The 72,089-nt window shown below is 37.3% G+C and overlaps 1 protein-coding gene and 1 long non-coding RNA gene across 2 annotated transcripts; one reads left to right on the top strand and one right to left on the bottom strand.

Annotated features, from left to right (window-relative positions):
- Nucleotides 1–19,571: 19,571 nt before the first annotated feature.
- On the top strand, nucleotides 19,572–59,698 carry PLPPR4 (phospholipid phosphatase related 4). Its single transcript, XM_049616750.1, has 7 exons — nucleotides 19,572–20,417; nucleotides 42,491–42,676; nucleotides 50,049–50,178; nucleotides 52,244–52,439; nucleotides 54,069–54,126; nucleotides 54,886–55,059; nucleotides 58,337–59,698. The coding sequence occupies exons 1-7, from the start codon at nucleotides 20,196–20,198 to the stop codon at nucleotides 59,660–59,662; spliced, it is 2,292 nt and encodes a 763-aa protein (XP_049472707.1). The 5' UTR covers nucleotides 19,572–20,195; the 3' UTR covers nucleotides 59,663–59,698.
- On the bottom strand, nucleotides 23,649–60,909 carry LOC125912364 (uncharacterized). Its single transcript, XR_007454678.1, has 6 exons — nucleotides 60,859–60,909; nucleotides 56,687–56,971; nucleotides 45,655–45,788; nucleotides 31,531–31,664; nucleotides 31,027–31,134; nucleotides 23,649–24,049 (listed from the first exon to the last, which is right to left on the bottom strand). It is a non-coding gene; the product is annotated as an uncharacterized LOC125912364 (long non-coding RNA).
- Between the last annotated feature and the right edge of the window lie 11,180 nt (nucleotides 60,910–72,089).

Below are 72,089 nucleotides of genomic sequence, written 5' to 3'. Positions count from 1 at the left end.
AGAGGAAAAGAGAGAATCCCAAGCAGGCTCCTCACTGTCAGCAAGAGCCCCATGCAGGGCTCAAACTCACAAGCCCTGAGGTCATGACCTGAGCCAAAATCAGGACTCAGCCACTTAACCAACTGAGCCATCCAGGTGACCAAGGAAGTAATTTGGAATAAGGAAGTAATTAGGGTTAAATGAAGTCATAAGGGCAAGTTCCTGATCTTATGGGATTAATGCCTTATAAGAAGAGACATCAGAGAGTTTTCTCTCTCTCTCTCCTTCTCTCTCTCTCCCCTTCCCCCTCTCTCTCCACCATGAGAGGGCACAGAAATAGGTAGCCTGTCCATATCTCAAACAGAGGGCTCTCACCAGATTTGAGTCTGCTGGACATTAATCTTGGACTTCTAAACTTCTGAACTATGAGAAAATTAATTTCTTCTGTTTAAACCAGCCACTCTATGTTATTTTGCTATTGCAGCCCAAGCTTACTAAAACATTAAACTTTGGGTCCCTGATATACAAAACAGAAATAGAACATAGGAAATTAAAAACCAACCCATAGCCAGCATGAGCCCACTACTGATGAAGTTAAGAGACTCAGAACAAGACCTTAAGGGTTTAGCCCTTCTGCAAAAAGGGTCCCTTCTTGACCCTGAATGAAGTTCAAAACAGGGTAAAAAAGAATAGAATTTGGGTTTGCAATCCAAGTTGCAACTACTTATGCCTGGCCTTCCACATTTAAGTTAGAATCTCATGCAGTAGGGCTCTGAGAGCTATGTGACTCTTATCTGTCTTTATATTATAAAGTTTTGGCCTGAAGTTCTAGATAAGAATCAAATAAAGAGAGCAAATTTGATTCCACCTACCAGTACCAAAAAGATAATTAAAAAGCCCTTCATAATGATATAATTCCTGATGTTCAAACCCATCTCCACTGGCCTTGCCTGCTATGCCCATTGTATCATTTTTGGTACAATAGAATGAATGGACTGTACTTGCTGAGATCCACTGGGCTTTGTCTTGTTAAAGCCAAAAGCTTGTTACAGCCACTGCCTTACAGACTCCGGTCACCACAGTGACTTTAGGAGGCTGGATAACTTCATATGGTATTTGTTCATCCAAAATTGTGAGCACATCAAACTTTCTAAGAACCATGTACTGTGTTTTCAATCTACTAGATAATCAAACCCCTCCTTATTCCTATAATTAATTCTAAAGAAATAATTGCAAAAATAGTGTTTATGATAAAGAACATTTGATAACTCAAATATCTAACAAAGTATAAAGAGTATATATACTAATATGTTAATAATTGTAATATAGTGCACTGTTCTGTGTTTTCCTAGATTTGTTAAATTTTACGTACTAAATACTTATTAATTGAGCATATGTTTTTTGAATAAAGAATATAAGATGCCTAGAAAAGGAACCATTAAAATTTTTGGTGCATTTTTTTTTTTTTTTTTTTTTGCCTCATACCTCTTGTTGCCAAAACTGAATTCAAACACTCTACTTCCAATGGTTTTAACAAACAACTTGAAAAGCTCTTTAGTTGGCCTTGGGAAAACAATGGACCGTCTGTGTCTGGCCAGATGTATGGTTTTACAATTACAATGTCATCTTCTTTTAAAAGAATGGCTACTTAACTCAGATGAAAGGCCATTCACAAGCATGCTTTGAATAAGTGGACACAACTGTTTTGAAGCTGTTTTGGCCATTGATGCTTAATTATATTCTGTCACATGTTTTAGACTCAGAAATATGTGGACCAAAAAAAAAAAAAAAAAAAGGAAATAAGGCTTAACTAAATTTTAAATTTATTGAGTAACTTATCAACGATTTATCTAAGACCGAGGAATGACCGAGGATGACTAATAGTCTATGCATGTCCTCAAGTAACCTTCGACCTAATGAGAAGTCCCAATATGCATATAAACAATTATACCACAGGTGCTAGAATGGATCATGAAAATAAATACCAAGTGCTACGGGGAAGAGAAGTGAGAGAGTGACAAATTGTAAATGTAGGACAAATTGTGTATGGCTTTTTCTGTCTTTGTTGTGTCATTGCATAATAATGCAGTGGGCAGAGAGCCGTCTTGCTGCACACTTCTGGTCAGGACATAGAATACACTATGAATAGTGTTCCCTGCGGTTATGCAGCATGGAAGCCCTACAAAAGGAAAACATTAGTGCCTTCAGAGGTTTACAAAGACCCGCAGGTGGTGGCTTTGAATACACCACTTCCTAGCCCTATCATTTAGCAGTGCTTTGGGTTGCAAAAACTTAAGTTTATGATTTATGAAACAAAAACATCATTATCTCAGATTCCAAAAAACTGAAGACAGACGTTCGCCATTTCTTCTTGAGAAACCTATTATCAGTGCTCTGATTCTTCTTTGTGTACAGATGATCTGCTTTCTCATCCTGAGAGCTAAAGACGCGGAGGGAGAAAACATGCAGGTAATTTAGAGAAGAAGAACATGCCAGGTAGAGAGGGAATTGGCAAGTGCAAAGTGCTCTGGCTTCCTCTCAGCATACAAACTAACCTGGGCCACTGGGTGTCTTCCTGTAAACTGCCTACTCAAATGTACTTTCTCAATTCACCTTCCCTGGTACCCATATGTAAACGACTCCTCATTCAGCCCCGCCTTTCTTCTAGCATCTCTTTACTTTTTACTCCATCACCTTCAATACATGCTATATTTATTTTCGTATTTGTCCTTATCCCTCCATTAGAATGTAGCTTCTTGAAGGGCAAGGACTTAGTCTTTTTGTTTACAGCTGTATTCCCTATGCCTAGTCTGTTCTTGCTTGTGATAGATGTTCAGTAAATATTTGCTCAATGAATGAAGGAAGGGAGGGCTAGTATAAGTGCATGGCTACTATACTGCTGTCATTGTGCAGGAGCTGTCTGATTCTCTCCCATAATAAGGTAATCAAATCCAGGAAAAAACTGCAGTCCTCAGCATGCACTTTTATCTAGGCTTTTTCAACTTCCTGTTTCTGCTCACAGTATTTACTTTGGGGAATTGGTTTCCTAGGACGCAGTGCACCATTGCAAATCTCTCCCTGTTGCATTTTGGGAGTTGTAGTCTCCTAAGGAATATAAGACTATGGGGACAGTTATATAAAAAGTAGCAATTTCAAGGAAATGGTATAGCCTCTCAGTTTCCTGGTTTGTAAAAACAAGACAAAACAAAAAAAACCAAAAACTATTGCTTTAGCCAGGAGCCATGCAATTAAAGAAGAATTTAGTTTCTTTCCATCTTTCAAATGGGAAGAATTACTTGATTTCCTGAGACAAAGCAATACAGTGTAAGTAAAGTACTAATAACTTTTCTCCGTTAATGGTAATTTCACCCTGGTTCTAATGAAAACTTTCTAACATTTCCAATGTTATGTGTTTTCACGATTTCACCATTTATTTTTTGGTTCTCACAGGTATGTTTTCTTAAAAATATGCTAAGCTGTTATAAGTCATTACCCAGATGCTTTTCTAGCCCTAATGTTAGAAATTATAAAGTAGAGGCTAGTAAACATGTCAGAATGCTAAAGAAAAAAAATCCTGCATCCAGTTCCTAGATTGAATTAGGTAACATTTAATTTTTCTTCCAATTTTATATCCTGTTGGCAGTAAATACATCTGATATTGATTCAAAGAAAGCATATTTTACAAATATAAAAACTTTGTCTTACATTTATTTCTTGCTTAGAGTTCACAAATTGCCTGCACACTTGACAGAAACTGCTAATTGCTTACCCAAATATCAGAATTGTGATTTTGTTGGGAAATGCAATGTGCCCACCTTAAAACTACATTACCCAGCCCCCCACACAGTTAGAGCTTTTGCCCTCCTTTTGGATAGAGAAGCCATGCTGGTTATGGCTGGGCTGTCCCTTGTATAAGAAGAACATGAGGCCTCTGGAGACCTGCTTGCTCTTCTGCCATGTCTGAGCTGTCCTGGACAAATGAAAGCCATTGATTCCTCCTGCAATTCATAGACTGAGAAACGGCAGTTTTATGCCTTCCCTGATACACAAGTTTACCCTTGTGCCTCAGTAACATGAGGGATTGGCAATTTCTGGGTGACTGTATGAGACTGTCGGACTCATTTCTTTAGACCCATCTTATGCACACTTTTACTGCTCCTGGGTTGACTATTGAAATGCTGAAATTTTAATACCCCTCTGAGCTTTGCAGGTAAAGTCTGCTCCCAGATTGCCAACCCATGTGAGTTTTTATTAACCTATAACCTCGTAAGTGTCAGTCTAGGTGCAAGGGGTCAGAGCTCAGCCTCTTCATTGAGATCCACCAATAAATAAGCTCACTTTGCTCCATTTCTAATTTTTTTTCTTTCTCCAAGACCATAGAATCTTTCTCTGGGCTTGGTAGGAGTGCCAAGCAGGATAGAGAAGTCAGGGGAAATGAGACACTTTTTCTTACTCATTCTAAATTTCTTTTCTATACCAAGAACCTCCTTTTTGTTTCACTGCAATATATTATATCTGTTCTCCAAATAAGTTAGGATATAATAGATTAGCTATTCTGAATAAAAGAATGGGTCATGAGATTATATAAACTACTGGAAATGAAAAAATGCACTAGAATATCAAAAGCCTATCTTATTCCACGTGTATTAGTCAGAGTTCTTAGGTGCAAGCAACAGAGACCCTTCCTAGCTAATTTAAGCAGAAAGGAACTTATTTAAAAAGCTGCAAGCAGACTTGGGAAAGAAGAAAGATTTTGTATACAGAATCCCAGGCAAAATCATTCCAACTGAAATAGCTTTTGCTGTAAAATGAATCATTCCAAAATTTAGTGGCAACCATTTGTTTTGCTTACAATTTTGCGGTTTGACAATTTGAATTGGGTTCTCTCGTGGGTCTGTGATCAGATGCCAATGACCTGGGTGGCTCTGTGTCTGTTTGGCTAGGGACTGACTGACTGACACAAGAGGTCTATGTGATTCTCGTCAACCAGTACATTAAGCCAGGCTCATCTACATAGCTGCTCAACATAGTTCCAGAGAATGAGAAGTGTACCATTCTTTCAACCTTACAAAAGACAGATATAATTTTCACCCAACTTGACTCTTGTAATGTATCAGATCCCACGATACAATCTAGAATTTAATATGATGAATCTAAACAGTTGGCTTCGATTAGTTAGGATCATTTTAACTTCATGGGGTGATGTGCTGTTCAAATTCGTAACTGTAAATGTAATCACTTTTAACCATTAAAAACTATTAATCCATTTGTGTGTAATAATTCTCATGTCCATTTCTCTGTTCATTTGTTTTATATTTTAAATACTCTGAGTGGCATTAAAAATTGATTTGGCACAAACATATAAGTTTTTACTTGAAGTTAATGGGCAAACTCTAAAAATAAATAATTTCTAATTTTATAGAATTCCTTTTACTGTACTATATTATTTAAAATTCACTTGATAAGGACACCTGGGTGGCTCAGTTAGTTAAGCCTCTGACTCTTGATTTCGGCTCAGGTCATATTTCAAGGTCTGTGAGCTCGAGCCCCGCATCATGTTCTGTGCTGACAGTGCAGAGCCTGCTTGGGATCCACTCTCTACCTCTCTCTCTCTGACCCTCCCCTGTTGTCTCACTCTCCCTCTCTCAAAATAAATAAACTTAAAAAAATTTTTTTAAATAAAAAATAAAATTGTTTTGATAGACAAAGTGCTTCTAATTAAATGAATAAGTTATAGTTTGGTAATTTGCTATGTCTTGATAATCATATTTTGATAAACTCATAAGAAATTGAGAAAACAAATAACTTTAATGTCTAGTTAACAAATCATTTTCAAGATAGGCAAAATTCTTTTCATATAAATTGTAGAATCAAATTGTCAAGTTCCTCTAAGAAATATTTTGGAATTGTTATTGGGACTGCCTTAAGTTTATAAGCAGCTTCAGAGAGAAGTGATAATTTTGTAATATTGAGTGTCCTGCTCCATAAACATTGCATAGCTCTCCATTTTTTTAGGACTTTAATTTCTCTCATTAAAGCATTTTAGCTTTTAATGTAGAGATCTTGAAAACCTCTAGCTTAATTCCTATAAAAACTTGATAACTTTTTATTCTATTGTAAATTAATACAGCTGTGTCAGTTTCTTTGGGCAAGTTTTTATATGGTGTTCTCTTTCTTGTCTTTACCTTTTCAAATTTTCAAAATCTTCTGTAAATAGGACATAATTAATTTTTAAATCCGATGTACCAGTCCTCATATTTAAAATAAATAACAGTCAACTTGAAAGCCTTCAATTATGTATAAATAATTATGTAATATATACATTATACATTGTATGTTATGTACTTTTATCTTCCATTTTCATATGTTGTTTTTATTTGTTCTACCTAGTATACTTTTCTTCACCTGATACATTGTTCTTTCCTCTTTTTACCCTCCTTCAATACAATGAAAGAACTTTAGAACATGAGAGACATATTTGATGTTTTCTTGACTTTCATGCTATTTTAATCATGTTTCTTTTTCCATCCTTATACTTTCATAAGGGTCTAATCTGCTGTTAAACCTATCTGTATAATTTTTCAATTATATAACTTTCAGATAGTTCCTCTTCAAATCTGCACACTTAAATCCCTTGAAGAAAATTTAAGTTTGACTTTTATCTCCATAAGCAGAATAAGTGTCTTTACCCAAGGATGTGTCTGAGAAATCCAGTATTTGGAGTTTTTTGGGGTCTATCTATTGCTTCTGATGATTCTGGCTCATGCAAACTTATTATATGTATTGACATTTCAAATTATTTGATGGTCAATTTTATTGGAAAAAAAACATCTTTTAGACAAAGTTTGCCACTTTGTGTGATATCTTCTTCAGAAAGGATTTTATCTCCTTCTTCAATTACCTATGGACACTTGAAATACAGGATCAATGTTTGAGGAATCTCTATGCTGTCTCTGGGGTCCCTAGAGCAATCTTTACATCCTGCTTCCAGAATTCAGCTCTCTGAGGTGTTTGCTCATAACAGGGATAGGTTATTGCCAACTTTGGCAGTTGCTGAGCTCATGCTCAGTTTCCCATCTTTGAAAATCTGCCCCAAATCACAGCTTGCCTCCCAGATGTGTTATTGGGTGTTCCCACCCAGTCACCCTAGTCCTCTTCACTGAAGGCTGAGTTGCCTCCTCTCCGTGAGCAAATGCCCCCAGTGTCAACAACTCTAGTTCACCTTTCTGTGGCGTTCACCCTCACTAGTCCAAGATTGGTCATTTTTCACTAACTTCTTGCATACTCAATGCTATTAGGAGGATATTTTCTGTATTTTGTCTAGCTCTTTTGCTTATTCTCAGCAAGTGTTAGTCAAGTCACCTAAGTAACCATTACTGAAACCATCTTTTTTTCACTTATATTATAAATGAATGACGGTAGATATCAAATCACAATGGCATTTAGATTCCACTGGACACATGTTCTAACAGATTTATCTAATACTATCAATATTTACAACATGCCAAAGTTTTATCATTTGTACTAATTTAAACATACCTTAAATTTTAAGATACTAATATAAAATGGACAACGAAAAGCTTTTTTTCATATTATTTTAAGAAGCATGTGAGAAAAAAATCGTGTAGAGTAGTGTCTGTTTTCTAAGTATTTGATTTCACATAACTTCCCTTAGTATAGTGTAAACTTGTTTAGAACAAAACTGTGTTAATTTATCTCTATCCCTTCAGTACCTGGTACAGTACCATATATAGAATAGCCCTTCAATAAGTATTTCTTCAATTGTTACATTTAAATTTTTTCCCAAATTTTAAAATTGAGTTGTGTATGATGTCAATGAGCAGCTGATCAGCAATAGAAAAAAACATTATTTTCATTAAATCTAGTAATTTTCCTTTCTAATCAATACAACAGTTGGTTTCAGTATTCAAATGGCATTAAGACCAAGGTACCATCTGCTTTTTCTGAAATATTGGTTAATTTACTCTAATTTGCATGCCATTTTAAATAACCTTGAAAGAACTCAGCACAGATTGAACAAATTGAAGATATTTGTATAATGTGGCTTTTGCCATTTTATGACATTTGAAGGTTTAAAATTTCCTCTGAATAGTATTTACAAAGGCAAATGGATGTCTAAAATTTAAATATTACATTAAAATTCTCTCTACTGTATTTTATGGCATATTAAGGAATATTTTTAATTTCTGTCAAATCTTTTGTGAAAAATAAACCATACATTGTTCTGTCTGCATTATTCCTGTGTATATGAAGTCATGTCACAAATTCACTGTGCTCTGTGAATTCACATCCACAGATATGACATTAAAGAGTCAAGACAGATATTTCAGTGGGATAGAGGGTTGTTTAAGAACTCTGCCATGAGAGCGATTGGTGAGAAATGGTATATGCCAGAAAATGTCACTGTTTATTCTGGAGACAGTAAGATGAACCACGTGGGTTCAGAGTAAAGTCAAACTAAAATTTAGAATTAGTGAGAATTAGGATAGATGGGGTAAAGGGAAATTCTGAAAGCTGTTGAATATCAGGGGTCAGCACTGCATTCCATTAAGAACCCAAGAGAATATTTTACATTTTGTGAGCTACATAATCTTGTGTCACAGCTACTCGACTCTGCCACTGCAATATCAAAACAGGCATAGACAACACAGAAAGGCTGTGTGTGGTTGTGTTTCAGTAACACTATTTATATTATTTTTTTAAGTTTATTTATTTACTTATTTAGAGACAGCATGAGTTGGGGAGGGGCAGAGAGACAAGGAGAGAGAATCCCAAGCAGGCTCCACACTGTCAGCACAGAGCCTGATACGGACCTCCAACCCACAAATCAAGTAACACTATTTACAAAACCAGGCTGGATTTGGCCTGTGAGATGGTGGCTCACCAACTCCTGCTGAAGAGGGTTCCAGGACCCCAGAAGCTAACTTGTTGTTTCAAGGAACAATGCTGGAAGACAGAGAACCAAAAGCCTTACCTTTCTCTGTGGCATCCTGGCTCCATTTGCTGCCAGATCTTGGTCCTCCACAATCCCATGCAAGTTAGCCCCAGGCTGCTGAGATTCTCATGGTGACTTGGAATCCTGCACAGTCTGCAGCATTGCCCACTTGGACACTAAGCAAGAGTTTTCTCATTTCACAATCCTACACACATCCACTGTTCTCAAAGCACAGCACCATGCCAGGGCCAAGTCCAGAGGGACTTCCAAACTTAGTTACATATCCCTCCAGAACTAGCTCTTCCTTAACAATTCTTGGGTCCTATCATTCTAGATTCGGGTCATGAAACCAGAAATACTTTTCCTTCTGGCGAGTTCCTCTTGAGAGTCTTTATGTCTCCTCCTGCCAGAAGATCTCTTGTTTAGGGACACCATAGGTCACCTTGAGAGTTGCCCTTAATTTTGATTTTTTTTCACCCTTAATTGTTAAATTGGGGTCAGGGTCTGGGTCTTTTCTTCCACAAAGACCCTAGCTTTTTATAAAACTGATTCATCTGTCAACATATCAAAGAAAACAGAAAAGTAGTCCCCTGGCAACAAAAGTATGATACCCTTCTCTAAGGATAGTGAGTCCTATTCAATTTACATTTCCCCATGCCAACCCTTTTCAAAGCAGAGATCTGCTCCAAGGTGACTTCTTTCTTCTCCTATAGAATAAATATGCAGTTTCGCTTTACAAAAGGAAAATTTAGCCCTGTTTAAAAGAAGCTCTTATTCAGGTGTGAGATCATTTTCTTGGGATGCAAGAAGCTTTTCCTGGGAGAGCTAGACTTTCTAAATTGAATGGAAGCTAAGTTATCTAAAATGCAAATTAGACCAATACTGCATATCTCGATTCTTTTAAATTGTCAGTACCCCATACTTTATTCTATCATCATCTCACATGTGCTGGTCCATCACATGATCTGAAGTTCGCGAATCAATATTTGTCAATCCCAGTTAACCTCAGTGAGTCGTGTACAAAGACAAGATGTGCATAGTTGCAAGTAGTGAAGCTCCACAATCACTGTATATGAGGGGTTCATGGACACCTTTGTCATCACTTCTTCCTGAAAATTGTGGGTGGCAGCAAATTATGCAGTGGTAAACAACTTGTGTTGAGGTTTAATTTGTAGTATATTAGGATACATTTCAGGATGATGGCATGGTAGGATTATGGCTGGAAATCAGTTAGACACTGACTAGTAACACCTCATACTTTATTCCCAGAGAAATGCTCTTACAATATCATTAGTATCAATCTTATAGAGTGTGTATTACACAGAAACTTTGGGTTATAAGTGACAGGAACTCAAAGAAAAGCAACAGGCACAAGTGGCTTGGAAAGGAGGTGATTATAAACTCACATAGCTGAATCTCAGAGAAGCTTGTGTTGCGGCTGTCTTTGTGGCCATTGAATTCAAGAACTCAAAACTCTCAGGAATCTGTATCTTTTGTACCTTCTTCTCCCTTCATGTCAACTTTATTCTCTTCTACTACTAGGAGACTTTCTTCATTTGGCAGAAGGAACGGGACCATGGGCAGCTTGGGACTTACACTGTCACAGCCTTGCTACCAAAAAGGGGTGAAAGGGAACATTTCCCTCTGACTCTAGTTAGAAAGCCCCTGGGAGGGTACTCTGATAGGCTCCTATTGGTTTTATGACCATCTCTGGGCAAATATCCACTGGCAGACCATAGGGTATCATACATGATAGGACTCACTTCAGTCATGTGCTCACTCCATAACCAATATGTGGTGAATTCTGTGACAGTAAATGCCTCCATGCCTCAGGACAACATATTGGCTTGTATTTGGAGAAGAGGTCCTACCTCAGAGGAAGGGATGGATGTAAACCAAAGAACCAGATGTTTCCAATGCCTGAGATCTACAAAAGACAAACAATTGATGAAATAATAGTTTACTCAATTACAAATCAGTAACTTATATAATTCAATCTAAAGGGTGAACCAATGAATCTAAGGATTCTAGAGTTTATGAGAACCATCTCCACATTTGCAAAGATCTGTCACTTGTGACTCCATAGCTGTGTGAAATCAACTTTGCATTAATTTTGTACACCAGAACAAAGTCCAGAATTAATATACCTATTTTCCAATTACTAATGAGCAAATTTTTATCAAAGATGTAATTAACTAAAGGGGTAAAAATTATTTTAAGTATATAATTTTCATGTAGTTTATATATTACTTTGAAATTAAACTGTAATTCTATTTGTTTTAGTTTAAAGTTATGCAACATCTTAAGTTTAAGAACTCTATTGCTTTAGCTCTTTTCATAAGTGTTCGAGAGCACACTGTAAGGATAAAAGGGGTGTGAGTGGCAGCAAAAGTTAAGAACCACTGCTTTACATCATCTTACATTGGTTCCCATGTCTTTTAATAATTTTTTCTAAAATCTTTTGAACTCCTGTCCTAATTTTTCTTATAATTGTTTATAAAACATAAGTGTGGTGATTGTAGTTAATAATACTGGATGGAATATTTGAAATATTGCATATTTGAAAGTTGCTAAGGAGTAGATTTTAAGATTCTTCATCAAGAAAAAAATTAATTATGTATAGGGATGGATGTTAATTAGAATTATTGCAGTGATTGCTTTGGAACGCATATGAATATCGAATCATTACATTGTATACCTGAAACTAATCTAATGTTATATGTCAATTACACCTCAATAAAAAAAAAACATAATGATTATATCATGACATTCAAATTAAGAGGGAACAGAGAAAACTTTTAGTTTTTTATGACAAATAAAATGAAATTCCCAGTCTACAGAGGAGTTGAATAGCCAAGGAAACCAAGATAGATGGAAAGATACATTCAAGAGGCACTTAAGTGCACAGGTGCTCAGAGAAAAAAAAAGACCACTAACATTTGGATTCTAGAAAATTTTTGGAGCTCCTAAAGCCTAGAGACAAGGCTAGAAAACTTCACAGGGAAAGTGAGTCTTCAGTAGAATTTAGGAGAATTTCAGATGCAGTATTTACAAGAGCGCATGGTTGGCTACACACTGGGAAGAAATCAGAGGATGCAGATCTGCTTGATTGGAGCACATTTCTCCGTAGCTCCAGAGGGAGGCTCAAAATTCTCATGTTGGACTAATTATTATAAAAAATGTATGCAATCAAAGGGTAATTACAGAAGGATTGAGAAAACAGGAGTCATTCTGGACTAATTAAAATAGATTCTTATTTGTGTGTCAGACACTTTTCACACTTCTTGTGAAAATTGCCAATGTGCTGAAGGTGTTGAGAGAGAAGAGAAAGGAGAGAGAGTGTGTGCTTATCCCAGCAGGATCATAAATCATAAAAGCCTAAATTAATGAAAGCACTTACTCAGAATCTTTATTGTTCCAGGGTTATACCAATCACTGTAGGGGAGAATAAAAATTATGGAATTCACTTATTCAAAAAGTATTCACTAAAGTCTTGAAATGTACAAAACACTATACCAAGGATTGTATGTTGGGTCTACACAGGGGACAGTGGAGGCTTAGACAGAAAGATTGGTGGAGGCCAGACCAAAGAAGCCCTTAAATGCCAGCCAAGAGACTGGAGAACATTGCAGCGTTTTTAAGCAAATAAGTGACATGATCAAAATTGTACTTTGGGAGAAATAAAATTAAAATCAAAATTAAAGAGTTGATCATAGGGGCTCCTGGGTGGCTTAGCCAGTTAAGCATCCAACTCTTGGTTTCGGTTCAGATCATGATCTCACGGATCGTGGGTTCAAGTCTGGTATTGGGCTCAATGCTGACAGTGCAAAGCCTGCTTGGGGCTCACCCTCTCCCTCTCCCTCGGCACCCTCCCTGCTTGCTCTCTATCTCTATCTCTATCTCTCTCTCAAAATAAATAAATAAACATTTTATTAATTTAAAAAAATGAATAGTTGATTATAAAATGAAGATACAAAGCCAGGGAAATTGACCCAGAAACTATTATAACATCATAGAAATAATTCTTCATTAAGAATTGAACAAAATAGTGAGAGCAGAAATGTAATGGAGAGGATGGATAGAAGAAATATGACATATGTCATTCCCCCAATTCACTCCTACAGGTGGGAATACAATATTAGATTAAAATATATCAAATAAAATAATCAAGGTCATAATCAAGTGCTACATTGTGCAGTACAAAATAAGGTCCACTGTTGTTCAGACAGAGGTCTAGAAGAGCATGTGAGATGTATGTGTATTCCAGGAGATGGGAACAGCATGTGAGAGGGTTCAGAGGCAGAGTGAACATGGTCCAAGTATGGCTCAAACAAGTTCATCAGAAGAGAGGACACAGTCTGCAGAGGGGGAAATGAGGCTGTTCAACAAAGATAAAGAGTGTCTGGTAGATCATTTATTTAGAGGGGTGTTGTATGGCAAAAAGAGCTTGAGGGACAGAGCAAACTTTTGCAGGAAACCAGGCATTAATTGATGCCAATGGAAATAGGGAAGACACAAATATGAAAGAACAAAATTTCACTGGAAATTCAAAAGGATTTGGAGACTAAATGTAAGGGATGAAAGGCATGAATAAATCCAAGATGATGGCAAGATTTTTATATTGAGTTGTTGGCTCTATCTTATACTTTAATTAGTTGTTGCTTGTTACTTACCAGTAAGATAGTAGAAAACCTTTTACCCAGTGTGACACTGAAAGAAAAGGAATAGTCAATTTATGTTCATGTATTTCTCAAACTTTTCATACATAAAACAATGTATTAATACAGCACAGTATGGTAAAGTAAAAGAAAATTAAGGGCAGCTACAGAAAACTTAGTGGGAAAAATTAATTATATTTTTATGGTGTGTAATCATGAAGACAAATCAAATTTTAGGGGAATACATTAAATATAAAACTTCCAAATAAAATCTATTCAATTTTTTTAATGAGAAACTTGAGCTTACTTCCAAAAATATGATTTTTGTAACAAGGAATGGATACATACATTTTCTGATCAAAATTTTTAATTTTGATCTCTCTAACTTTGTGATAGTTACCACTGAAGAAAATCTTTGCACAAGTAGCTGTTACAAATCTAAAATCATTGCTTTACAAGCATTGAAAATATAACAACATTTGAAATTAGATTGGACAAATCCAACAACTCTGCTTTCATTGACCAAAGTAACGTGTAAACTACTTGTGGTCACTTTTTTAAAGCTTATTTATTTATTTTTGAGAGACAGCGTGAACACAAGTGGCAGAGAAAGGGGGAGAGATAGAATCCTAAGCAGGCTCTGTGCTGTCAGCACTGAGTCTGAAGAGGGGCTTGATCTCACGAACCATGAGATCACAACCTGAGCTGAAATCAAGGGTAGGATGCTTAACTAATGGAGCCACCCAGGCACCCTTCTTGTGATCGCTTGGATATTTTAAATCCAATTAAAATTTTTATATCAAATATGTCAAAACAAAAATGGTGCTCTTATTTCCAAAATGTGTATGTGTGTGTTTAGGGCATTTTCACCCCATGAAAGTTACGTTGGGGTGAGAAAGTCTGTGGCTCACATGCTCTGCCACTGACTGTCTGGATGGCATGTCCAGTTGGTTTCCAGTTCTTGGCCATGTTCATTGCATTGGGGTGGAACATCGATTTCTGATGGCTTGCAGCTCTCTGGGCATGCTGTTATATGATGCTCCATCCTAACCAGAATGCTTACAAACAGAAGCAACGTGCACTGAAGGACTTGCACAGACCCTGCCATACCCCTAAAATATAAGTATTTTGGGGGGTAGTTGTAACCCATTCTCAACACATCAGTATGTCAATGCACACCCATAGCAAAGCTCCACAATGCAACTTTTTGTTTGGTTCCTGCTGTCACCACTATGGGATATCTTGGGATTACCACTACTCTCAGAGCAAATGTATATTCCTGTGGAATGGGACTCACTAGAACTGGGTAAGTCACCTTTTATCATGCCCTGGTAGGGAACCACAAGGGACCATGGTGGGCAAAAGTCATTGATAGTAGAAAATGTAAAACCCAATTACAAATTATCTCCTGCCAGAGAATACTGTTAGGTGTTATTTTTTAAGTTCTTAAGTTAATCCTTAAGTTAATAAGTGTCTTGTGATCCCTTTGTATTATTTAGGGGTTTTTGGTTGCAGCCACAGACGTGGACTCTGGCTAAATTTATGAAAGAAAGAGAGAGGGGATGAGGGAGAGAGACAGAGGCAAGAATTTATTTTAAAGGATATGGGAAATTTTCAAAGAAACAGAAGAAAGAAGAAAGTCATACTTCTCAAAGGAAAAGAACATGTCACTTCTGAGAATTGAAAGACCAAAAGAAATTGCTGTTCTCTCTGCAGCTGCCATGAATCAACATCAAGAGTTTTCCATCTTGCAATCACTCCCTTCAAAATTCCAATTCTTGGGGAATTTATTCCATTTGTTTTCACTTGGCGCCCCATCCCCACTCCCCTAGTTGACCTGGAGAGGACTGAACACCTAAATTACAGCTTTGACTGCAGGAGTGGACAGTTCTTCATGAAAATTCAAGATACTATCACAAGAAGGAACAATGGGTCTTGGACAAATAAGATGTTTGTTAGATGTTCATTTTACCATTCTGACTCTCTTTTTAGGTGAGGAAACCAAGTCCCTGAGGTAAGATGTTCTCTTCAATCAATGATGAGGCCAGAATTAGAACATCACTTTCCTATCTGTCAGAACTTTCCTCATTTTGCTTATTTTTCTCCTTCATACATTCAGTTCTTTTAACCTTCTCTCTTTTAGAAAAATGAAATAATATCTTACATTGTCTCCTGAAAATGCTATGAAGTGGGCTGGTGTCTGAGAAATACATTACTAAATAAAATATACTTTTTTTCAACCTTAAAGATAAATGTCAGACAAATATCCCAAGGATGAATACTTGCCAAAGAGCTGAAAAAGAGTTTGTATTTGGCTGTGAGCACCCAAAACCAACACATAGGAAAACTACTTCTTTCTTATCTCAGGAGTCTGACAGTTTTAATAATCATGTCAAATGCATTTTCAGGCATATTTTTTTCCAGGTTATTTGTGCCGTGAAGTACTCTGTCTTGTGAAATGTCAGAGCGCTGCATGTTCAATGGGTGCCGTTTTTCATCTGAATGCACTGAAATAGGATTTCCAATGAAAAATATTCAAGTTCTGTGAGGCATGTTAAATTGTTTTTAATGCCGCCATTATCATGAAGACTTAAAACTAGCAACATTCAACACACAAGTTCTGCACTTGGCCCAAATATGGACGTACATGGTGAATGTGGAATACAGCATTCTTTAGTTCAGGATTGTCCTCTAGTAGCTGGAGGTCCGACCACCTCTAGTAGCCTCAATGCTGGAAGTGGCTCCAAGGTCCACTCTTCCCAAAGCCTTCCTTGGCCACCACACTTAAGAAGTTTCTCCATAGTAATTACAACCACACCCTAATTGTTTCTTCAGTAGTGTACATCACAAGAGGTAATTATATGCTTGTTACCAGAGGCAGAGTGTGTGGCCCTTAAGATCACAGAGCTTGGGGCAATCTACTGGGTTCAAAAACTCAGCTAATTTCAGTCATTGCCCTTAAATATAATAGCTAACCTCTCTGAGTCTCAGGTCTTATAACCGAAAAATATGACACAATGGTATCCAGTTCTTAAAGATGTTGTAAGCTTTAAATGAGGTAAAAGGTGCAAAGCATTTTTAACAGTGACTTGTCTGTAGTGAGCATCATGTAAGTGCTTTCTATTGTTATGGCGAATTTATTATCCTGTGTCTTCTCCCTTTTCACGTGCATTAGACTCTGGTTTCTGTGAGGGCAGGAACCGTATTCTATTATTTTATCCAGTGGGTATCCAGGAAGAAAAGTGCCTCTTGCATAGTGGTGGGGAGGGGTCAATCAATATTTGTAGGTTGAATGGATGGACAGATGAATGGATGGACCAGTTTGATAACATCCCAAGTGCTCTCACATATATTGTCACATTTGAGCTCCCAAGTGCTGCTGTCAGGTGGCACCAACACATCTCTCATTTTATGTATTAGGAAACTGAAACTTGGAGTGACTTGCTTGAGAGCAGACTTCAACTATAAATCCTGGACTTGAGCTCAGGTCTCTGACTCCAAATCTCATTTTCTTCTGGTTCGACCTTTTACTACTTAATGTTTTCCATCTCTGAATCCTCTCTACAAGAGTATTCTATAAAAGAATTTGCCTTGTTCATTGCATTGTTTTCAACATCAAAAGTTAAAGTACGTAAAAGACATTTTAAAAAAATACATCACACTCTTACTTCAATGTAAAATTACTATTGTGTTTAGTATTTGAGGGATTGTATGAGGTAGCTGGATTGTTTTGTGAAATGATTTTAGAGGGGAAAGAAAATATTTTAAAAGAAGTGGGATAAAAGAAAAGAGCATCTGGTCAAGGGAGGGATAAAAGATTTACAACAGGAATTGGCTTTGAATTCTGAAGCATTTCCTGATCCTATACCATGTGGTCAGATCAAGCTGGTCTGACCACCTAGAGGAGAAGGAAAGTACCTTCCTAATGTTTCAATAATTTATTGAATTATTGAGGTGTGGTCAGCATGCATCTCTGATATTTTCTCACACGCTTTCAGTTCTTGGCTAATAAAAATAGGGGGCTATCGTTTTAGCCTTCTGTTTCACCTCCTCTTTATATAGAAGAGCTGAGTTTCCAGGATGATAAATTAAAAAATCTTCCAACTTATTTTTTACCGCCACCACAAATTGCAAATTCTGTTGAGGTACTAAGAAAGTTGAAAACAGAAAACACACGCGGGAGAATTTTGGTAGTAATGAGAAGTATAGTCACTGATTAATAGCAAGATTACTGGTAAACAGGATCAACTAACAATTATTGAACATTTAGTATGTGGATGAAACCATGTTAGATGGTTTTATATGCATTGTTTATTTCTTTTCACCAAACCCCCACTCACCTCCATCATTTAATTTAATTGGTTCATGCATTCCTTCAACAAATATTTACTGAACAGTTATTTGCCAGGCACAATTCCAGTTACCAGACAGGACATATTAATCTTTTAGAGCTTACACTCTAGTGGGAGATAAAGTCAATAAAAATTGATGAATAAATACTTGCTAAACTATCAGATAGTGGTAAGTCCTATGAAGAAAAACAACATAATGAGTAAGGATAAAGAATAATGGAGGCCTGAGGTGATTAGTGCTATATAGGTGGAGTGAGTAGTCCTAAGGAGTTTAAATTTGGGCAAAGGTATGAATTAAGTAAGACGTTAAGCCACACAGTGTTGACAGAAGAGCATTCCTGGATGAAGAAACAGGAAGTGCAAAGTCCCTGAGGGAGTACAAAGCTAGACTGGGACTGTCAGACCATTAAGGCATAAAGCAACATCAGTAAGGTCCATGAATCAGGCAGGGCCCCTGGATAGGGCTTTAAGAAAAATGTGAGGAATTTAGATTTTTCTCCTGGGTGTGATGGAGAGTTCTTAGAGGGTTTAGGCAGAAGAATGACACAATTGGATTTACTTTTCAAAAGATCATTCCAGCTCCTGTAAAGGAAACGATTTGTAGGACATAGGGCTAGCAAGAGTAGAAGCTGGTAGAACAGTTAAGAGCTGTTGTGCCAGTCCAGGAAAAAGATGGTTGTAGTTGTGGAGAGTGAGGGATGGGGCAATTCATCAGCTTCGGAAGATAACACAGCTCTCTTCTGATTACTTCTGCTTTCTGAGTGAAATGAGTTAAGTTGTGAGCTGAGAATGACAAGATTTGAATAAAGAGTAAAAGGTGTGAGTTGTTCCTCGGAGAGTAGAAAGTGAACAGACTATGGAAAAATACTAGGATTGTGGGATATTAGGGCCTGTTTGAAGTTTGTGGTCATCAGTCTAATGTGAGACAAGACCACATGGCTGTGTGTTCTTCCCTACCCACCTTCAGTTGTTCCGGTGAGGGCAGGTAATTGGGTTTAGTTTGGGCTGGGATTCTGCGAGTGAAGTGTGGTGCATAGGGAGGTGGAAATGGAGTTTTGTACAGTGGGGCTCTGGAACCCAAGCCCGACAGAAGAAAATGAAAAAAAGAAAAAGAAAATCAGACTGTCTCCACACTGCCAAAGATCTACTGGAGTGTGCTATAGTCTGAATATCTGTGTCCCCTCGAAATTCCTATGCTGAAACCCTACCCCCCCCCCAATGTGATGGTATTTGGAGGGGACATTTGAGAAGTAACTGTTCAGATGAGGTCATGAGAGAATAGGAATTGGACTGAGAATGTTGGCATTGGTGGTCAGATGCTTCAAATAGAGACTTATAAGATATTGGAAATGACCAGAGGCACATCATCATGGAAGTGAGCTATCTTTCTTATTACATAATACAGTGTTTTTTATTTGCTGTGTGTTTCCCCCCTCTGTATTACTTGACCCTTCTAAGTTGTCAAAATCATCACAAAATTGAGACCAGCCAGGCACACTGCCAACAAGGTGAAGGACTTATTTTAGATTGTTGATGTCTGAAGAGGTGCCTCTGTGATGCTGGCTTTTTTGGGGACGTGTGATGCTGAGGTCAGAACATGTCCTGGCCTCTGGGCTCAATGGGTATGCCCACACATCTGCCCCATCGTTGCAGGGAACCCTCACCATCCCCAGACAGGTGATGGTGTTCATCAGCAGGAAGAGTCGCTGTTGCAGGGAGCCAGGGAATCTCCTAAGCAGAGAGTCCTCAAAAGGGGCCGTGCCGTCCTTCCTTGAGAGCAGCCAGCCTTCAATAAGTTTCCACCACGGCCTACTTTTCAGTATGGGATCCAAGTTTTAATTTCACGCAGGTAGAGGTCTGTGTTGATGCCGTGGGCCAGTGCGCAGGAGCTGGGCTTCTGCTCTCCAGCAATCCTTAAGTAAGCGTTCCTCGAGTGGCCCAGGGGGCTTTCCAGGCGGGTGTGGGTGTCTGAGCTCCTCAGCCTCTCTGCTGCAATATCCAGGGGTGCGTCCCCCCTTTTCCGATTCTTGACGTCAAGCTCTGACAGCGCGAAGCCTCGCAAGGGCGGTGGAGAGCAGAGGGATGGTGGCAGGGAGGGGAAGCCATTGCAGCAACAGCTTGTGGGAGGGAGCTGGACGTCTCTAGGTGGAGAAAAACCGGGAGCGAGGGCCAGAGTAGGGGAGGAAGGAGACCTGCCGGTTTAGGGAGCCTCTTGCTGCAAAGAGGGGCGGGGAGAGGCGGGGGCGCTGCATGCAACGCGCTGGCTCCAGCGGTGCCCGCGGGGAATGTGACATCAGCGGCGCCGGGCGCTTGCGGCTGGAGAAGGCAGCTCGCCTCGGCTGCGCGGTGCACACCTCGCCCGGGGGAGGACGCGGACCCCGGCAGGCGGCCGGGATGTCGGCGAAGGAGAGGCCAAAGGGCAAAGTGATCAAGGACAGCGTGACCCTCTTGCCCTGCTTCTATTTCGTGGAGGTGAGTTGGTGCAGCGCCTTGGCGTAATGCAGATCTCGCTGGCAGCTCCGGAGCGAATTCGGGTCCTGGACGGTGCTGGAGGCGCGGACACTGTGCCGGGGTGCGCGCCGCTGCCCTAAAATGCCCGACCCTCCCCCTTCCCCTAGGTTTCTCCGGAGCTCCCCCGAGTGTCCCTGTGAGTGTCTGCCAGCCAGGGGTGATTATCACTAGCGGTGTCGCTGCTAGGTGGCCTGCAGGGAAGAGATACCTGTGTGAGTGAATGTGGGGCTAGTTCCCTGGCCCTCCTGTAGCGCCTGTGTGCATAGCGTCCGCGGCCCACAGGGGCCATGATGCCGATATTTTGGGATGTGTGTTTTGCGTCTGCAAGTACGTATCTAGAACTCTGTGAGCTTTTGCTAAGAATGCAAATGCACACAGCCATGCTCAGAATGTATGAGGTCTGGGGATGTTTATAGAGCATTAGAATCACTGATTGCTTTATTAAAAAACAAACAAACAAACAAACAAACAAACAAACGTTACCCTGTTATGATTTCTATGGTGCTCACATCTGCTTCTAAAATTGGGTCTGCATCCCTAGGCATCAACCTATTGGCACTTTTCCATGGTTAACCAAAATTACACATATACGTGTATATATGTATTATGTATGTACATATGTGTGTATATATCTGTAGTATTTTTAAAATCATCATCTGGTTTTGCATGATTTGTACATGTCCACTTTTTCTGTGCTGAGCAGTATTACAGATAAGCGACTGACATGGAGCTGTAGTGATAATGAACCTCTAACTTACCCAAATGCAGTATTTAAGAAAGAAACAATTTATGGGAGGGTTATAAAGATTGACAGGTACAGTGATTCCATGCACGATGGTCCATTGCATTAGGAAGACATTTTTTTAAACAAGAGGTTTATTAAGTCATAGGTAAAAAAAGAGATGCATTGGGTAGGTTTAGGGAAATTAGATGGTTTTAGGCACAAATGTATGTTCTGTAATTGAAGTCTGATTGCATAAAGAATTATAAGACTGTTGCTGAATTAAAAAAATCCTTCATTGGCTGTCTTTTCAGCCAAATATGGAGGTTTAGCACTTCCAAGTACAGACAGTAGACTCTGTATTTGATGATTGTGAGGCTTATCTATATTGAGGGACAGCCACAGCCTTGAAACTTGGGGGAAGGGACACTGTCAGATTGTTTCTTGTACAGAACAGTATATTTGCAAATTTGTCTTGGGTGTCCTAAATTTTAAAAACGGTTTCAGTTATCAGAAAGATGTATGTGACTTGCATAAGTGTCAGAAAAATGATGGGTGACTCCTTCATCCATGATCCATAGGGGGGAAAAAAAGATATCTTGTTTATTTAAAGTAATTAGTTGAGTCATTTATTTTTGCCCTTTCTCTTTCACAAGGGATTTTGAGGCCATGGTTTAGACAATTTTGTTGAAATATAACAGAGAGTTTTCTCAAGAAAAACGTGGGCAGCAGAGGATTCCATGATGAAAAGGGAAAATAAATAGAAAATGGGATAACTGACTTTAAGCTAAATCATGTCAGGCCACTTGTCGCATTGCTAATCCACTGTGGTTTAAAGCACTTTCATTCACGTCTGGACCCCTTATGTGTTCTAGGAGAAATCAGTTCATTTCTGGGTTCTACCTCCAGGATGGAGCACACCTGAGGTCAGCTACAAGCTGACTATATACGGATTGCAGCTGTATGGCTTCAAGGAAAATACTTCTTTGAAAGAGGATGCAAACCAGAGAATTAAGAATATGCCTTTAAAGAGTCTGTGTGTGCACTAATGCATTTGAAATGTGTCTATTGGGACAGCTGGCTGGCTCAGTTGGTAGAGATCACTCTTGATCTCAGGGTCCTGAGTTCAGGCCCCACATTAGGTGTGAAGCCTACTAAAAAACAAACAAACAAAAAACCAAAACCTGAAAATGAAGTTTGTCTCTAGGAACAAACATCTCACAATTGTTACTTTTTTTCTATGAATGGAAATAGCCCCCAAATCATTACATTCCCTTTGACCTATTCAGATACCCTCTACAAATTCCTTAGCAAGGCAAGCTATAAAACAATTACTTGAAGACTGCGCATGGAGTTTGACTGAGCATTAATGACATTACATCTTGGGGGTAACAGATTTCAAAGGGAGAGCCACAAAATTGGATTGCAAATTATCTCCCTGAAACTTCAATGCATGATGAACCACTAAAGAGCCTCTAGAAAATGGGAGAAGACATTAGTACACCAATTATTTAAGGGGTTGACAGGATGCCCTACCAGGCTTCTTTGGAATGACTCATTTTGAAACCAGTGAGAATGAGCTTTATATCTCCTTTGGAGGATGAATAAATAGCACAAATTAATATGTCAGTAAAATGCTCTAGAATAATGACACTTTGTTTTACAACATAGTTTCCCAGGACCTTAGTAATTAAAATAGAAAAGTGAAACATGAGTGAATCTTCCATCACAGATCAGCCCAAAGCACTTATTTCAAGCCTTTCTCTGTTACTTCAGACAAAAATTTAAGCCACCTCTTTGCCAATTTCCAGAGCTGGTTTGGATTCCAGAGCATTCCTGAAATTGACCTGTCTGAATGGAGAGAGTAACTAACTGAGTGCTATTTACAGTTTGTACAAGGATGATGGCAACCATTTACGAAGCACTTAATAGATACTAAGAATAAAGAAAGCTAAATGCTTCACGTGCACCATCTCATTCAATTTTTAAAGGTTCTCATTAAGAAAGATGCCGTTATTATGTCTGTTTCAGAGAAGAAGAAACAGAAACTCAGGACATTCAACAACTTGCCAGGGTTTAAAAGCAAGGTCAAAGGTAGAGCTGAGTGTTGATTCAAAACACGTGCTCCTAACCACTGCACCACCTGTCTCTCTCAACATGTTGAAAGAATATTCACATAGGTAAAGTTACGGCCTATGGTCTCCCACTAGTAAACATCGGAACATGTAGTTTAAAGTAACGGCATGTTGATAAAGATGACAGTTTTTCCTGATAACAGACCAACTTTCCCAGCTCAGGCTGCCTCTAGGTGCAAAGGGTTGATGGACGGTGTATACTCCCCACACTGACTCACTAATTAGTGGCTAGTGTCCCCACAACAGGGAAAAGGGTGGAGACCCTGGCAGACTATGTGCACAGTGTCAGAGCATGGAGATTCTATCCCGTGGGTGCTGGCTTGAGGTGTTCAACCTCTAACATCACCACCAAACTCAATGTTAAGCAAACATTAAATTACTGGAGAGCATTAATTTTTTGTACACCTTTGGTTTATACTGCCAATTGTCTGCTGATAAAGGAGTTTATGGTTGACGGTAACTAAATACATGAATATTACATGGTGACTTTAAAAACACATGATGATTTCCAGCAGGATACCTCACTTTATGAACAAGTTTGTTTCTTCGGTTTGGCATTGTTCAACTTGAAAGGAACTCTCAAACAAGCACATCCAAAGCCTTATCAGGTTCAACAGAAAAGCAGGTTAAAAGAGAATGTTCCACTGAAGAAAAGGTTTCCTTTACCTTTAAAGTTCCAAAGCACTCTCCAACTGGTGGTTGTATCACTTACAATGACAATTGCAGCCACAGCATACCTAGAATTAGTGAAAGGTCTTTCAGGCTTCATCACCCAGTAGTACATGTGATAAAGCTGAGTGTGTGCCTAATGCATTTTCTTTATGCAAGCCATCATAATGGCTGTACCTATGCTCAGACTCACCATTTTGTTCTCATTAGTCATCCTATTTAAAGAAATGGGTTCACATCCATTCAGCATGTAATGGCAACAAATGACAAGTACTTCTAAGCCCACAAGGTATATTTCTTAATAAGTAAATGGGAAAGAGATTCTTTTCATTTAAATGTTCTGTTTTATGACATACATTTTTATGATTAATCTAATGTTTATTTTGTGGAGATAGAAGAGCTATGTTTAACCAACATGCAAAGATATTTTTATAGGGCTACAGATACACATAGTTTCAAATTCTTGTTCTTTGTACACACACACACACACACACACACCTACACACATAGTCATGCACAAACATAGGTGGAGTGAAAATATCATCTCTTTCCATTAAGCATAAAGTAATAGTATCTGAAGCCTTACATATTCGAATATTTTAAACATTGCAAACTTGAAATTGTATGGATAGTTTTCACTAGTTTGAATGTTGTACTTAACAATGGGTATGTTTCAGGATTTTGTTAATGCAGGCTAATTACTATAGGGCTGGTAACCAGACAATGTGTTCAGGAGTAAAAGCCATTGTTTCTCAGTGGCTGTCCTACCTGGAGAAGTTCCAAAAGCCTTTGTTTGAGCACAGATACCCTGTATCAGTCAGAACACCATGGTCAGTCTGAACACCATGTGCAGATATTCTCGTGCCCTGACAAAACATTAATCTGATTTTTTTCCTGCCCACTGGAGAGTGTCCACAGATTCTTAGTTGTAGCAAACCTTAATTCACAAGATTTCTGTTCTAGCTCATGATCTATGTGAAAATTATATAACTCATTTGATCCCCTTGCTGAGAAATATAGCTAGCTTATTTTCTTCTACATAAACTTTGGCATCCGTAAGAAGTACAAAATCACATTTGTGCATTGCACATACCAAAATAGTAGCTGTAGGTTTCTCCCTTTTCTAGATGGCATGGAGAGAGAGTCTGCTCAAAAAAGTACTGCAAACATTGCCAACAGAGATGAGCTGACAAATCGTTCCTCCTCTTTTAGAGTCACAACGTGCAAAGTCTTTTGATGAGAAACAAGAAGGAAATGGAGAACATAATAGATTCCTAAGTTTTAGAGAGATTAAATGAGGACATTCCCACAAATACCAAGTATTTGGAAATAGGCAGAACCTGCTATTAGGAAAATCTGTGCTATTCCTAAGCACCAACGCTATCCTACTGTGTCTCCATGGCCAAGTCACTCATAATGTTCTTTGCCCTACTTTTCTCTAACAAGAAAAAAAATATTTGGCTTCTACAGACCTCAAAGGAAATTGAAAATAATGATAATAATAATAGTAATAAAACAGAATAATCAACTTCAAACCTCCTTTATGTGACAGACCCTGTCCATATGATACCTTTACTACTGACAACTACCCTAGGGGTTCCTGGGTGGCTCAGTCGGTTAAGTGTTCGACTTTGGCTCAGGTCATGATCTCATGGTTCCTGGGTTCAGGCCCTGCGTTGGACTGTGTGCTGACAGCTCAGAGCCTAGAGCCTGTTTCTGATTCTGTGTCTCGCTCTCTCTCTGTCCCTCCCCCACTTGTGCTCTCTCTCTCTCAAAAATAAATAAACATTTAAAAAAATACTGAGAAGTACCCTAGAAGGTAGTATTAATATTGTATTAAGGTAGTACCAAGAAAGTATTATTATCCCTATTTTAAATTTTTTTAAAGTTTATTTATTTGGACAGAGAAAGAAAGCGAGTTGGGGAGGGGCAGAGAGAGAGAGAGAGAGGAAGAGAGACAATCCCAAAAAGGCTGTGTTGTCAGCATAGAGCACAGCACGGGTCTCGAACTCATGAACAGTGAGATCATGACCTGAGCCAAAATCAAGAGTCAGACACCTAACCGACTAAGCCACCCAGGCACCCCTGTTATCCCTATTTTTCAAATCAGCAAACTGTAGCTCAGAGAGCTAAATATTTCTGGAGACACACAGCAGTGAAGTGAAGCAGCCAGGATTTGAGTGCTGGTCCATCTCACTCTCACATTGCCATCACACCGCCCTCTCTCACACCTGCTCTCATGAGAAGGCTAAATGTGAAAATGCAATGGGATGGGGATACTGGGCTCTGTGATGCCTGGGCTAGCTTCATGGTGTCTGAAGGCAGGTACTTGGAAGATGTCTGGTTGGGGTTCCCTTTGAGTTGTAGAATAAAGTTGTTCTCTTTATTCATCTGCTACACTTGGCTCCATTAGTGCTATCTCCTTCTCATAGTAAGTTATTTCATCCAGACATGGAGGTGTAGATGACACAGTATCTGTCCACCTATAAAGGTGCTTCCTTTGGGAAGGCACAGAGGACATCCATGAGTCTCCTGTGGAGACCGTACAAGCAGCTGTGGATGGAGTGACAGGGAGGAGTTGGAACTGAAATAAAGCTTAGAAAAGGAGAGTATGCAGTTCTTTGGAAGAAGGGATCCCCAAAAGAGAACAGAAACAGAGAGAGGCCAGGCCAAGGGGGATTAGAAAATATAGACGGTAGGAGTGAAGTGCATGTGAGGGTAATGGAGATCCAATCTGTGAGCAAATCATGGAGACTCCTTTAGGCATTTGGGTTGTCTAAACTGGCTTGTTAATAAAAAGCATTTAAGGCACAGTTGTTACTATTTATGTTGGGAATGTATTACAAATATTATGCACAGCACAGGCTTTTTTTCAGGCAACCTCTCTTTAAAAAACAAAGTTAAAGCAATGTTGTATTACAGAATTAAGTCTAATAATCATGCACTCCAAGAACATCTGGTTTGATTCCTCTATCACAGAGGAGAAAATTGCAGCTTGAAAAGGTTAACTGAGTTACCTAAAGACACGCTTCGGTTAATGTAAGGTCAGGAATAGAACGTGAGTCTCCTGACTCCTGTTCTAGTGCTCAGTCCTAATTATTACTATTTCTAGAATTCCTCATATTAGAAAATTTCCCCCTGGATTATAACACTTAAAATACAGGTCATTCTAATTCTGCATGTGAGCAAATTGTGCTAGCTGTTTGAAAGTTGTACCTAAATACCTAGGGCACACATTTCATGATACTGCATTGCAATAATCAATATGTTAAAGCCATTATGGATGATGGATCTTCTGCTTTTTCAAATTGTTAGCTTCTTTGAGAAGCACGTTTATAGCTAGAGGCATCTGGGTGGCTCAGTTGGTTAAACATCCAACTCTTGGTTTTAGCTCAGGTGATGATCTCACAGTCCACGGGATCAAGCCCAGAATTGGGTTCAGTGCTGATGGTGTGGAGCCTGCTTGGGAGTCTCTCTCTTCCTCTTTCTCTCTTTCTGTCCCTCCTCCACTTATGCTGTCTGTCTCTCTCAAAACAAATAAATAAAACTTAAAAGAAAAGAATACGGACATTTAAGAAAAATAAAAGCATGGTTACAGCTATAGATCATAAGATTGGAAGTGACATTTTTCCTTCTCATTGCCTAACTCCCCACTGATAATTTCACAATTACTTGCTTTACATGAGGTCTCTGACAGAAAAGGAAAGAGGATGCATTAAAGAGTAAGAATATAATCTATATCATCAATAACAAAGTAACTTTGAATTTTCTATTATAGCGTAGTGTAATTTTTCACATATATTGTCTCATTTGATCCTTTAAATCCAACTGAGGAGTAGATATTAACTCTGTTCTACAAATTAAGTAACTGAGACGCAAGAAGGTCCAAGAATGTGCCTGAAACCCAAGTAGTCCTATTCTCCTACGCTGGCCACAAGAAAAGAAAAGAAAGTTTGTATTTAAAGTGTGAAATGTCTGGGGTGCCTGGGTGGCTCAGTCGGTTACATGTCTGACTTCAGATCAGGTCACAATATCACGGTTCATGAGTTTGAGTCCTGCCTCGGACTGTGTGCTGACAACTCAGAGCCTGGAGCCTGCTTGAGATTCTGTGTCTCCCTCTCTCTGTCCCTTACCTGCTCATGCTGTCTCTCTCTCTCTCTCTCTCTCTCTCTCTCAAAAATAAACAATAAACATTGGAAAAAAATAAAGTGTGAAATGTCTAATTATGAGCATCTTAGCTTTCTATGGTTTCTTCTAGAATTAACTAGCCGAGAAATGTACTTCCAGGTAACTATGCAATGGAATAATCTCCTCATGGTCATGGGTTTTGGAATGTGGAAGCCAAGGATAAAGATGCTAATTCTGACACAGTTAAGATGGAGGTGTTTTTCCTGATCAGTAATTAGATACTGAATCAATTGCCCTATAGGTCCATTACTCTTTCGTTGTTTTTAAATCACAAAGAATTTATGTTAATTAACATAAAGGGGAATAATTGCTTTCTTATTTGCTGTAACAAGATGGCTTCTGTACATTTTTCTAGAACTGACATTAGACCCCTTAGGTATAGAATAAAGCGAAGAAGAAATCTAGGTAATTAAAATCAGTGTATTTTAAGGAAAAGGTAAATGAGGTATCAGTTTATTTAATAGACTATTGTTTGGGAGTGGGAATAACAGAACTATGTGTGAATATGTTGTCTATGATATAATGTCCTCACCAAAAACCTGGGCTGTTCAATTGCCTTAGCAGTAAAACTGCCATTTTATAAAGTCTTAATCATGCTTCAGAAACCAGGTCCACATACACAGAATCCAAAGAGACCGATCTTAGAACAACTACTCTCCAAAAAGGGGAGCTACAATGAAATACCAGGGTGTAATCTGTTTGTACCTTCATGACATTTATTCATTTAATAAATATTTATTGATTGCTTGTTATGTGCCTTTTAGTTAAATTAGGGGAAATAATATGGAACCATTATTGGCATACTTCCTAGGCCATAGTAGAATTTCAATAAATTTTCACTGAATAGATGGAATAAAACAGCATTAATATGAACATAAATTCATCTTTAACTTTCTCTTTCCAGCTAGGGGAGACATTTTTATTTGTAAAGTAAGTGCTGATGAATGTCGCATCAAATATGTTGCCCTGTTTCATGGATTATTGAACAGGGAAGGATTAAATCAGTCTCCAAGGTCTATGAGTCCTCATCTCTTAATTATACTCATTTTGTGATCTAAGGCATACCTATGGATTTTTTAAGATTTGAGACTTCAAGGAGAGGTGATATTTAAACAAAGAATTCATTGTTTTAATTTTCAGAGAAAACACTTTTAGTTACATAAAGTACCCATGCTAGCAAAGATTGGGCCAGTAATTCACTTCCTCCAAGCCTCAGTTTCCACCTTTGTAAAATGGTGAAAATACTGTGGACATGTTAGTTTTTGTGACTGTTTGGTTATGTATAAATTATATAATATGGCTAACAATTTCTAATGGAAATGGAATGCTTAGTAAATGAGCTTTCTCTTTCCCATTTGCCAACACCTATCAACTCATCATCTTATCTAAAGTAAACTTTCTATGTAGCTTCAGACATTACTAGATTCCTTGGAAGGAGTTTATTTTTCTGATTTTTCATACCACATATTTTGGTATATTTTATAATGTGCATACAGTAATAATTTGTTTCAATGCATAAATACATAAAACATGTGCTTATTGGGTTGCACACTCATTTTTATTGATAGAGGCGCACACACACACACACACACACAACACATACACACACAAAATGGAAAGCATTTGCTTTGATTACCCTTACTTAACCTTGTCAGTGGAAGAAAATCCACATTTATTGAACAACTTCTATATACTAGTTTAACACTCTATTGCAAGTCCTTTCTCTAAGGATGTTGGTCAGTCCACACTCTTTGAGACCCTGCCATTCTTGACTTTTCGGAATTCTATGGTACCATATATGAACTCAGCAGCAGCAGCTATCAGGTGCAAATTATACATCTTCCCATGTTTCAATTAGGCCATCTATGAAATTTAAAAAAATCATGTCCTACAAGAAAAGATGAATCAAAGGATAATCCAATCTTTGGAAATAAGTGACCTCATTTAGACTATTAGGGTGAAATTCATTGGAATTTTTATTGAGACAGTTGGGTATGCCTTAAAGTATTAATAAGTGTTTTTGCCTCCTGTACAATGATCTAGAGACACTTGCATTGTAGCAACTGAGATTTGCATGCTTCAAATATAAAAAGCTTCCAACTGTAAAGATTTGGGGTTCTCAGGAAAACATAGAAAGATAAGTAGTTACCTACTGGGTAATGTATACTAGAGAGACAAACATTTGAAGCTTTTCCACCCTAGGTTCTCATTAGGTGTCTAGCCTTCAGTTGAATTTCATACATGTAGGAAAAAAATTTATTCACTGATGCTAGATTCAATGATGTTTAAGTCTCATGGACAATATTGGTTCTAGTGACACTTTAGATAGTTAAACCAGGAGATAATTAAGATAATTTTTTTCATTTTTTTTAATTCCACCATCTAGAGCAATAGAAATAGCAAGGAGCAGATAATAGGCTCTTATTAAATTTGTGCTGTATTAATGTTACATTGGTCAAGAAGTCTGTCAACTTAATTAATGGAGATAGAGAAATAGAGACTTGTACGGAGCCTCAGCTTTGATCTTAGCCTTGGCCTCAGGCTTCTCTGGCTGATTTGGAAGGCTAATGGTCCTTTAGGTCTAGTTTGAAACAGGGAAGAAATTGCTAAGACTTCATTGCTCAAATATGTGTTCCAACATGTCTAAGAAGGATGCAGGGCAGCACCTCCCAGAAGATGCCCGCTCTGTGGGGCTATAAGACTACAGGGTGCTCATTCCAAAACCCCCAGCCCACCTGACTCAACAGGCTGTGTCCCTTCCTCCACCACCACCCTTTCACTTTAAGATTGCAGAGGTCAACACAGCAGAGGAGAGGAAAGATGGGTAATAGGAGATGACCCCAACAAGCACAAATACCTTAGTAAGCTGTGCTGCAGTCTCACATTCTTTTCTGTGTTCTTTCTTCATTTTCCAGGCCACATGAAAAATCATAGTAAGGACAGCAATTTCTAATCTAAGCAGAGGCTGTTAAGCATAACAGAGGGGCAGAGACTGAGTTTGGGCAGTGAGGCAACAGCATGATAGGGCTGCTTAGCTACACATCCCAGATGGCTGGGTTGCCATAATCAGAGGCTGCTCAAATCTTGGCATATGAGTAGGGTTAAACAAATCTCTAATGGATGGCTACTTCTCAAAATGGGTGGGGAGGTTGCTTAAAAATGTCATTAGCCACAACACTGCTTCAAGATCCCTCCAGCTCAGAGACATTTCCATCCTCCTGGGCCACCTTCAAAAGATCTGTGCATGGTTATCAGGTGAAACTCTATAAGTCTGCAAAAGGCCACACAAACCTGTACACACACACACACACACACACAAATGATCTCATTTGCTTTTTGACTTTTGGTGCAAACCACTTACCTTCCTAGGTTTTCGTGTTGGTCAAGCAATCAGCAGTAATTAGATTAATTCATTTCCAAGTTTAGTAATAAAATGTGCCTCTTTGTCAGATGTACTTGTATCCCATGTTACAGTGTATTTGCCTTTCGATGCATCTAAAAAAGAAGCACATGATACAATTACATTTAATTTAATCACAGCCTTAGAATGTTGGGAGATAAAACTTATCAGTGTTCTGTCTCACATTAACAAAACACCTTCAGTATTTCTTTTATATTCATTGGTGTCTTTCACAGGTACATTAAAGTAAATAAAATCTTTAGCAGCTTTGGAAAATCTTTAATCTTGAAGGTTGACTCATAATGTGCAACTAAGTATGCATCTAAGTATGTAAGAGACAAGCTTGAAGGAGAGAGAGTCTCATGAGACATTGTTAAGTTCGAATCTAAAAAAATAGATTGGAAATCCCTTTGCTGGATAATTGATACATCAAATAAAACATATCAAGCACATAGTATACACTCAATAAATGTTTGTTAAATAGATCAAATAATTATTACATAATAGAAAATATAAACTTTTATAGTGCTTAAATAAAATGGTTTAATGATAAATTGATACCTCAATTAGTAAGCAACTAAAATTTTTTTTCAAAATACTGATATCTCTAATTCAATAATGTCTATGTATATAACATAAAATTGTATGTCAGTAAAATTGTATGTCAATTTAGATCTCAAAATCAGAATTTTGGTTTTATTATTCCATATCTCAAATGTGTCATTTTTAGTTACATTTCATTTCCCTGACATTATTGCATGACAATATTTATATATTTTTCTTTTACCCTGTGTTGTTTCATATTAGGAAGTATTTATTGGACCCTAAATGTACTATGTACTTCCTTTGTAAGACTGTTCAGGTGAAAATAGGTATGCTTTTCTATATGAATAAAATAAGTAATAGTGAAAATGTCATTTAATGTAAGTATATTAAGATTTTAATTTTTCAAGGAGACATCAAAAAATACATGCACAATTCCCAGCAGAAATTGTAAGGTGGCATCCATAGTATATAAAGATAAGATGTACTTTATATTAATGTATTTTTTTTAATTTCTAAACATCTTTGTGAAGGCAAAGGTCAGAGGTGGTAGTTTTAGCAAAAGGCAGTGGGTATAATTCGGTTGCAAACATGAACTAAGGTGCTATGTTTCTTGAGTTTATAATCTAGCTAAACAGCTGTATAATCTTGCACAAGTCTTGTAATCTGTGCCTCAGTTCTCTCATCTGTATGGTGGGGTCAGTAATAGTGCCTAACAGGTTTTGTGAAGATTGCATGAGTTCAGAAATTTAAACTACTTTAAATGGTACCTGGAAAATATTAGTAGCATTAAATTGCTACTTGTTTCCATATTTCTGAAAGTCAGGTATATGTTCTAAGGGAAAAGAAATTACAACTGTAGAAAGATTTAAAAGCAATTACTTTTAACAATTGAAATACAGGTCTCCAGCCTCAGGTCTTAGTCTAATTTGGTTTGAAAGACAAAATGCTTTCCAAGACAATGCACATACTTCACTGTCTAATTATGTAAGGGGAACAAATCTTCCAAACCTAAGGTTAAAATCGGTGATTACAAAGCTTACTGCCCCAAGCCTAATGCTGAATCAATATTCAGGTAATGAAACAGACATGTATTATTATTTTAAACTTTACTAATTGATCACTGAATGATTGTAATTAGTGCTTTTAGAGCTATAAAGATGTAATTTATATTTGGATATAAAGACATAAGACAGAGTTTTCCCATTAAACCTAACATATATATTGGGTCTGGTTGCTCTTCCCTATTAACTGCGGTTGCTAGTTGAAGGACTTAGTTTAATTTTCTTGTGCTCTTTAATGTTTAAAAAAATCATTAGAATGCTAGAAATTTGCAGTAGGAGCATGTTCTGTGGTAGAAGTAGGCAAGGATCTTTTAACATGGGGATTTTTCTTTTATTGTATTAGCCACATGACAAGATCTATGTAAACACTAACATCTCTTTCAAACCACCCATACATGTATGTATTTATTCTACATTGAGGCTACTGAATATGTCCTTTGCTATGCTAGGCCCTGGGGATAAAGAAGTGAATAAGAACATTTCTCTGTTCTCAAGGGTCTTATCATTGAATAAAAGAGAAAAGTGAAGGAACAACTGCTATCCCATAAGATAATCACTGTGAAAGAAGCAGTTAGCAAAAGAGATCCAAAGGAAACATTAAAGACAGGAAAGCATCTGGAGCTTTAAAGGTGCCCAATTCCTGGAATTTTATACTAGAAGTTACTTACAAGGGAAAACAAAAGTGAAGATAAAAGCAGGCAACATCCAAGATACAATTAAAGGTTCTTAAGATACTGCCAAAAAAAAAATTAAAATTATATCAGAGAAACTGCACAGGGAAGAACATTTAAGACCCTGGAATATCATATGATTAAGAGCGTGATTTGAAAAGTGCCTCCCACCTTTCACTCTTGATGCCATTTAAACCCCTTGTACACATGGCCATCTCTGGCCTCTGTCCTTAAGTGGCATTTCCACTGAAGCCTGGGGCTATTCTTTCCTGAAAAGCACTAGACTAATGCCAGATGGTGACATGTGCCAGGATGGCAGCAGGGTGTAGTGGGGCGTGTGCATCTAGGAATTTAACAGATTAGGTTCCCCACTCTGGCTTTGTACTTAGAAGCCAGGCATGCTGTTTAGCTTATCTAGGGTGGGGTCTTTTCTTAAAACTTATCTTAAAATTCTCAAAGAGGTTATGAGTATTAAATTAGATAATTTATGGGGAATTGCCTAAATAAAAACCCAAGAAATGTTCTTGTCTTCTTAGATATGTGTTGCCACTCCATAAATTCTATTTTTAGTAACTGAAAGCGAACTGAGTTCTAGAAAGGATGAGTAGTAGATTTGAGCATAAGAGGCAATTTTCGTGTTTGAGTGGTAAAGAAACTGGTAGAGAAACTGTTTAAGAGGTAAGGGTGAAGAACTGGGTGACTTTTTTTTCAAAAGGCACCTATTTCCTGCAACACCCTCCTCCCGTTTGCCAATTGCAGCCATTGTACCAATGTTGAGCGGGAAAGCAATTTGTGACGCATTAGCAAAGAAGTTGTATATATAGCATGTTTCCTGGACTTAGGCACCTGGGAAGGAATGTGGGTACTCCCATTACCAGCTTTGTGACCCCTGGACAGTTTATGTAACCTACTCTGTCTCAGTTTTCTCATCTGTAAATTAGGAATACCAATAGATACTTTACAAGGTGTGGACTGAATGGAGCAATCTATAAAAGAACTTAGCACAATATCTGGCACCTACATCCTCAACATATATGCTATGTGATTGTTAATAAATTGGCCATGCTTTGTGTTTATTTAATACTAATGTCCTGATTTCTTTTGATTAAATTCAGCGAACATTTACTGGACACCTAAAACACTGAAAGCACTGTGTGAATACAGAGATCTCACTTTTAAGTACCTAATCTTAAAATTAGGGCTGGTAATATACAAGCATTGTAATTCAAGGCAGACACACAGGTCCTAAAATGAACTAGATATGGAGTACATAAGTAGAGTCTTCAGTTCTGAATGAAGAGCATGGAGACGTTTATGAAGAAGGTCATCTCGACCTTTATGAGGAAAATTTTTATGGGACACAAACGTGAAATGTAAGATAAAGCAGAGACCGGAACATGTCCTTTGAGATAAAAGTGCAATAGAAACAAAGGTTTTTCCTGGGTTGGGAGAGTGAAGAGTAGGTATGGAGCAAAATTAAACAAGAAAGCAGATTAGGCTATAAGATAAAAGGTCGTAAGTGCCATTCTAAAAAAAATTTTGCACTTTATTCTATTATTAGTGGGACACTCTTAAACGCATGATCAGACATGAACTCTAGAAAATCAGCCTAGAAGCATTGTGCAGGATGAAATGAATCGTGCAGGATGAAGTGAATCGTGCAGAGACCAGAGGCAGAAGACATAATACTTTATAGAGGGTAGTGACCATGTAAAAGAAATGGTTGGAATGTTTCTGAAATCATGCCAGGATGTAGAGAATTCTAGAACTAGATGGCAGTGTAAACAGACCCTCACTTCACTGAGAACAGAAGAGATCCAGAGAGGTTAAGTGACTTGCCCCAAATCCCAGAAGCTAGTAGAATAAATGAGGAGAGGTTGGCTTCTCCTGGTGGTGAGACTGGCCTTGGTTTCCCTCTGTCACGCTGCCCTGTTTGAATTTGTACCTATGCATGCCATTTAAGCCACAGCCATTCTATCTGTGAAAAGTAGCTTAGATACCTAGACCTTGAATGACACTGTAGACTCATTCTTGACCTATTCCTTCCTTTAACAACACTATGTGTTAGTGTGTTTTCTCATAATTCATGTTTTGGAGATTCATTGTAGTTCATCTGAATATGCTACAATTAAGATAGTTTTATAAACTATGAAGTCCTATACTATATTATAGTATATATTATTAGTTATTATTATTCAGTATTTGAAGGAGACATTTATCTGTATTACCTACAAGGCAAAAATTACTAAGGAATATCATTATACATATATATATACATATACATTTGTATACATATACTGTAGGAAGTGAAAAATTCTACTATCACCATGTTGACCTATGACAACCTCCTTTGTGGCACAAGCTTTAGTAAACTTCCTTTGATCTGCTAGTATTTCTTCAGTTTTAACTTGATTTCAATATATTTATAAATGTTTTAATTTTCACATTTTATATGATTTTGAGATACTTTACCAGAATTGGTTCCCAGCCTCCCACTTAAAATTTGTTATTCACACAAGAAAATGTTTCTTTTCTTGTGGATTATGTCCTGCATATGAGTGGTAGGAATATACACAATACATTCTTTGACTTCTTGTGCCATCGTTCATATTAAAACCAAAGTAATTTAGCGCTGAAATTTCTTGTGCAAGTGTTCAAAAGTGAGTGTGATGTTTAAAGCATCCTGTATCAATGACATGCACCTTTCTACCTGCAGCCTTGGTCTAGATTGGCATCTTATTCTTTTCTGACAGCTACATTTTGATAACTAAGAGGGATCTCAACTCTCATATTCCCCAAACAGAACTTTATCTTTCTCCTACTTAAGCTTCTTCCACCTTTCCCTCTTCTAGTAAATGATGCTACTGACCCAATTGCTCAAGCCTTGAATCCTTGAAATCAGCCTTTATTGTTTTTTCTTCAGTGACCAGACCATCAACAAGTCTTGTGTGTCTCCAGAATCATATCCAGATCTGGCAACTTCTGAGTATCTCCACCACTACACCTGAGTAAATGTGCCATCGTTTCTTGCCTGGGTTACTGCAAGTGCCACGCATCCACTAGCATATGGAAGCTTCATGAGTGCAGGGAGTTTTCTGTTTTGTTGACTGCTATTTTCCTTACATTCAGAGCAGTGTCTAGCATGTACTAGGTATTCAATAAGTATTTGCTGAGTTTTGGTGAGCCTTCTAAATTTTCACCCTGCTTCTACTTTTGACCCACCTCAATCCATCCTCAACCCAATAGCCAGAGTGATGTTCGTAAAATAATATTTTAAGTCATATTACACCTTTGCTTAAATTCTCTAAAGCATTTCCAAATGTACTTTGGATAAAGTAAGTATTAACTCTACCCACAGCCTTCAATTCTCTGCAAAGTGTGGCCCCAAATGCACCTCTCTGACTTCTTATATCACTTTTCCCTGTTGACTCTGCTTTTACCTGGTTTTTATACGATTATTTCTTTCTTGCCCCGTCAAGCCTTTGCTTAAATGGCACCTACGTAGGCAGATCTTCTCTGATCTAAAATAGCAATCCAGGCACTGAGTTACCACAGCCTTCTCTTTTATCTTCTTTATAGTATATGTTTTTTCTCATATTGTAATTTTTAAATTCTTACCTGCCTTCCTCAGCTACAATGAAATCTCCATCAGAACAAGGACTTTGGGGATGCCTGGGTGGCTCTGTCGTTAAGTGTCAGATTTTGGCTCAGGTCATGATCTCGCAATTCGTGAGTTCAAGCCCTGCGTCCAGCTCTGTGCTGACAGCTCAGAGCCTGGAGCCTGCTACAGATTCTGTGTCTCCCTCTCTCTCTGCCCCTCCCTCACTCGCACTCTGTCTCTCTCTCTCTCTCAAAAATAAATAAACATTAAAAAAAAAAAAGAAAAAAAAAACCCAAGGACTTTGTTTCATTCCATCCATATTCCAGAACACAGGACAAGGCCTAAGCGCTAGGAGGCTCTCAGTAGCTATTTGTTGAATAAATAAATAAATAAATAAACATATTTAAAATATAAATAAAATAAATAAACATACAATAACATATTGTATGTTAATTATCCCTTTGTGACTATAATTCCACTAGTTTAAGAGGATCTCTTGAGACTCTGCACTCACAATGGCCATGAAAAAAGGAAAAGAATGGAACTGACCTGTATTACTCTAGGCCAAGAGCAAAGTAAATTTTCCCAAATAAGAAGGAAAGTTGTTGGTTCTTATGATTAACACGCTAAAAGCAAGTAAGTTATCTGACCTAGATAAAATGTATTGATAGATTCCATAAAGTGTTTTGCTAAAATTGATAGACTGTCAATTTGTATTTTTTAAATTGACCTGAAAAAATCAATATTATCTAGCAACTGTAATCTTTTGAAACACAGTTCTTTTGTTTGTCTTGTCTTCTAAAACTGTTATAATTTACTCTTAAAAATTGCTTCTATTATTTTTACCAAAAGTTCCTTAGCAGATGGCAATTATAAGAATGAATCTCTTATTTTTTAAAAACCATTTTGCTAATCGTCAGGTAATTTCCCTTCTCTGTATTGCTGCATAAAAATAGCAAGTTCATGCTTTTTTTTTTCTTTGCTACAAAATAACTAGTGAATAAAATTCCTAATGCCTGCTTATACAGATCTTTTAAAATATCTTTTTAAATCTCATTTTAAATGCAATCGAAGATGCCTATGCTTTTATATATCAACTCTGCATCTATGCCCAAATTAGTACATACCATCTGCTAAAGTTCTTCCATTCAAAAAGAAGTTTTGTTGATGAGTATTTCAAGAAATGAAGGATACCTCTGAAGACAAGTATTTAAAAGTGAGCATTATAAAAAAAGAAGTAATGATTTTAATTTAATTCATTACATTGTCTGGCAGTAAAATACCATATGGGACAACAATGCATAAAATTACTATTTCCTCAAATACAAATATTTTGTTCAAATCACTCTTTCTTAAAAACAAATTTGAAGTAGAATACAAAGAATAAATAAAATACAAAGAATACAAAATTGAAGTAGAATACAAAGAGAAAGAAACACCAAAAAGAAGAAAAATATGACTATCAATATTTTGAAAACAGATGAGGGTCTTGAAACATGTTTCTATAGAACTGTAAACAATATTAATACATGGGGAGAAAAATGGTGTCACTGGAAAAATTGGTAGTTTCAAGAAGGCTAATGTCTGAAATGACTAAGGTACATAACATTACTGAAGGAAATTATTTTCATTCAAAAAATGAATTTATTATATTCATATATATACATATATATTTGGAACTCACTCTGATATATATTATTAGTGGAAATACAGAGGTGAGTAAGATTAGACCCCCACTTTAAGATTTTCATTTGGGGGGCACCTGGGTGGCTTGGTCAGTTAAGCGTCTGACTTCAGCTCAGGTCATGATCTTACAGTTCGTGGGCCCCACGTCAGGCTCTGTGCTGACAGCTCAGAGCCCCTCCCCCACGCATGCTCTGTCTCTGTCTCTCAAAAATAAATAAATGTTAAAAAAATTTAAAAACAAAAAGCTTTTCATTGGGGAAGCAGAGCAAAGTCTCCAATTAACCTATAGCAGATAACTGTAATAAAGAAGAACACATACAAATTTCCTAAAAAGAAGTACTAGGGAATTAAGAATGAGGAAATTACTCTCAAAAATATTACCATGTAAGGCATTATGGAAAAGGTGACATTTGATAAGTATAACAACAACAACAACAACAATAATAATACTAACATTTATAAAATATTCTTCATTCCATATATTATTGAAAATTACTTTCAATACTTCATTTAATTGTTACAACTTCCTGTGATGATGGCTACTATCAGTGTACCTATTTCATAGAAAAAAATACTGAGATTTAAGAAAAACATTTCCAAGGTCCTATTGGTAGTAATGAGTGGAAGAATGGATATTAGAACCTCCTAGGTGCCTTGAAAACCATATGACGCCATTGGGTTTGACCACAGTATGTTGAATTCAGAGTGTCCACACTATTTACACACACACGGGTACACACACAAACACACACACTATAGGAACAGTACTTTCATTTCATGGTTATGTCTTCACTGGTACAGTTAAACAGACTCTAAAGTAATCATCCAAAAAATTCAATGGCAAATAATATCTGTAGTAGAGAAGATTTACTTAATTTTCAGATTGGACATGTTAAGTTTTGTTCACCTTTCTGCAGAAGACATCAAACTCACTTTACTGGGGCATTAGTATATTAAACTGAGAAGATCAAATGTTATTTAGGTAAGTGTCAAAGGTTTCAGACCTGATTCCCATTTACAAAATATCTGTATGAGACCTAAAATTTCATTATCCTAAAACTTTATTACCATTTTTGGGAAAAAAAGCATAGAATACTGGTTAAGAAATAAGACCGGATCTATGATTCCTGGGCTCAGAATCAACCTTTGCCACTTACCAAAGGAGACTGGACTTCTTCACCTGAAAAACAAAGATAATAATAGCACCCATGTTATATCATAATAAAAAGTCTTAAGTTAAATGAGTTAAAATTAATTAATAAAATTACTTAAGATTTCTAAAACAAAAAAGTGACTGGCACATAGTAAGCACTATATGAAATATTGTTGTTAAAACTAAAATATATTTAAGTGGATTTAAGTGGAAAATCTCAATCACACATATGCACATGAAGCACTGCTTTATTGGTCAAGACTGAAGCTACCATTCATGCATTATGGGAGAGGGGAGTGGTGAGGAGAAATGATCACATATTTGGAGTGATCAAATGATCATGTGTTCTAATGCAAGAAATAGAAGTGATTTGATGTACTTTTTGTTCTCTCTACTGAAAAGCATCAATCTGAAAAACAGGAGGACAATGCCAGATAAATCTCTATACATAATTAGTTGTTCCAATAAACCTAATTCTCACCTCATTACAAAAAGACCCTTGGGAAAAGAAGGCATAATGCTGTTTTCTACACTTATATTTTTAACTGGACAACCAGAAATAATGGATGATCAATAATGTCTTCATAAAAAATCTGCCCTGTTTAGTCAAATAAATATTGTGTCTTCTACAAGTAACAAAGCCTTAAGCTAAACAGTTCTTTTTCAAAAATGTTTATTTATTTTTGAGAGAGAGAGAGAGGCGGGGTGGGGGGCGGTGTGGGAGACAAAGGATCCAAAGCAGGGCTCAAATTCACGAACTGGGAGATGATGACCTGAGCTGAAGTGGATGCTTACCCGACTGAGCCACCCGTGTGCTCTAAACAGTTCTTAATAATAATGTGACATAAACTGAATTTTCAGATTCTGAAAGGCCTAGCATCAATATACATGCAGTATTTTCTCTTAATCTTTGATCCTTGCTGGCCAAGCCCATGTCCTGTTCACCATATTGTAGTTAGCATCGACATAGTACTTGGCATATTGTAGGTTGAGTGAATTAATAGTTTAATCCCTAACACAAAGTCTAGAAGGTAAATTGTGTGTAATTTAGGTTTACCAGACAAACTAAAGGGTATCCAGTGAAATTAGAATTTCAGGTAAACAACAATTTTTAGTATAAGTATCTTCCAAATATTGCATGGGACATACTTATACTAAAAATCGCTCAATGATTATCTGAAATTATAATCTCACTGGGTGACCTGTAATTTCATTTGCTAAATCTGGTAACTCTAGTCTAGTTATTATAATAAATTAAGATTTATTAATTTATTCAATTAGTCATTCATCAACAAGTATTTATTGCTATATTAAATTATTAAATGATGTACTACAGGCCCACCCCATGCTAGGAACAATTCTGTGCCCTGACTCAGCAATAAATAAATAATACTGGCAGACTCTCACTTCATGGAGCGTGTATTTCAGCACAAATGGAGGGAGGGATGATGAAAAATACATAAGTGAAGTATTAAATTGACAAGGTAATTTCAGTTAATGATTGGTGCCATGAAGAAAATCAAGCAAGATGATAAGGGTCAAGAGAGAAGGATGGATCAAGGGCTACCTTAGTAAGAAAGTACAGGAAGTCATCATTAAATGATGAGAAGAGGCCAGTTGTACAAAGAGCCAGAGGAAGAGCAAATGTAAAGGACCCTAAGTAGAAATGAATTGGACTGTTTCAGGAAAAGTGTGAAAACCAATTAGACTGTGGTGGGCAGGGGCTTGGGGAGTTGTATAAACATTGTACAAGAGGATGTAAGAAACTGAAGCAAGAGCCAGTTCATGCAGAAACTTATATTCCATGATGTGACATTCAGATGGTATTTGAGTAGAATGGAAAGCACCAGAGTGGTTGAAATAGGGAGTGATATGATCAAAAGTATTTTCAAAAGACCTGTTGGTTTGCTGGGTGGAAAATGGATAGATAGGGTGTGGAGGGGAAGAGTGAGAGTACAAGACCAGAAGGCAGTCCAAGAGCAAAAGTGAGGGACAACACAGGCTCATAGGCTGGTGACAGAGGTAGGTGAATTGGAGATATGTTTTGAAGGAGGAAGCAAGAACACTCATGAAGGGCTTTGACTCTGAGACCGGAAAAGAGTGGTGAGAGAAGACAGCCATTTGTTTCCACTTAAAGATGCACTGATCCTATGTATGACCCATACACAATAATAAACTACTCTTCTATATCCTTCTTTCTCAGTTGCCTATATTGGCATCATCGGTGGTTAGCCTGTATTTCCTTGAACTCACAGATGTCTTCAAACCTGTGCACTCTGGATTTAGCTGCTATGATCGGAGTCTTAGCATGCCATATATTGAACCAACCCAAGAGGCAATTCCATTCCTCATGTTGCTTAGCTTGGCTTTCGCCGGACCTGCAATTACGGTAAGAATTGCCCCCAAATTATGTTTGTCAGTCCCCAAAACTAAGAATGGCCACATTTGTGGAATAAATGTGTTAAAAATAAACAAAAGGTGAACTCTAAATCTTGGAACAGAGAGATCATGTCTTTGAGATATTTTGAAAATATCATGGGACTTTATAGTTGAAAATTACTGGCATTCAAAGTTATAGAAGATTATATGATTGCAAAATTGATGGGTCTCTAATGTTTAATTTTATAAATGATTCTAAAAATGTTAATAACTGTATAATTCCTCTTGAATGGCTAATATGATGTTTCTGATATACTTCCTAATTAATGTGTTCTTTTGGTATCTGAAGTCTGGAAAACTGGAGGGGAAAACCAAATAATTATACAGCCAAGAGACTTTCTTCTCAAAATGCATGTAGATATTGCTTACAGTTCCATGTTTACTGGGTTAGCACTTTCTATTGATTAGGAGCATTGAGCACTAGCAATTGTAAAGTAAAAAGGTCACAACTCACACTTCTGGCATACTGGCTCATGCACACATGCACACACACACATGCATACACAGAGACAAATAAAATACTTTAGATTCAAAACAGGCATTTGCATTTTTAAACATGTAATATAAAATAATGCCCTAACCTACTGGAATTGAATTAAAAACATAGTTATTTTTAGTTTGCTAACTTACACATTATGAATAAATGCACTTTTTCTTTTTTAAAAAACCTTTTTTTTAAAGCTTATTCATTTTTGAGAGAGAGAAAGACAGAGCGTGAGCAGGAGAGGGCAGAGAGAGAGGGAGACACAGAATCCAAAGCAGGATCCAGGCTCTGAGCTATCAACACAGAGTCCGACACAGGGCCCGAACCCATGAGCTGTGAGATCATGACCTGAGCTGAAGTCGGAGGCTTAACTGACTGAGCCACCCAGGTGCCCCAATACACTTTTTCTTAATTCATTAATACATAAGACTAGACAGAGAAAGACAAATATATGATTTCACCCACATGAGGAATGTAAGGTACAAAACAAATGAACATAAGGGAAGGGAAGCAAAATAACATAAAAACAGGGAGGGAGACAAAACAGAAGAGACTCTTAAATATAGAGAACAGAGGGTTGCTGGAAGGGTTTTGGGAGAGAGGGATAGGTTAAATGGGTAAGGAGCATTAAGGAGGACACTTGTTGGGGTGAGCACTGGGTATTATACATAGGGGATGAATCGCTAGAATCTATTCCTGAAATTATTGTTGCACTGTATGCTAACTAACTTGGATGCAAATTTAAAAATTAATTAATTTATAAATAAATAAATAAATAAATAAATAAATAAGACTAGGCAAGCTTTTCCAGAAGGCTTCTTCTGGAAGAAGATTCTGCCCCTAGAATCCTACATAAAGAACAAAAAACAGGTTTCAAGGTTAATAATATTTATTTCTACCAGTAGGAACTTTTAATTTGCCTTTATCATGCCCATGAATATCAGAGGAAGTGGTTTTTGAATGACAAGCTGTATTTGAATGGAGTTTTTATAGGATTCCCTAATGAACTGACCTATTCTGGTTCAGCACATCAGCAATTTTAGAAAAAGAATCTATGCATAAACCTTCCAAAGTCTATACTTTTATGTAGCCATGAATTTGCTTTAAAAATTTTCCCCTATATTAAAAATCATAGCATATGTTTACACTCTAAATAAATTATACAAAATATTCTCAGAAGGTAAGGTAGAATCCAAAATTAATACTCCATAGAACTTTTTCATACTCAAAATACTTTGTAAGTTAATGAATTATTTGAACTCTAGTAACGCCAGGGTAATTGGAACTATTCATGATGTGCTTAGAAATAGCTGAGACTCAAACTAATAAAACATATTTAAAGTGCAGTATTACTCAGAATAATAGCATTTTCCTGTCATTTTTCTAATGACTTATTAAAAAATTCATATCATCAGTCATTTGATAAGAGCAAAATGGATATATGCTTTACACTATTACACCAGGAAGCATTTCTCCTAGTTAGGGTATAATCCCCAAGTTTATTATAATAGAATATTTGAAATTAAATTCTGTACAAATGTTCAGGACTCTGCTGAAAAGATTGTGTTGATATTCAGTCATTGAAATGATTTGTTTTTTATATATCCAGAAGCCTTCCTTCCCCAGGGTATTTTATTAAGTTGCTAAGAGAGCAAGTCTAACTGTGGCACTTGCTGCTGGCACCGTTTAGCCCATATTGATCCCTTTGTTGACACTGTTACATGTCCTAAGGACAATGACCTTGGCCTCATCACGGTGTCCCTGCATCTGTGACTCCTTCATTTCCTATAATAAATTCTCTATATGCAATTTAGAGATGCTTTCTGGGGATTCTAAGCCAAAGCTTGCTTTCTTGAGCCCTGAGAAATGACAGGGGAAATCTGTCATGGCTGCCTCCCACCAAAGTTGACCTGGGGAACCCAGTGCCAGTTCCTCCCACAAAGAACCCACTGGATCTGGGGGTCTTCACAGGGCCTCTCTAGTGGCTGCATGCCTCTTAATGGAACAAGAGGCAAACTAGGGCAATATTTATACCCTGGGGTCCCTAAATACCCCCATATCACTTGGAGTTCCATGATATTCCAGGGTGTCAGTGATTCTTACACATGGTTTCATAGCTTTGTGTAAACACTCAAAGGTAAAACAAATCTTGACTTTGCTGCCATCAAATATTGTTTTCACATCTTTCTTTTCAAATATCATGCTTCTTCTAGATTTCTTTCCAATTTCATTTTCCCTTCTCTATTTTTAGGGCCTTCTCCCAAAACATTCATTTTCTCAACATTGGTCTTATGTCTATAGTCATCTTGTTCTAGACGCATAATTCTACCTCTAATCTTCCTACATAGTTAACAATTGTAACCACCTTCCCCTCTTTTCCTGAAGGTGAAAAATAACAAGTAGACTCTAACCGCCAACTCTCAAGGATGCTGTTCTCCTTTTACCTCTATGGTAGCATAAACCTGTTGCAAATGCGGTGGTGAGCACAGGAGGGGAGGCAAGAGCAATCTTTCATTTGAAAATGGCTTTTGAAGCCCACTTCTGTGAAGAGAAGCACTTCTTGTTTTCACCCATTCACCTGGAGAGAAGATCAAGAAAAACAAAGACCTCATGTCCTTGGTATTCTTCAAAAGAATCTTTATATGAACAAAAGAAGATCGACTGATTTTTTTATACAGGGGCGCCTTGGGTGGCTCAGTCAGTTAAGCGTCTAACTTTTGATTTCAGCTCAGGTCATGATCTCGGGGGTCGTGGGATCAAGACACAAGTCGGGCTGCCCTGATAGCACAGATCCTGCTTGGGATTCTCTTTCTCCCTCTCTCTCTGCCCTCTCCTGCTCTTGCGCACGTACATTCTCTCTCTTTAAAAAAACAAAAAACAAACAAAAACAAAAAAAAAAACAAAAACAAAAAACAAAAAACAAACCCAAAACTCATGTCCACAATATTCTTTTTTTTTAATTTTTTAATCTTTATTTATTTTTGACAGAGAGAGAGAGAGAGAGAGTGCAAGTGGGGGAGTAACAGAAAGAGAGGGAGACACAGAATCCAAAGCAATCTCCAGGCTCTGAGCTGTCAGCACAGAGCACGACGCAGGGCTCAAACTCACCAATTGCAAGTTCATGACCTGAGCTGAAGTCGGACCTTCAACCGACTGAGCCACTCCAGGCACCCCCACAATATTCTTTAAAAGAATCTTTATATAAACAAAAGAAGATCGACAGATGTTCTTATATAGGCATTCAACTATAAATCTTTTAGTGTTTGCTTTTCAGATTTTTTAAAATGCTTTGAGAGGTTTTAAAAATAACTTGGCTTTGTGATGTTGAATGAGAAACTGTAAAAGTTCCTTTCATGTCTGTGAAATACATTTTATGTCTCTGAAATTGCCCCTAAATTGGAAAATTTCATCCTTAATATTCACTTTTCGTTTACTTTAAAGTGATAATGAAACCAGCATTTTGTTCAGTCCTTTGGAGACTGTGTCCCAGGGAAAACAACAGAGAGTACCATAAATCTTCATGAAATCTATATGAAAAGAAAAGGATGTATATTTTCACTTCCCTGGAAGTAAAATTTTATTACATATTCTTAAAGGATAAGTATATCTAACTTTATAGAAGAATTCTATTGGAATTGGATTATGTTCCTAGAGGGTAACCTTAGCTTTGGGAGACTATACAATCAAAAGGTAGAATATTAAATGTATTAGGGTTTCCAAAAGACATTCACTGCAAATTTAAACACTGAAGATACTATGATAAATATTATATTTTTGTCATTGTGCTTTGTTTTTTTCACAAGGAAGACTTCTTTGATTGGAGTGCTTCCTCTGGTGGCTATTCTTAGGGCACTGCCCATATGATTAATAAAAAGCAATATATTTCTCACTATGCCTTTTCTGAAGTAGAGTCACTTCAGAATCTTTTCCAAAAACCTGCCCTTGATATTGGACAAGCCAAAAAAATTATCATTTCTTTTTTGGCTTGTGTACAGGCTAAACAGAATATTGTGAAAAGACGCTTGTCACAAATTGTTTTCTATTTACAAATGACAAAAGCAACAAATAATTTTACTGTCAAAGGCTAAACTCTGAAACCATATTTTAGCACAACAGCATGCCATTCAGAAAGAGGAAACAAGCAGGTGCATTTAGAAATAAATCAAGAAGCATCTCCCCTCCCCCTGAGGAGAATTCCATCTTTAAACAGAATTGAGCCACTTTGAAAATTCATGCAATGACATATAGCTCAAGGTTAAATGAATAGAAGTATGAGAAGAAAATTGATGTGTTTCTTAGAGAGGACCAGTGGGTGATGTCAAAATAATGACAAGAAACCTCTATCCATAATCAAGCCAAAGAGTATTAAAGTACTTTCTTGACATACGAGTTTTGAGCATATTACACAACTAAAATAAAACCCCTGAAATCTCAAGGTCATTTGAGATAATGACTATTGTGTTGTGTGATAAGATACATTTCCCTAATAGCACTATACAAATAAATGTGTATATAATTTAGCTTTCATGGGCAAAATGTGAATCATTACATATAATTGAAAATAGGGGAAAATTATTCACAGAATTATTGTTGAGAAAGTGAAGATGAAATCAGTATTTTTTAACCATACAACAATGCACTTCAGGAATGAGTGGTTAATGTTCTTGAAATGATGAATTTGAGATACCCATTATCTTATGCTTTGTGTGTGGAATATCATGTCACATCTATCTGTGCAGAATATAGAACTTATTGTGTTTCTTGTGTCTAACTTACAGTGATAATGTAGGATGACATTTTTCAAGAAGTATAATTAACTCACTGTTCAATTATTTGAGAAAAAAAACCCTCCTTTTGATGATTTCTGTAAGATTGATTTTAAAGATGTTTATCATGTATGCCACATGATCTTCACACACGTGTGATTATTGGTAGAGTTCCATTAAGAAAATTATTTTTTATACAAATTAAGATTCTTTGTAATTGTACACATACCATAATACCTAAAGAATTAAATATAGCAGATTGAACATTCAAAGCAGAAGGTCGTAGGCTTACTGTCATTAGTTTTAAAAAAAACTATAGTTTTAAAAACTTCATAAAATAAATGTTACACTAGTAATGAAAACTGAGAAGTTTCCCTTGGGAAATCTGTTTGAGCCCCTTATCATGACCATGACTTTTAAAGTGACACCATCACTTGTATCTAAGAGACTTCTGGTGTCTCATGTAACTCAACTTTCCTCAGCTCCACACATATCTACAAATCAATGTCGCATTTCATAATAATCTCTTAGGCACAATAATCTTAAATATTTGAAAATTTTCTTCATAAATAAAACTCATAATTTCAAGTCTTACTTCTCTCTCTTTTTTAAAAATTTATTTAATGCTTTTATTTATTTTTGAGAGAGACAGAGACAGAATGCAAGTGGGTTAGGGGCAGAGAGAGAGACACACACAGAATCCAAAGCAGGCTCCAGGCTCCGAGCTGTCAGCACAGGGCCCGATGCGGGGCTTGAACTCACGAGCTGTGAGATCATGACCTGAGCTGAAGTCGGATGCTCAACCGACTGAGCCACCCAGGCTCCTCTCAAATCTTACTTCTCTTGTATAGAATAACCAATGACCTGAATGCCCAGGGTAATTAGCCAACAAGAATCCCACAATGAGGGTAACAAATGCAAATCCCACAATGCCAGGCATTGTGCTAGACAGTGAGAATTAAAGGTAAATAAGAAATGTCTCATCCCTCAGAGACTTGTAGTCAGGTAAAAGACAAAAAAATAAACTGTTCAAGTGCATTTTAACCAAGCTTTGCTAAGAGGGAAGGATGAGGTGCTGAGGAAGCCACAAAGAAGGGGACCTAATTCAGTTTAGGATGCTGTGGGGTATTTCAAGGAAAGCTTCTTAAAGGAAATGATGCCTAAATGCATTGGGTACCTTCCCTGATGTCCTATGTCTTGGAATCCTACAGCAAGTATACTTTTCTTTATCTTAACCTAATCCTTCTGATACTATACCATGGCTCACTGTCCATTGTAAACACATTTTGCAATCTTATACCTAGGGAATAACACCCTGCTCACCTAAATTCTCTTGTAATCTGCATTCTCCAATAAAGTAGCTACCAGCCACACCTGGCTATTTTATGTTAAATCTAAATCGATTTAAATTTTAAATACTGAAGGTAGCTAAATTTCAAGGCCCAGTAGCCACATGTGGGTAGTAGCTACCCTACTGGACAGGATGGAAAATATTTCCATCGTCACAGACATTTTTATTACGCCGCTCGGCTTTAGATAGCACCTTTCTAACCCTGTGCGTACTTTCCAGGGATTGAACCTTCTGCTCAATCCCAAATTGGTTTATTGAAATAATATGCCAGTAAAATTTCGTAATCCTAACTTTGGTACTTATTTTGTTCCTCGTCATCCCCACCAGTCATCTTGTTTTTGTGCTTTTAGCAATGAAATGCCAAGACTCAAAGGGTTAGGGCAGGATCAGTCATCATGCAATTAATCAAGTAGGTATCGTCCCTGGGTGTCATTGAGCAAAAAGGCCAAAGACTGAGTGCTCCAACTGCATGAAAATGCCAGGATGCTACCACAGCCTTGACTGGTACATAGGCACCCAGAAGATCCAACCAGAGCTCTTTACAGTGCCCTGATTGCTTCTTCTCACTGCTCCCTCAACTACTCAAGAGAACTTGCTCACATCTCTAAAGCTTTTAAGAAAACTACATCTTTACCTTGTTGAACTGATGATGTGTTAAGAGATAAGGTAGAATTCATTTGTACCCACTGAGTCCATTCTGAACACTGCCTTGTCTTTACAGATTATGGTAGGGGAAGGAATTCTCTACTGTTGCCTGTCCAAAAGAAGAAATGGTGTTGGACTGGAGCCCAACATTAATGCCGGAGGCTGCAACTTCAACTCCTTCCTTAGAAGAGCCGTCAGATTTGTTGGTGAGTGTGGGGAACCACAAAGAAAGGAATTTTTTTTTTTTCAAATAGAAATGTTATATTTAATTACAGATATTAAGTCTTTAAAGCTATAATTTAGATGTATAATTTCAGGTCCATGATGAATTTTACATTATACGAAAAAACTGTTAAAACACTAAGATTTGGGCTTTGTATCTGTAATGGGTTATTTACAGTTATAGTGCTTGTTCTGAGAGCTAACATGCCATACATTTCAGTATATTTTTGTCTTAGCTGTGGCTGAAGCATAAATTTACCTTAAAATGGTTTCTCTGGATCTGTGTTCGTTTTTTAAAGTGGAGAATAAATGTCAGCAGGCCATTATGAATAGATAACTCTTCAGAAATTAGTTTAGCCACATCAGTGATTCCATTTCAATTCTCCTGGAGTGTTTTCATCCAGAAGTTACTGCACATGGAAATGTCACCATAGAGAGAGCTGAATCATGGCTATTTATCCTTGGTTATATCCTCTAACTTTGCCTCTTATTTTTTATAAGGCCTATAGAAAATCAACATCTGAATCTAACCAGTATCTAAACCTTCATCTCTTCTGATTAGCATGAGACTATCCTAATGTTTGAGTCACAGGTCTTTTTGTTCTCCAATAGGTCAGTAAAAAATTTACCTGTAACCTCTCAGCTCAAAGGAATAGGTCATTTTGTTTAATAGCTAGAAGATAATGAAGTACAACCTTCTTCCCCACTAGAAGAAAAGTCCAGTCTAAGTCATGCCCTAGACTTGCTCCACTAAGCAAGGCACTTGGAGATGGTAAGACAAAAAAAGGCCCTTTAGCAGGGTCACAAACTGAGGCAAGGACAGAAATCTTAAGGACACATAGCTGATCTGAGGAAAATAAATTTTTGTAACAAAATTCTGTGGACAAGGGGGCATATGACCTCTGTGAAAAGCCTCATGCCTTTGAGGATGGTCCATCCTTCCCTAGAGGACAGTGCCCAGAGTCAGCAATCTCATCCTCCATGGGTCAGGAGATTCTTATTCTCCTAAGGCAGACATGGATGGGCTTCCCCACTGAAGCGAACTCCTCTCTAAGACCTTGCATACTTCTGGGAATTAGAATGCAGAAATGAAGGTTGTGTCATGAACCCCAGTCGAGAGGGTGGAGAAGGAATTGGGAGAGTAGTTGCTAGATGGGGATAAGCAGAAAAGGAAAGTGGAAAACAAGGTAACATGCAGGCCAGTGACCGTGGTCTGGAGAAGTCTACTGATGAATTGCCCAGCTGCCTCTTGCAATGATTTCTATGAGAAAAATCACGAATAAGAATCCAGGATGTCAATTCAGAGTGAATCCAGGGTGTCAAGACCATGTAGAGGAAGCAGGTGAGTGAGCAGAGCTAGACTCCCAGGCAAGGGACCTGCATCAGAATTTGTGAGTTTATGGTTTGAGACTGGCCACAGGACACAAAAGAAAGATAGGATTTGGGTGAGGAGATACAAGAACATCATTTCTGAATTCCAAACACGCAGGAAGGCTCCCACAGCCCCGGACCCAAGATATGACTGTTTCTGCGACAGGACCCACCTGCCCTCTTCTCTGTTTTAATTAGCATTCCTGATATGACTACAGCTTGTAGGGAGTTGGAACCAGTTCTGTAGGGTTTAGGAACTACTGGAGAGAGCGAGCCCTGAAAGCTCAAACATGTGAAGCAATTTTAAATCATTTTGAATTCTGCTTCATCCCCTGTATTTAATCCTTCTCAAATCACACAGTTGGCCACCTTAATATGTCCTGGGGGTCTTACAAGACACCAATGGCAATGATATTGAGAATAGGTCCTGCTTAACCCAAATGACAAAAATACCTCAAATGACTAACTTGGAGATCCTAATTGCCCTTATTTTAGCAGCAGGTATCCAGTTTAAAGGTTTAGGAATTTTCTATACTGTTTTCTCCAAATTAACTCAGAGAAAATAATCGCAACAGATTTGAAGATTGCCACACTAATGTGTGATAAACATGGTTGATGATGGCGCAATATCAGCATTAGGCGCTAACTTGGTAACAATTTCTTTCCCTCTGCTTGTAGGCGTTCATGTGTTTGGACTGTGCTCTACAGCTCTCATTACAGATATCATACAGCTCTCCACAGGCTATCAGGCGCCATACTTTCTAACCGTGTGCAAGCCAAACTACACCTCCCTGAATGTGTCTTGCAAAGAAAATTCCTACATTGTGGAAGATATTTGCTCAGGATCTGACCTTACAGTGATCAACAGTGGCAGGTTAGAAATTGAGACTTAAAAACTTTCCATGTCAGTGTTTTCATTGTTCATTAGTAGTGTGGGGTATCATTTTAGGCCCACATTTTTCAGTCATAATGACTTTGGTTTTATTTATTTATTTTTTTCAATTCAGTGATTTCTTTAGTGGTTATACCATAGAAAACCCATTGGTGGCTCTTTCCAAATCTTCCGTCTGTCTCCAAATTTCAGCCTCACATTGCTGCCACTAATATTCATATCACCAAATTCTACTCACATTTTGTGATCTACCCTTTACTCATTATGGTTTTAGGTTATCACAGTTGGTTTATTTGAGGATATTATAGTTAGTCATGATTTACAGTTAATACGTGTCCTGTATTGACTTATGTGGTAGACTAAATATCTATATTTACATCTCCCTTATATGTTTTAGTTTTTAAACACTATGTGAATTTTCTGTTTGGTAGAGTTTTATACATACATCTTCTTTGAATAAACCCAAAAGATCACTATAGCTCCTAACCTTGCATTTTAGAAAATAAAAGACAGGAAACCTCAAGAAAATACCAATGCATTAAGGTTTTTTTTTTCAGTGAATAAAGTAAAAATTAAGCTTTTTGGCAAGAGGTAATGTTTTGGAAGTTCAAAAGAAATAAATTGCAGAAGGACAAAGGGCAATGACCGATTTTGCTCTAAGAATTTCATGTCATTTAGTGAGTTCCTAAGATCAATTTAAGAGTCAAAAATAAGCTAGTAAGTACTCTTGAAGAACACAGCCTGATATTATGTAATTATATACATTCAAGTTCTCATGGCCCATTCAATAATTTTGAAGCTGCTTTTAAGACCTGTGTCTTCTTCTATTCTTTCTCAATCCTTTTTTACATATCTTGTCTGTATTAAATGGTAAACCTTTTTATTGGGTACCAAATAATTAGGAGGATTTTAATATAACTGAATTTTATCGTTAATTTTTTTTATCCATTAAAATCAATCTCTATTTTTTTCTTCACCTGTCCTTTTCAGTGTCTCTCATATCCTGTGTTCCTCCTCTCTCACCTTGCTTCTTAAATTTAACTAGATTCTCAGCAATTCTTGAGATGATAATTATTTTAAAGTGGAAAATGCAGGGAAACATTTTGTTAAGATTGGACTTCTTGTGTTTTCTAGAGTATAAAAAATACACTTAGATTCACTGCTGTGAGAAAATAATTTTGCCTTTTAAAGTTTTATGTAAATTAAACCATATATTTAGGAGCATAGAAAAAGTTTAAAAGCTTTAAAGTCCTAGGTTTTATGGACCTTTACTTTAAACTGACATAATTCTAATACCAAAGAACAAATATAATGTTTTCCAATCCATTTCAACTCTCGACCATCATTCCAGTGTTGTAACAAAGTGATCATCTCCAAAGCTGGCACTTGATATTGAAAAGTGTATTACTACTATTCTTTCATTCTAATGGCGATTAGCAGTGTTTATTTTATCACTCAGATCTTTCTCCAGAAAACTAAACAGAAATTAAAGTTATCACTTATTGCCTTGAGGCTTTTAAGTTGAATTTTTTAACCACCCAGTGTTCTCAAGATGATTGTTAGCAGTGGATCTGAGATAGAAGACATAATTTGACTGTCTTCCTTTGGCAGAAAATCATTCCCTTCTCAACATGCGACCCTCGCTGCCTTTGCTGCTGTGTACGTTTCGGTAAGTCACTGGCTCTTTTTCATCAATCTGTGTCCTAGAGAAAATTAGAGAAATGAGTGCGGTGTCCAAGTGACTAATTAGATTATATAGCCGTGTAATAAAAGAACAGTAAACTTTAGTACAGCAGTCCTGCAACACAATTGCATCGAGAGCAGAAACTGGGTGATACTGGAAACAATATTACAGTAAAAGAACTTTTCTACACAGTCATAATATTTATTCATCCCAGTATTCCTTCAATGTAATATTGTACCTCATGGCAGGGTACCGTGAGCTACATGAATGTTATAAATCTGAAACTGAAAGAATTGTGTTAAGCACAACACACACACACACACACACACACACACGCTTTACTTTCAGCATTTATGTAACAGTTCAAAGTCAGTGTAAATTTGATAAATGATATGCAATGAATCATCATCATATCTGATTAATACAATAATCCATCAGGTCTTATGTGAGAAAAGTAGACTGAAATTATGTGACAAGTAACGTGGAAACTAAACAGTTATCTGGCTAATTTTACGGCTTCAATTTATTTTTCAAAGTTTCATGTAAGTCTGTTTTTTACTAGATGAATTTGCTATGTATTTCCTTTTTTTTCAGGTATAGAACATAACCATTACAGGGCAAATGGAACAGTAAAATTGATGTTGAGTGTACCAGTTAGGCTTTGAGTTTAAGTTTTTATTTGATTACAATTTAATAGTAAAATGACCTTTCTAACATACTTAACACATCTCTTTCATTTTTAAGATGTACTTCAATTCCACATTAACGGATTCCTCTAAGCTTCTGAAACCTCTCTTGGTCTTCACATTTATCATCTGTGGGATCATCTGTGGGCTAACACGGATAACTCAGTATAAGAACCACCCAGTTGATGTCTATTGTGGCTTTTTAATAGGAGGAGGAATTGCTCTGTACTTGGTAAATAATTTATTATTCTTACTTGATTAACCACAGTTTAAATGGAAAACTTGCACTGAACATTTTGTACTGTAATAATTTACTTGCAATATAGTTTATATTCATGAGAAAATGTTTGGGTGCCTCTCCATTCTAAGCCAAAACACACATCCTACTTTCAGCAAAATAATTTTTTTAACTTTTCCCATGGACTAGAAACTCTACTTTTAGGATTATTGCATTTTATCCTCATCCACACACACCCCGAAAAGAATCAAGGATTACTTTTGCTAGTATAATTTTATAGATGAGGAAAGTAAATATTAGTGAAAGTAAGGTTCATAACAGTGAAGGTTTAGTAGAAGTTTATATAATTTGCCCAACAACACAAATGTAGCATCTGGATATATAGGCACCAACTAATACTGAATTTTTTAGCAGTATTCTATTTTCAAGCCTGATCTTCTTTCAAAGGAAATATTCTCAGCATAAGGAAACCAAGATTATCCATTTCATGCATTAATTCTTTCACTCATTCATTTTACATTTATTCAGTATATGATCTGTGCTAGGTACTATACTGAGCATCAGAACAGTGAGAATATATAGTCTTAAGAAGTCTTCAGTGTAAAGACTAATAAAAATACAGATGGTTACAATATGTTAAATGATATAATAGGGTGTGAACAAAATGCTTTGGAATAGCAGACTGAAGAAGGAAGTTAAGGAAGCCTTCAGAGACATGATGTGGTTTTTAAGAAATAAGAAATTTTTTTCTTAGGGTAAGAAAAGGAGGAAGGACTTTCTTTCTTTTTTTTTTTTTTTTAATTTTTTTTTTTTCAACGTTTTTTATTTATTTTTGGGACAGAGAGAGACAGAGCATGAACGGGGGAGGGGCAGAGAGAGAGGGAGACACAGAATCGGAAACAGGCTCCAGGCTCCGAGCCATCAGCCCAGAGCCTGACGCGGGGCTCAAACTCACGGACCGCGAGATCGTGACCTGGCTGAAGTCGGACGCTTAACCGACTGCGCCACCCAGGCGCCCCGAGGAAGGACTTTCAAGCAGAAGAAACTACACAGGCAAAAAGATGGACGCATGAAAAAGCAAGTATAAATGGAAGGTGAGGGAACAGGAAGTATGAGAGATAATGGCCAGTTTCCAGCTTGGAAGACTGGGCAGATGGTGACTTCTGGTCTAGCAGACCAGGTAAACAATGGAGGGAGCAGGTTGGTCGAAGCAGCTCAATTTAAGGATCGACAGGCAGTTGAAGAGTTGGGTCTGGAGCTCAAAAGAGCAATTGATAGTGGAGAGATAGACTTGGAAGTCATGGATATTACTGGAGGAAGCACCATTATAGTTATAGGGGTATATAAAATTGTTAGGTAATAAGAATAAAAGCCAAGAGACACCAACATGCAAGCAGCACAGAGAGGAAGAGGCAATAACCAAGGAAACTGAGAGAGGCTGGTAGAGAAATGAAAATCATCTTATGTGAGTTCAATCACGTGATCTTGGTGCACTGTGGAAGGTGTTACAAGAAAATGATTACAAAAATATAGTAAAAGTGCTGAGGCAAGCAGTGATTAATTTTCATTTTTATAAACTAGCATGGTCAAGATTATTACTTCAAATCTCATGCTTACTCACATGCTTTCTTCCGTGGCAGAGAATATGATCCAGGTAAAGATAGTATTCCAGGAATTGGGCATAAGCTTGGGTTTCTCATGCGAATGTTGATTGGTGATGTGTGTTACAGAATAAGAAGACTGAGAACTGCATCCCCGTAGTTCAAGAATTGCCTTCACATGTGTGTGATTTCATGGTGTCCTGGAATTAGCATGGGCTCCATAGTCTGAAGATTTTGGGCTTGAATCTCAAATATCCTTGACATTTGGCCAAGTTACATAGTCTCTAAGAAGCTTGTTTCTTCACCTATGAAATGAGAATAATAACTACTTACTTCATGTTATAACAAGGATGAAGCAACTATATTTATTAAGCACAATGCTGGGCACTGAATGTTGAACAATACGGGCAGAGGTTATTTGCAGTCTAGTGGATGATTTTCCTAAACTTACAACAATTATTACAATTATTAATACAACATTAGGTAGGGCTGCTCATCCTGGGAAATCTGGCAGCGAGAGCATAGATAGGTATTATTTAGAAGAAAATTTCAACCGGGATTAAAGTGGTTGGATAGGCAGAAGCTTGACTTTATTTAATTTCTGTTTGCATGATATGCCCTGAGGTTGCATATTCATCAATTCTAAGCCAATGCTGTTTTAAATTGTTGAGCATTCTATAAAATGTTGATTCCATGGGATTCTTTTGGCTTGATTTGAAATGGTAGACAGTGGCTACCATTCATGGAAATTAATACCCAAATAGGTATCTGTTGCTTGCTCTTATCTCCAAACTAAGCATCTTAGAAATTGAAAATCCATCAGGGATTTGGTCTTCTACATGTAAAAAGTAAAAATTCTGAATCTGAATTTTTACTTTATCCAGATTTGTATCCCCCAAATCTAAAATAACACAAAATTGGTAGGTTAAGTATGAAAGCAAGATTAAATAAAATTTAGCTCAAATTTAGTGTCCTAGCACTAAATTGACCAAATATACACTTCCAAACTTGAGACCGAGTTAAAAAAAAGAATGTGGGTGCCCCAAACTAGTGACAATTTCTGCCCTGTCTTCTGAGAATTCTGCACAATACTGAACACACAGGGCTGTGCTCGATCTGAGTCATAACAACATTTGTATCTGACCTCACTGCAAAACCTGATGACATGTTTTATGAATGATTTGGTGTTTCATATTTTTCACACCTCTCCTGCTTCCCATCATAAGGTGTGATAAAAAAGGAAGGTAAAATAAATCAGTTAAGCTATTCAAGGTGTCACTCAACAAGAGGTTCCTAAATCCAGAAAAATGAAATGCTTTGAAAAGCAGAAGAATGTCTTATTTCTCTCATTGTCTGTCTTTTTGTTTTCTCTCAAAACATACAGAGGATAGATAAGATTCACAAAAACATCCAGTGGGATGGAGAAAGAGGAAATCCAACTAATAAAAAATAACGGGCTCCTTATTTCTGAACAGTTAGTTCAGCGATTTATGATATAACTTACAAACTACTTCCTGAGTAATTGTACTTTTGGTTTTTTGTTATTTGTATTAGTCAGCGGTGTATAGACAGCATATACCTTATTTATATGCGTCAGTGGGTCTTCTAAGACAAACTCTTAGTAACCATGTCTTCTAGTGCATGATGTTCTTGTTTCTTTCCAATACCAGGGCCTGTATGCTGTGGGAAATTTTCTGCCTAGTGAAGAGAGTATGTTTCAGCACAGAGAAGCCCTCAGGTCTCTGACAGACCTCAACCAAGACCCCAGCAGAGTATTATCTGCTAAAAATGGCAGCAGCAGTGATGGAATTGCTCACACAGAAGGCATCCTCAACCGAAATCACAGAGATGCCAGCTCACTGACAAACCTCAAAAGGGCAAACGCTGATGTAGAAATCATCACTCCACGGAGTCCCATGGGGAAGGAGAACATGGTTACCTTTAGCAATACCCTACCTAGAGCCAACACCCCATCCGTAGAAGACCCTGTCAGACGAAATGCCACCATTCATGCCTCTATGGATTCTGCTCGATCAAAGCAGCTTCTCACCCAGTGGAAGAATAAGAATGAAAGCCGCAAGTTGTCCCTGCAAGTTATAGAGACTGAGCCTGGACAGTCACCACCCAGATCCATAGAAATGAGGTCAAGCTCAGAGCCCTCCAGAGTAGGGGTGAATGGAGACCACCATCCTCCCAGCAATCAGTACCTCAAGATCCAGCCTGGCACTGTCCCCGGATGTAACAATAGCATGCCTGGAGGACCAAGAGTGTCCATCCAGTCCCGCCCTGGGTCCTCGCAGTTAGTGCACATCCCCGAGGAGACGCAGGAAAACATAAGCACCTCTCCCAAAAGCAGCTCTGCTCGGGCCAAGTGGTTGAAAGCTGCAGAGAAGACCGTGGCCTGTAATAGAAGCAACAGCCAGCCCCGAATAATGCAAGTAATAGCAATGTCCAAGCAGCAGGGTGTCCTGCAAAGCAGCCCCAAGAACACCGAAGGCAGCACTGTCTCCTGCACTGGCTCCATCCGCTACAAAACCTTGACAGACCACGAACCCAGTGGGATCGTAAGAGTTGAGGCTCACCCGGAGAACAACAGGCCCATCATACAGATCCCATCTACCGAAGGCGAAGGTAGTGGCTCCTGGAAATGGAAAGCCCCTGAAAAGGGCAGCCTTCGCCAAACTTACGAGCTCAACGATCTCAACAGGGACTCAGAAAGCTGTGAGTCCCTGAAAGACAGTTTTGGCTCTGGAGATCGCAAGAGAAGCAACATAGATAACAATGAGCATCACCACCATGGAATCACCACTATCCGTGTCACCCCAGTAGAGGGCAGTGAAATTGGTTCAGAGACGCTCTCTGTTTCTTCTTCCCGCGACTCTACCCTGCGGAGAAAGGGCAACATCATCTTAATCCCTGAAAGAAGTAACAGCCCGGAAAACACGAGAAATATCTTCTACAAGGGAACCTCCCCAACACGGGCTTATAAGGATTGAGTGATGGGATTCAATCCCTTGAGCGACCCCCCCCCCCCCGCCAGAAGACCATGTCTTGATTCTCCCTCTGTGCTCTGTTTTCAGTGGATTGGGAAGCCTTCTCATCAAACTGGGTCATCTTACCATCAGCCCGGAGCTCAATGACTCTTGAGAACTACTACACGCAAAGCTTGTAGATTTCACATCAAGGGGAGGGAAAAGCACAATGCAAGAACCTAATTAATATGATAAGGTGAAGAATCTTAAGACCTATCTTCAAACTCAAAAGGTTTGCAGAAGGCAGTATCAGAAGAAAGTGGTTTCCTTCAGTGTATACTATTTTACTTCCTGAATGTGCCAACTTTAGGGATTTTTCTTTATAATTAGCTGTGGGAATCCAGAACACGGTTCCCTACAGCAGAGGCCATGCAGTATTATATATTCATTTTGCAGAATCTGCGCCTACAGCCCAGTAAGGGTGGTGCTGATTATTATAGTACACATACCATGTAAACTCTCAAATTCTATTTAGCTGTGAAATAGTGGCGTGCAATTCCTTGTCAAAGAAATGCTACTGTATTAAGAAGATGCTGGCTGCTTTGTGTTAGAATAGGACACCCCGCAGCTTCTCTGTAGTGGCTCTGTCACAGTCAAAAAATGAAAAAGTTTTGTGCATTTCCTCAAAATTATGCTTTCTTCAACAACAAAAAATGTGTAGGAATATTTTCAGTGAAAGGGAATAACTAGTACTTTTCTACATAGTTTTTTTTCTTGCTGCTTACTTTTTATTTAAGTGTAGGTACTACTAATGATTCTGTTTTTTAGTGAGTAAATTTGCATAACTCAAAAAATACATTGTTTTAGAGTTTTTCAAAATTGTTGTGATCATATTTTGCATTTTATGGCTCCTCCTTTATTTATTAATTATTTTTTTGATGTCATAGATATGTTTTTCTATTTTTAAAGCAAGAATAACAGTTGACATTCCTTGAGCAAAATATACTGCTGTGAATTTATAAACAAGAAATCTGAACCAACACTTGACATTGTGGGTTACATTGCCAGCAATGTTGGTTGAGTCTACCCTTGGACATCTCCAACCAGCTGGCTTAGGTTGCTATCTTAATCAGTAATCCAAAAACTCTGTTTTGTTCCAGATTAGTCATTTTTTGTATTCTAATAACCAGTAAATCAGAGCAACAGTAGTTAGGTTTTACCTTCTTCCCTAAGATATTTTTGTCAATTGGACATCAACAGGAAGAATCTGGAAAAAAAAAATGCAAATTGATAAATGAAAGTATCTCACAATATAAATTAAGAATGTATTTCTTCAAAATATCTAAATAGACACAGTTTTTGTGCTTAATATGCAAACAACAATTTTGCTACCTATCCTGAATAAAGCCTTCAGCCTAAATCAAAGGAAACAAATATTATCAATAAGAAGAAGATAAAACCAAAACATTTGGAGGTGTTTTCCAACTTAAAAATTTAAGTGTGGAGAAATATTTGGTTCTTGGAATTTAGTATCAAACCTTTTTTACACCATTACTTAAGAATTCTAATATACACTTGATGATTGCCAAGGGGATAAAAGGTAACAACAAAGCTGGTTGATCTGATCTGTTTTCAGTGAGAACAGAAGGAAGGGGTTGTTAAGAGATAAAGACTATCACATCATTATCAACTTCTACAGGAAAAGGGCAAAGCTTTCTAGAGTTAACCAACCTCCTAAGAGCATTAGGGATTTAGCTGAAACCAGCAGAATTGAAAACTCTGGCAATAAAATATGATTCAACTATATCCCTTCTGGCAATTCCTTCTCAGAGAGGGGAGTGGGAGTAAAATGTTGCCTTCCCCACTTCTCACCACCGCCACCATCACGGCATTCCTACTGGCTTTTGCCATTTCATAGAGAGGAAGGTGGACTGGTTTTAGTACTCTGAAGAAAAAATAATAAAGCTGCAGCATTTCAGGTGCAGTATGATATTTCCTAATCTTTCCTATTTCTTAACAAAAGATTTTAAAGTACTTCTCTAGTCATTGAAGGTTTTTTTTTCTTTACATAAATATTGATATATTCTTTTTCTACTCAAAGTGCCAAAGGCTACAGTTTTTAATGACTGAACAAATTGTACCACATTGTTAAGGAAATATAATGATAGTCGCTAGAACTCAGACCTCTGCATGTATATTTGATAATACATCTTTTGTAAAAAAAAATTACAAAAATATTTGTTTACATTCCACTGGTACCTTAATTTAAAATAAATGAGACTAACAGGTGGTATCTCTTCTTAGTGTTCTATTTATCTGATTTGCTAATGAGAGCACTTCTTCCTTTGTTAGGCTGTGCTTTACTGATTAAACCAAGTATTGAATAAAGAGAGTAATTATCTTTTTAAAGTAAATAAAATTATGAAAATATATATAATATATATAAAGTATTGTGTTTAATAAAATGTTATGCAATGTTTTCCAAACTGATAAAGTTTGTAAAGTGCTATAATGTATTTTGTTAAGTACAGATTAAAGCTATCGTGTGAGTATATTGTGCTAACATCATAGAAATAAAGATTAGATTTCTTCATCAAAATTGGAACATTTTGATTTTTTACTTCAGACTATGAATGGATAATAACTTGGCTTATAGGAAAACATCTGAAGAAATAAGAATGAATCAGAACTGACTATATTCATAACTGTTTAGAAGAGAGTTGACTAACAAAAGTTGGTCAAACTATGCCATGATTTTCCCTCATCATTTAGAATTTTTATTTTATGCTTATTAAAGGAGCTCTTTTAGATTTACTTAGGCATAGATCTTTTACATATCAATGTTATAAAGTATGAAAACAAAAATACATCAGGGCCAATTGCTCTGAATCAATTTTTGACTAAGAGTAGTTGATGTGCCTCTTTTCTTCCATATTATTACCCCCCGTGCCAGATTTTCTCTAAAAGAATGCTCTACTATTAATTCCAGGATTGTTTTTCCAAGCTATTAGCATCTGTTTTGTGAGTTTTACTGCTGATACTTTATATGTTTCACTAGAAGGTATTAACACAAGTTTTTAGGCCACAATAGGACTCATGCTTTAGTCAAATGATCTTGAAGTCACTCACTTACTGAAGTGAAGTTACAGTTGTTCAGTAATGCCTACAAGTTCATGCATAAACAGGCAACTACATGATGATTTCCACCTGGCAAACAACCATGGTAAGACACTATTCATTATAGAAAACACATTGATTTTAGAGATGATCATATGAATTACAATGTGCATCTTATAATAGTTGAAATGCAATGTTAATATTCTCTAGGTCTTGATTTTTTACCTCTAATATGGGGATGTTCAGCTCTATTATCCCCTCTAAAAGATATCCTAAAGTCTTTTCTAAATTTCTATGGATTATTATTAAGTATTTTATCTAGAGAGCAAAAACTAATGACAAGAGAATAGGAAATAACTTGCTGGTTTAACATGACTAACTAATGAGAATTGTCATCTTTAATCATAAAGCTAAAATAAGCAATACAATGGGGTTGCTAAGAGTCTACATCAACATTTCATAATATGTCAACATTATATAATATGTCAAAATGGGTGATTTGTACCCCTGATCCTAGTACCTTTCTCATCAGGTATCAGGTGAGTGCATTCTGGATTATGTACATAAGAAGCTATCAATAGGGGGTATATCATTTCTGTCTTTTACAGATACTTACTTGATATCTATGGGTCATTCCATGTTACAGTTCAAAGGAAATATAAAAAATACATGCATGGTTCAGATAGTAATTTAATTATAAGGAAATCAAAAGGAATTAAAATGGTTTACTCTAAAAGGAAAATATAACCTGGAAAATGGATATAGTCTATTTCTCACTGTACATTTCATTTCCTCTGTTTATTGAATGTGTCTCCTGACTTTAATCTGTAGAAAGCTTCTAAAATGTTCTCAGATCAAATGCTCCAGTTGGATGAAAATATAGCTTTCAGTAACAGTATGATATTTCAGATAAGATCCAGTTACAGGAAATCCCCAGTGACCATGCTTTCTAATTGCAAAAGAATATCTAAATAAGTCCCTTGATCTAGAAATGACTTTTATTTCACTGTCCATACAGTTGTTAGTCAATGAAAGCTCTTAATTGTGTGTGATTGTGTACTGTAGTCCATGATAATGAGGGAGAACTGAGTAAAATTCCATTTAACAAATTTGTTGAATGCCATTTTATCTCCTTTACTCCCCCTACCTTAAGATTCTCAGCCATTGACTTTGAGAAAACCCTATCTAAACTTTAATGTTAGCTTTACAAAATAGTACAATTGACAAATGGGAAATGAATTTGAAAAAGACAAAGTATGAGAATTGTATTCCCATAAAATCTCCTTTTTCCCTCAATCACTTCAGGACATTTTGCACCCAGGTACTGCCTTTTAGGAAGAAAGCTAGATATTTATTTTCTGTACTAGGAACTCTTTCTCCCCCCTTCCCTCCATGTTGTAGTTTATACCTTCTAGCTTGAGATGCCCCTCTGAGAAAAGATGCTCCATCTTTGAGTAGTAGGAAAATCTAATTCACTCCACTCTCAGCTCAATCTTTCCCAATCTGCATCTAAAGTTAATAATGGCAGATATTTCCACAGATACTTCTGGAAGTATAAAAAGTCTTTTAAAAAATTAACTCAAAATGGGTCAAAGACTTAAATGTAAATGTAAAACTGTAAAACTTTTAGCAAAAAATATAGGAGAAAATCTTCAGGACCTAGGACTAGGACCAGGCTACCAGTCCTTGGTTAGGTATGTGGCTTGCAAATATCTCTTTCAGCCTATAGCTTATCTTTTCATCCTCTTAATAGAGTCTTTCAAAGACCAAATGTTTCACATTTTAATGAGGTCCAATGTATCCTCTCCCTTTATGGGCCATGTTTTTAGAGTCAAATCTAGGATATATAATAAATCCTCAGAACTCAACAAATAATAATAAAAACAGTAAAAATTAAACAACAGTAAAATAACAACAGTAAATATTAAAGACCAAAAGAGTAAAACAGTAAGATAAAAAAAAAAAATGAACAAAGATACGAAGAGAGGGGCTCCTGAGTGGCTGTCGGTTAAGCGTCAAACTCTTGATTTAGGCTCAGGTCATGATCTCACAGTTCGTGAATTCGAGCCCCATGTGAGGCTTTGTGCTGACAGCATGCAGCCTGCTTAGGATTCTCTCTCTCCCTCTCTCTTTGCCCCTCCACCACTCTCTCATTCTCTCTCAAAAATAAATAAACTTTAACAAAAAGGATATGAAGAGACATTTTACCACAGTGGATATAGAGATAACAAATAAGTAATGAATAGGTGATCAACATCATTAGTCATTTAGGAAATAGAAATTAAAACTGCAATGAGATATTACTATACACATATAAGAATGACTAAAATAAAAAATGGTAAGAACACCAAATGCTGGCGAGAATGTGGAAGAATTGGATCACATCCATTGGTAGTGCAAATGTAAAATGGTATAACCACTCTGGAAACAATTTGTCAATTTCTTTTAAAAAAAAAAAACAAAACTTTTTTGTATACATTTATATGACCCAGGAACTACACTTTTGGGCATTTTCCCACAGAAATGAAAACTTATGTCCACATGCACACACAAAATGGTACCTACATATTCATCTTCATTTTATTACGAATAGCCCAAAACTGGAAACAACTCCGATGTTTTACCATGGGTAAATGGTTAAACAAATCATGGACTACTACTCAGCAATAAAACTAAGCGAACTATTGACAGCACACTACTTGAATAAATCTCCAGGGAATTATGCTGAGTGAAAAAGCCACTACCAAAAGCTTCCACACTGTACGATTCCACCTCACAAGACAATACAGATTTGAGTAGCCCATATATGGAGACATGGTTTTGCCATCTGTAACACACAACTTCCATAGTGTCTCCATTTGCCATAATTCCCAGCAGGGGTGGGGTGGGATGGAGGAATTAAAAGATAAGCAGCTTTAAGAAGAAGACATAGAAGTTTCATATGTCATGTGCAATCTACCCAAATGGTGCAAATTAGATCTCCTTGGCAGGAGGAGAGGCGGGGGATGTAGTCTCTAGCTGAGAGGCCCCGGCCCATCTAAAAATTTGTGTCTTCTCTAATTAGATGAAAAAGGATGAGAATGGCTCCTGGGGGCTAAGGATCAGTTCTGCCATACCAGCTTCAAGACCCTTCACAATAGGACCTATGGAGCCTTATATATCACTGCTTCTCCATACAAACCTATCTGCTGCATGAGGCCTGGCTTCCTCATTTTTGTGTGTGTGTGTGGGGAGGGGGGTGGAGGGGTGGGCACCTGAGTGTGAGTGTGTGTGTGTGTGTGGTTGGTTTATTTTTAACTCTCTGGAAAGTCTTTGTGCCCCGTTTTAAAATCCCCTTCGTCAGGGCTAGTATCCAAAATCTATAAAGAGTTCACCAAACTCCACACCCAAAAAACAAATAACCCAGTGAAGAAATGGGCAGAAAACATGAATAGACACTTCTCTAAAGAAGACATCTGGATGGCCAACAGGCACATGAAAAGATGCTCAACGTTGCTCCTCATCAGGGAAATACAAATCAAAACCACACTCAGATATCACCTCACGCCAGCCAGAGTGGCCAAAAGGAACAAATCAGGAGACTATAGATGCTGGAGAGGATGTGGAGAAATGGGAACCCTCTTGCACTGTTGGTGGGAATGAAAACTGGTGCAGCCACTCTGGAAAACAGTGTGGAGGTTCCTCAAAAAATTAAAAATAGACCTACCCTATGACCCAGCAGTAGCACTGCTAGGAATTTACCCAAGGGATACAGGAGTACTGATGCATAGGGGCACTTGTACCCCAATGTTTATAGCAGCACTCTCAACAATAGCCAAATTGTGGAAAGAGCCTAAATGTCCATCAACTGATGAATGGATAAAGAAATTGTGGTTTATATACACAATGGAGTACTACGTGGCAATGAGGAAGAATGAAACATGGCCCTTTGTAGCAACGTGGATGGAACTGGAGAGTGTGATGCTAAGTGAAATAAGCCATACAGAGAAAGACAGATACCATATGTTTTCACTCTTATGTGGATCCTGAGAAACTTAACAGAAACCCATGGGGGAGGGGAAGGAAAAAAAAAGAAAAAAAAAGAGGTTAGAGTGGGAGAGAAGCCAAAGCATAAGAGACTCTTAAAAACTGAGAACAAACTGAGGGTTGATGGGGGGTGGGAGGGAGGGTAGGGTAGGTGATGGGCATTGAAGAGGGCATCTTTTGGGATGAGCACTGGGTGTTGTATGGAAACTAATTTGACAATAAATTTCATACAATAAATAGATGATAGATAGATAGATAGATAAAATCCCCTTTGTTCTTCAAGGCTAAATGTCAATATTCCTTTATTTTCAATTTTTCCTTTATTCTAATTTAGGGCTGGAAGGGACTTGACATATCACTCATCCTTCTAGGTATAATAACTGTGGTTACTATGTTTCACACATGAGAAATGTAGAATGCACGAGAAAGACTTTACTCAAAATCACACAAGTTGTAGATGTAAGGATGCTGAGGGCAGAGAAGAATACCTCCTGCTCATTTTTTATTCCCTAGTCTTTAGCACATCCCCTACCATATAGGTCGGACACTCAGTAAACATTTGAAATGAATGAATGAATGAATGAAATATTTATAGTTATAAATGCTTGTTATGCATGACCAATGTATTCATTAATCATACAGTTTGTATTATTAATCAATTTGACTGACGAGGCACTGAATATTTACTACACATTAAATTGTAAGCTTTTATAAGCAGCTCTTAGCACAACAGGTGCTTGATAAATATAAGGTTCATTAAATGAGTACAGTATGTCCCATTTACTATAAGTGAAAAATTATGAAAATAAGTAAATAACAGAATTCATCATGTGAAGGAAAGTATGAGAGGATTTGGAAGAGAAAGAAATGGTTGTCTATTTGATTGTGCCCCGAAATCTTACAGTTCTCAGACATTGCCTCCAAGACTCTGAAGCCAAGTATATGTTATTTATATTTTTCTCCTTTTTCTTATTTGAAGCATATTTTTCAAATGTTGACATTGCATAAGCCAGATCTCTTGGAACAAACTGTCTCCTCACAATAGATATGATTTTGCAACAGTTGTTTGTTCAAATGTTTCCCACCTCCACAGAAATCTCAGTGCAGCAAAGTGCCAATAAGGAATACTTACTTCTTCCATCATTTAGAAAGAAAGAAAGAAAGAAAGAAAGAAAGAAAGAAAGAAAGAAAGAAAGAAAAAGAAGAAAGAAAAGAAAGAAAAAGAAAGAAGAAAGAAAGAAAGAAAGAAAGAAAGAGAAAGAAAGCCCACTTTATAGTCAGCATTCTAAATTATTTTTCAAATTCAAAATCAGACATTAGAGTCCAGGGACTTTAGTAATTTCTTTATTTCATGCATATCCACTGGTCTCTTATTCCCACCTAATCCGCCACTTAGGGTATCACAATTATTTCCAGAATTATGGAGTAATGAGTCCTTGGGATCAGGCTCACAAGTGTTCAGATTCTAGCTCCAACTACTGTGTGCCCCAGTTTTCTTGCCTGTATAATAAGCATAATAGTTTAAGGTTGTTATGGAGATGAATAAATAAATATAGGCAAATCATTTGAAACACTGTGTGGCAGTATATATGTATTGGTTCCTATTCTTGGGAAATGTTGTGTGACTTCCTTATCTCTATTCTTCACTCCTCTCTAGAAATCTAGAACTAAATACACAACTGCCTGTTTGATTGATATCTATCCTTAAATATCTATAATTATCTCAAATTTAACATTTTCAAAATACATTTCCAGGTTTCTATTCCCGGATGTATTTTTCCATCTTAGTAAACCATTGACCCCACTACAGTTGCATCTCTACCTCAATGGCATTATCCATGACCTCTAAGAATGTCTAGTGACCTTAATTAATCCAAATAAAGTCATCTCTAATATTATTGGTACACCAAAATAATTCCTTTATTTATTCAGTTGGCAAAGATTTGTCAATTACATTCAACATGTCTATCTTCCAGAAACAGATTTTAGAAATGCAGAACACTTGAGTGCAATCCCGGCTGGATCACTCACCAATTCTGTGACCTTGAGCAACATCCCTACCCTTCCTGAAAAGCTGGGCAGGTTGCTAACTCAGATCCTATCTTGAGTTTTCCACCCACCAGCTGCTTCTCAACATGTTGTACTGATATCTGCTTCTTCTAGTCTCACAGTGGCCCACCACTGACTTCTCTGCTTGTCACCATCAAGAGCTATTAGGCATGGTAGCTTAATAGGATGCTGTTCCTTTCACATGGATTTAATGAGGAGGAAGATGAAGAAAAGTCAAAAGTTCTTGTTACTGTCCCTTTCTTTTGTTCTCCATACTACCACATATATGCATCTATATAGATGTATTCAAGTAACCACAGGAGATGATAAACATAGGAGGTGAAAACATTAAAACTTTGTGCTAAAAATTAATTTCCTGCAATTAAACAAAAAAGCTATCAAGCATGAAAAGACATGGAATAAACTTAAATGCATATTACTAAGTGAAAGAAGTCAGTCTGAAAGGTTTCACTGTATAATTCCAATTACATGACATTCTAGAAAAGGCAAAACTATGGAGAGAGTACAAAGATCAGTGGACAACCATTTTATAATATATTTCCATAGATTTTCAGTACTTCTCTTTACTATTGATCATTCATCTTCCAGATCAAGAGAGAAAAATACTAACAAAAATGTAGTAGAGATCTCTCTGCTAAGATCTTAAAGTGTGTCCTTCCAATTAACTTTCCAATCCAAATGCAGTTATTGAAATAAGACATATTAATAAAGGGTGCTTTTATTCTCTTGCCTCTCTAATTAATCCTTCCTCCCCTGTCAATTTTTTTTGCTTTGCTTATATTAGTCAGTGTATATTACCAAATGTCTTGAATCTTCCAGTCTTAAATTTAAATTTTTACCTGTGTCCAAAACATATACTGTTACTGATGAAATTTTGTTTGAAAGTAGTCAAACTTTTCTCTTTTTTTTAAATGTGTGTTTATTTGAGAGAGAGACAGACAGAGAGAGAGAGAAAGAGAGAGAGAGTGAGAGGGGGAGGGGCAGAGAGAAAGGGAGAGAGAATCCCAAGCAGGTTCAGTGCTGTCAGCTGAGAGCCAGATGTGGGGCTTTATCTCACAAACCCTGTGATCTTAAGACCATGACCTGAGCCAAAATCAAGAGTCAGATGCTTAACTGACTGAGCCACCCAGACGCCCCAAAAGTAGTCAAGCTCCTCTTGATCAATTTTTTAAAAATACATGTGCTTGAGTTAAAGGGCTTTAAATAATTTCATATAAAACAGTGATCATTTCATAAGAAATTAAATGTGGTCCATACTTTAACAATTACACCTTTTAGTAAATACCTCAGGTGATGATTATTCTCACTAACATTTTGGAAACCATTTGGAAACCATTGCAATAGGCCATACTCACCAAGTGGACAGGAACTGTGTTTTACTCACCATTGTATTTCTAGTGCTTACTACAGGGCCTTGGCATTGAAAAAAAATATCTATCTACATGATTTTATTAAATCCTCCCAACTTACTAGATATTACTATTTCAATTTGAAAAAATGACAGGCAAAAACTCCAAGAAGTTCAAGGACTTTGTCAAGCTCACTAACTAGCTCTTGACAGACCTGATTTTAATACCCAGGGTTCCTGGATTGCAGCTGTATCTTTGATGGTGAGCCACACAAAAAAATTGGAATTTTCCCCCCTTCATGGAGAATTATCAGGCTCAAAAATGTGCACTCATTCAGCTTGGAGGAGGCATCCAGATTTGGAGGGAGGTGGAACAATGCGTTAAATTCACCAAAATTCCATCATGGGAATTTAGCCTGGAAAACTCTTTATCAGCAGCAAAAAAAATACTGATTTTTTTTCAATAATACACTTGATCAGAAGCCTTGTTCTAATATGAGTTCACTTTATCTTTTAAGATAAAGGTAAATCAAATTACTAGTTCTGTTTTTTTAAATTTTTTTTTTTTAATTTTTTTTTAACGTTTATTTATTTTTGAGACAGAGAGAGACAGAGCATGAATGGGGGAGGGTCAGAGAGAGAGGGAGACACAGAATCGGAAGCAGGCTCCAGGCTCTGAGCCGTCAGCACAGAGCCCGACGCGGGGCTCGAACTCACGGACCGTGAGATCATGACCTGAGCCGAAGTCGGACGCTTAACCGACCAAGCCACCCAGGCGCCCCTTAAATTATTTTTTAAGAAACACTATAGTTTATTTAGAAACTTTAGATATATCTTAGAGAAAAAAATAAGGGCCTCTCCCAAAATCCATGACCAGCTAGGTCATGACTACTATCTCTAAACTGAGCTTTTAATGTATTCTAAAATTTTTATTAACCAATAGACACCAGGAGCGGGGCAGGAGCCTACATACTCATTTTGTCCCCAAACTAAAAGGTTCCCAGTAAGCAACCATCCTCCTTCAGCTCTGTTAACCCTGCTCTGTCCACTTCACACATGGCTTGCAAGACCTTGGAGCATCATCATTAAGTGGCCTCATTACCAAGTCGGAGAAATTCTTTCAGTTCCTGTGTTCTAGGTTGTTAGGCATATATAATGAGTGACATGTGGGTTTATGTACACTGACTATAAGAGAGAACATACACCTGTATGTTAGTCAAAGCTTCCAAGTAGTGGCTATATGAATATTTCATGTTTCCTCCTGGCCAATGCTTCTGTAACCTGTTTTTAAGTGATACAAAGAGAGAGAGAAGAGTACAGGAGAGGTAAGTTTCCACAGGAACAAGTGTCACAACAGAAAAACCTGTTAGAGCTGGAGCTTTGCCTCCAGCTCAACTGAACTCACACCACCAGTGTGTTATGAGCAGCACAATTCCCTAATTTAATTGCAGTCTCCAAAGCCATCTCTAAAATCCTTCCATAAGCAATAAGTATTTACAACTTTCCTTTTCATTAGGCATTTTGCTTTATTTTTTACAAACTGGACTTTTGAATGTCTTTAGCCATGAAATGAAATAAACTCACCAAAGTCTGAATCCTGTCCTATGTCCATATTGACAAGTTCTTAGGGAATAAACCCAGAATGCAGCCTTACCAGTAAGAGAACAACCACTAAAAATACTCCCCCATATCATAATATACAACATTGCATTATTATATTTAAAATAAAATATGTAAAATAAGTGTTATAAACATGGACTCTCTGGCCTCTGAAATAGAAATGTTTTAAATCAGAAAATTAGCTATATTTTTTGTTTGGATTGGTATTATTTGAATATAAGAGGAAAAAAGCCAGCTAAAGCACGAATATCCTAGGAGAAAATTAAGGCA

The sequence above is a fragment of the Panthera uncia genome, assembly GCF_023721935.1.
Source record: "Panthera uncia isolate 11264 chromosome C1 unlocalized genomic scaffold, Puncia_PCG_1.0 HiC_scaffold_4, whole genome shotgun sequence".
Classification (NCBI taxonomy): Eukaryota; Metazoa; Chordata; class Mammalia; order Carnivora; family Felidae; genus Panthera; species Panthera uncia.
The sequence above is the reverse complement of the archived record's forward strand: the minus strand, read 5'-3'. Positions and strand labels throughout refer to the sequence as shown.

Coding starts and splice junctions, on each gene's coding strand:
- PLPPR4 (XM_049616750.1), top strand. CDS start 20,196: ATGCAACGCGCTGGCTCCAGCGGTGCCCGCGGGGAATGTGACATCAGC. Junction 20,418..42,490: donor CCTGCTTCTATTTCGTGGAG/GTGAGTTGGTGC, acceptor CTTCTTTCTCAG/TTGCCTATATTGGCATCATC. Junction 42,677..50,048: donor TCGCCGGACCTGCAATTACG/GTAAGAATTGCC, acceptor TTGTCTTTACAG/ATTATGGTAGGGGAAGGAAT.